General features: G+C 40.8%; 2 protein-coding genes across 2 annotated transcripts; both read right to left on the bottom strand.

The window, feature by feature from the left end:
- Positions 1-6,065: 6,065 nt before the first annotated feature.
- On the bottom strand, positions 6,066-35,348 carry LOC110210510 (cocaine esterase-like). Its single transcript, XM_078149130.1, has 13 exons — positions 35,279-35,348; positions 30,038-30,213; positions 29,548-29,603; positions 28,580-28,733; positions 25,696-25,829; positions 20,935-21,088; positions 19,505-19,609; positions 18,524-18,622; positions 14,626-14,741; positions 13,529-13,647; positions 9,505-9,627; positions 7,132-7,210; positions 6,066-6,249 (listed from the first exon to the last, which is right to left on the bottom strand). Exons 1-13 carry the CDS (start codon positions 35,346-35,348, stop codon positions 6,066-6,068), a joined length of 1,569 nt encoding a protein of 522 aa, XP_078005256.1.
- Positions 35,349-53,604: 18,256 nt separating this feature from the next.
- On the bottom strand, positions 53,605-68,024 carry LOC110210444 (pyrethroid hydrolase Ces2a-like). Its single transcript, XM_020989422.2, has 8 exons — positions 67,926-68,024; positions 66,947-67,045; positions 63,042-63,182; positions 60,737-60,811; positions 59,419-59,566; positions 57,915-58,037; positions 55,540-55,618; positions 53,605-54,643 (listed from the first exon to the last, which is right to left on the bottom strand). Exons 1-8 carry the CDS (start codon positions 67,986-67,988, stop codon positions 54,460-54,462), a joined length of 912 nt encoding a protein of 303 aa, XP_020845081.2. The 5' UTR covers positions 67,989-68,024; the 3' UTR covers positions 53,605-54,459.
- Positions 68,025-72,089: the final 4,065 nt, after the last annotated feature.

Genomic DNA, 72,089 nt, shown 5'->3' on the forward strand with positions numbered 1-72,089 from the left:
TATGATAGACCTCTGGAGAAAACTGAATGGGGATAGAAAGGAATATACTTTTTTCTCAGCAGTACATGGCACATACACAAAAATTGATGACCATGTACTAGGGCATAAAATCTCACATCCAATGCAGAAAGGCAGAAATATTAAATGCATCCTTTTCAGATCATGATGCAATAAAAATTATATGTAATAAAGGGCCATGGAAAGATAGACTAAAAAATAATTGGAAACTAAATAATCTAATCCTAAAAAATGATTGGGTCAAACAACAAATCATAGAAACAATCAATAATTTCATTCAAGAGAATGACAATAATGAGACAACATACCAAAACCTATGGGATGCAGTGAAAGCAGTTCTTAGGGGAAGTTTTATATCTCTAAATGCTTACATAAATAAAATAGAAAAAGAGGAGATTAATGAATTGGGCATACAACTAAAAAAACTAAGAAAAAGAACAAATTAAAAATCCTCAACTAAACACCAAATTAGAAATATTGAAAACCAAAGGAAAAATTAAAAAATTGAAATTAAGAAAACTATTGAACTAATAAATAAAACTAAGAGCTGGTTTTATGAAAAAATAAAATAGATAAGCCTTTGGTTAATTTAATTAAAAAAAAAGAAGAAAACCAAATTACTAATATCAAGAACGAAAAGGGGGAAGCTACCACCAAGGAAGAGGAAATTAAAACAATAATTAGGAATTATTTTGCCCAACTATATGCCAACAAATTTGACAATCTTAGTGAAATGGATACATATTTACAAAAATATAAATTGCCCAGATTAACCGAAGAGGAAGTAAAATACTTAAATAACCCCATCTCAGAAAAAGAAATTGAACAAGCCATTGATGAACTCCCTAGGAAAAAATCTCCAGGGCCAGATGGATTTACATGCAATTCTATCAAACATTTAAAGAACAATTAATTCCAATACTATATAGACTATTTGGGAAAATAGGTGAAGAAGGAGTCTTACCAAATTCTTTTTATGATACAAATATGGTGTTGATACCTAAACCAGGAAGAGTCAAAATAGAGAAAGAAAATTATAGACCAATTTCTCTAATGAATATAGATGCAAAAATTTTAAACAAAATACTAGCAAGTAGATTGCAGCAACTTATCACAAGAATAATACACTATGACCAGGTAGGATTTATACCAGGAATGCAGGGTTGGTTCAATATTAGGAAAACTATCAGCATCATTGAGCATATCAACACAAAACCAACAGAAACCACATGATCATCTCAATAGATGCAGAAAAAGCTTTTGATAAAATACAACACCCATTCCTATTAAAAACACTAGAAAGCATAGGTATAAATGGAGTCTTCCTTAAAATAATAAATAGCATTATCTAAAACCTTCAGCAAGCATTATATGTAATGGGGACAGGCTAGAAGCATTTCCAATAAGATCGGGGTGAAACAAGGATGTCCATTATCACCACTGTTATTCAATATTGTACTGGAAACCTTAGCTTTAGCAATAAGAGAAGAAAAAGAAATTGAAGGCATTAGAATAGGCAAAGAAGAAACAAAGCTATCACTCTTTGCAGATGACATGATGATATACTTAGAGAATCCTAGAGAATCAAGTAAAAAACTACTTGAAATAATAAACAACTTTAGCAAAGTTGCAGGCTATAAAATAAACCCACATCATCAGCATTTCTATATATTACCAACAAAGCCCAACAGCAAGAGATAGAAAGAGAAGTTCCATTTAAACTCACTGTAGACATTATAAAATATTTAGGAGTCTACCTCCAAACAAACCCAGGAACTCTATGAACACAATTACAAAACACTTTTCACACAAATAAAATCAGATCTAAATAATTGGAAAAACATCAGTTGCTCATGGGTAGGCCAGCTAATATAATAAAAATGACAATCCTACCTAAGCTAATTTACTTATTCAGTGCCATACCAATCAAACTACCAAAAAATTATTTTATAGAGTTAGAAAAATAATAACAAGATTCATTTGGAAAAACAAAAGGTCCAGAATATCAAAGGAACTAATGAAAAGAAATGCAGGGGAAGGTGGCCTAGCAATTCCAGATCTTAAATTGTATTATAAAGCAGCAATCATCAAAACTGCTTGGTACTGGCTAAGAAATAGGGAGGTGGATCAGTGGAATAGGTTAAATATGCAAGACACAGTAGTCAATGACTATAGTAATCTATTATTTGATAAACCCAAAGACCCCAGCTTCTGGGATAAGAACCCACTCTTTGAAAAAAACTGCTGGGAAAACTGGAAAAGAGTATGGCAGAAACTAGGCATAGACCCAAATCTCACACCATATACCAAAATAAAGTCAAAATGGGTTCATGACTTAGATATAAAGGCTGATACCATAAGTAAACTGGGAGAACAAGGAATAGTTTACCTATCAGATCTATGGAGAACAGAAGAATTCATGACCAAACAGGAGATAGAGAACATTATGAAAAAAATGGATAATTTTAATCACATTAAATTGAAAAGTTTTTGCACAAACAAAGCCAATGCAACTAAGATTAGAAGGAAGGTAGAAAATTGGGAAAGAATTTTTACAACCAGTCTCTCTGATAAAGGCCTCATTTCTAAAATATATAGAGAATTAAGACAAATTTATAAGAACACAAGCCATTCCCCAATTGATAAATGGTCAAAGGATATGAACAGACAGTTCTCAGATGAAGAAATTAAAGCCATCTATAGTTATATGAAAAAATGCTCTAAATCTTATTGATTAGAGAAATGCAAATCAAAACAACTCTGAGGTACCACATCACACCTATCAGATTGGCCAACATGACAAAACAGGAAAATGATAAATGTTGGAGAAGATGTGGGAAAATTGGAACACTAATACATTGTTGGTGGAGTTGTGAAATGATCCAACCATTTTGGAGAACAATTTGGAACTATGCCCAAAGGGCTACAAAAATGTGCATACCCTTTGATCCAGCAATAGCACTTCTAGGGCTATATCCCAAAGAGATCAAACAAAAGGGAAAAGGACCCACATCTACAAAAATATGCATAGCAGCTCTTTTTGTGGTGGCAGAGAATTGGAAATTGAGAGGATGCCCATCAATTGGGGAATGGCTAAGCGAGTTGTGGTATATGAATGTAATGGAATACTATTGTGCTATAAGAAATGATGAACAGGCTGACTTCAGAAAAACCTGGAAAGACTATATGGTCTGATGCTGAGTGAAGTGAGCAGAACCAAGAGTACTTTGTACACAATAACAGCCATGTTATGCAATGACTAATTGTTAAACTGAACCCTTCTCAGCATTACAAGGATCTAAGACATCTCCAGAGGTCGGGATGGAAAATGCTGTCCACATCCAAAGAAAGAACTATGGAAGTTGAATCGCTATCACTTTTTTTACTTCTGTTGAGTTTTGTTTCATCTTTCTGATGGTTCCTCCTATTGGTTTTAATTTTTACTTACAACTTCACTAATGTGAAAATATGTTTAATAGGATGTAAATGTAAAGCCTATATCAGATTGTGCGCATCTTGGAGGGTGGTGGGGAGGAAGGGGGAGAAAAAATTTAAACTCAAAAGCATATGGAAGTGATTGATGATAAATCAAAATAAATTAATAAAATTGAAAAAAATTTAAAAATGACTGAAGGCCTTGGAGTCTAAAGAGTTGAAATGAAGCCCCTGTACCTCTTTTTAGCTGTGTGACTTAGGGTGAAGCAAACATTCTGGGGCCTTGGATCCTTTTTGATACAATGAGTGGGTTGGAGCAGATTTTTATTATGATTTTTATTTTTTTTTTAGCAATTGAGTTAAATGTCTTGCCCAGGGCCACAGAGTAAGTGTTTGAGGCTGGATTTGAACTCAGGCCCTCCTCACTGCAGGGCCAGTGCTTATCCGCTGTGCCACCTAGCTGCCCCTCAATCAGATGTTCTTTAAGCTCTTGTAGAGCTTGGATACTCCCTGATGCTCACAATAATGCTGGGAAGTCAGTTATGTAATTTTAATTATTCCCACTGAGTTCATAAGGAAAAAGGCATTCCAACAGGCAAAGAGAATTTTCTGATACCATATATCTGGCGGACAAGTGAAGTATTTCCTAAGGGCACTCAAACACTGGGGATGCAAAAAGAGGTAAATAAACTGTCCTCATGGGGCAGCTAGGTAGCTCAGTGGATAGAGCACTGGCCCTGGATTCAGAAGGACCTGAGTTCAAATACGGCTTCAGACACATAACACTTACTAGCTTTGTGACTTTGGGCAAGTCACTTAACCCCCCACTGCCAGACAAAAAAAACCTGTCCTCATGTAGCTCATAATCTAATGAAGGTAGACAAGCTTTGAACAGGCAAACTGGGGATGATCAACAGTGAGAAGGCACCAGCTTTAAGGGGCACTTAGCAAAAGATCCTTGTAAAAGGTGAGATTTTAGCTGAGCCTTGAAGGAAGCCAAGAGGGGCAGATGAGGAGGGAGAGCGTTCCAGGCATGGGGGCAGCCAGAGAGAGTGCTCAGAGCCCAGACATCGAGTGTCTTCATCCAGGAACACCAAGAAGTCCAGTGTCACCAGATCAGAGAGTACATGTGAGAGAGTAAAGTGCAAAGAAAAAAGGTGGGGAGGTTCCAAATTCTGAAGGTTGTAAAAGCCAAAGAATTCAACATTTGATACTAGAAGTAAAGTGAAACACTAGAGTTTAGCACATAAGGGGTGACATCATCAGATGCTGGATGACATCATCAGATTTGAGTGGAGGGTGGGCTGGACTGGGAAGAAAAACTGAAGCAAAGGAAAGTAGACAGCGGGATATTTGGAAGTCCAAATGTGAGGTGACCTGGCCACCTAGCTTCCATTACATTCCTTATCACCTTTATCCTGTCTTAATTGTCTGAACCCTATAACTGAGTTAGTGACAAAAATGTTTTGACAATTCAATATTGGATTTTTCTAAAGGGAGAGAATGTTTTGGTACCATATATCCCTGTATCTCAGGGAAGTGCTAGAGCCAACTTCTACCAGAGCTGGTTGTTAAATTTTCAGCATGAGCATTTCTACCTCAGAATTGGCATCCCCTGCAAATTGGTGTTTGGGTCATTGTTTTCTTGATTTCTAAACTTAAGAAAGTGATGGAGATAATGTGAATAATATATGTTGAAAGTATATCTTGTGGGGTTTTTCAGAGAGCTGGTTGTTAAATGTTGACCAGCAGACCCATGCCAGTATCCTGTTAGTAAAGGAACTGTTATTGTGAAATATCTTGTTAGCATAACTACTCAGAGTAGAGAAAGGATTTCATTTCATTTTGAAATTTTATTTTGAATAAAAGGAATCATGTAGAAAAGCTACATTGAATTTCGGTTCACAGATACTAGCTGTCTCTGTGCTGCTCCTTTGCCAGTAAAGAATCACTTGACTTGCAGGATTATCTTGAAGTTTTGTTTACAAGACCCTCAATGTACTGAATTATCTCCTCAGAGAAGTGTTATCTGGAAAATGCTAGCTAATTGATGAAGCAGGACAGAGGCATCCAATATTTTCCCCAGTCCCTGGAAGCAGCTCAGTGTACTGATTTGGAGTCAGAAAACTTGGTTGGTTAGTGTCTGCATCACCTTGGACAAGTCCTTTCCCTTCTCTGGGCCTTGGTGTTCCTTCTTGTTCAATGATTTCTAATAACCCTTCCAGCTCTAAATCAATCATTTGATCAATCATCACATATTAATTCTTTCTCTACCAAATGGCCTAAAGGTACATTGACAGAAAATGAAACCACCTCCACTATAATTCTGTGAAATGAACTAGGGATTTTTTCCTCTAGAGACAGGGTGGAGTGGCTGCTCTCATCAGATTCTCATTGTCTCAGACTTGGAAGGTCCATTCGAAATGAGATGGCATTTGTAAAATTATTTCCTTAGCACAGTGGCTGGAACATAGTAATCATTATATTAATTTTTTCCTTCTGAATATCATTTAAATTCTTATCCCAATGTAGATGATACCAAGGAACTGCTCAAAAGAAGTGATTGGGTGTCATTGGACTGCAACAATTGCAAAAACGGTTGTGCTTAGAGATCACAGCTCCATCTGAGCCTTTTCTGACTGTGATACCTTCATCTTCTCAGGCACAGTCTTGGTCCAGAACTCCCACTTATTCTTCCTCAGGCTCTTTCCCAAAGACAGCTGCAAATTCAGCTCCAGGTACTCTTCCTCCTGGTCATAGACTGGCCAGTGAAAAAGGTCTGCACCATTTGGGTCCCTGGGAGGAAAAACCAAATATTGAGAACTGAAAGGGGCCATTCCATTGGCAAGTGTAGCAAGCCACCATCAGCTCAGCCTGGGAACCAATGGAAGGGGCCCGAAGGTTGGGGTCAGCTGACAGTGGTGGCACCCATAGAGAGCTTGTTCACCCATCCTAAAGCAGTTTGGTCTTTACCTTTCCTGTTTCTAATGCATCTGAGGTAGAAAGTCCAAAGAGTGAAAGGACTCATGTGGGAAATAAGTAACAAAGTCAAGATTTGAACTCATATCATTGGACTCCATTTCACTGGGGTAGCTAGGTAGTGCAGTGGATAAACCTGTACCTGGAGTCAGGAGGGCCTCAGATACTTACTAGCTATGTGACCCTGGGGAAATCATTTAACCCTGTTTGCCCCTGTTTCCTCATCTGTAGAATGAGCTGGAGAAGGAAATGGCAAACCACTGCAGTATCTCTGCCAAGAAAACTCCAGTTGGGGTCACAAATAATCAAAGACCATATCACTGGACTCCACATCCAAAGCTCTTGCCACGGCCACCTGTTCTACTGTTTTCCAAGAGGGAAGAGAAGTCACTGACACTTAAGGTTGATGGTGTGGGCCAAGAGAGTTCCTGATCTTTCTTGTTTTCCTTTCAAGATGCCCATGTGGAGGATGAATCTGCCAGAGCAATTCCTCCCCAACCCCAGCCATGAACTTGAGAAGGGCTAAACTTGTTCATCACACCATGCCTCATTCAACCCATAGGTTGAATGAACTATTTATTTTTCCCTAAACAAATTTCAATCAGAGAAATTCTGTGGAAGTGGGAAACATTTAGGTTTCTAGGAACAGGCAGTACCCCACAGGGAAACTGTAGGGAAAGCAAGGGGCAGCTTTCTCACCCGTGACGGGCAAAGTTTGCCCAGTATGTCATTATCCTGTGGCTCAGGAGTTTTTCCTCTTCTGTTGCCTCGCCTAAATCTAGGAACAGAAAAAGAAGCGTCTTGGTTAAGGTGAAAATGCAGACCCAAAGGCCTCCTTTCCTCCAGTCCCCAGCCCCAAATACCCAGTCAGTTCTTGTCTGGCCGCTGAACTTGTCTTCCATCTATACCTTCCCTCATATCACTCCCCTGCAAGAGGGCCTCCCAAGGCTTTTGTTGGCCTGCTTTATCTAACTCCATAACAGAGTCTCTTCCCAAAAGACAAAGTGATGCAGCTGGTCCAGATATCAGAAAGACTCTACTTCTAATGCAGCCTTAGACACTGACTAGATGAGTGACCTTGGACAAGTCACTTAACCACTGTCTGACTTTTGGTTTCTTTGAAAAATGGGGACACTAATAGCACCTGTGGCCCTGGGTTGTTTGGGAGGGTAAAAAAAAAAAGTGGGATAATATTTACAGCATGCTTTACAAAACTTGTAAAACTGTTACATATATGCTAGCTCTTATTTTTATATTTATATTATTTATATTTATTATATACTTATAACATATGTTATAATAATAAAGTATATTACATTATAATTTTACAATTGCATGTTTTGTTATATGTAATTATAATAATGTGTGATTGTTATAAATGTTATTTATGTTAATAATTATCATTATGCTAAGCCATAACAGCATAGAACAAGCTCTTGTAGTTGGAAAGACTTTGCATGTGGCCCCTGCACCAGACAATGCCTGCTATTCCAGACCCCTGCCTGGGGCAGTGCAGAGAGGCTCAGCAGAGGTAGCTGGCCCATAAGGTAGTGAATTCATTGGCCATGGCAAGTCATGAAACAGATAAAGGTATAAACTGGCCTTCCAGTTATGCCAGGACAGGAGTAGAGAGGTGAAAATAGGGAGAGAAGACTCCAAAAAAGACAGATTTGGGACCATCTACAACCATTAACTTCAAAGATTGTTAAATGTGAAACTTTTGTCCAACAATCAACAAACGGATGCACTGGTAGAGAAAGTGAATGAAGAATAGCTGGAGAAAAGGGAGGGAGAGAAGGAGGAAGGAAGGAAGGAAGGAAGGAAGGAAGGAAGGAAGGAAGGAAGGAAGGAAGGAAGGAAGGAAGGAAGGAAGGAGGGGAGAGATGGAACAAAGGAGCAAAAAATGGGAGTAAGGGAAGAGGGAAGAGGTCTAGCACATTGGGCAGGTGCAATGTGGACAATTTATGGAAGCACCAGGAAAAGAATCACATAGAATCAGATAGTATAACAGTTAGGTTCTACATTAGAAGAGAGGGTGAGGGTGTTAGTGAGGTCACTATTCCATTGAGGTAGGGAAACAGAGATGAAAATGTGTTTTTTTGTGTTCATGCCTCATCTTCTCTTCTGGGTAGCAAACTCTCAAAGTCGGAGACTGTGTCTTATTTATTTTGTGTCTTCCCCAGAGATAAACAGAAGCTCTGCATGCTGGACGCACTTAATCATGTAAACTGAATTGAACAGAATAGCTGATTCAAAATCCTGATTCAGTTCACTTGAACAAGCAGACTGAGTTAGAGGACTTGCAAGACTGATACCTTAATCTCCGATCACTCAGTGAACCAGGTAACTATTAATTGCCTTCTCTATCCCTGGCACTGTGCCAAGGGTTGGAGATACAACAGCAAAGAGTAAAAAATAGAAACAAAAACTCTTCCTAGGCAGCTGAGCTGCTCTTCAGTGCCTCCTAAGGGAACCTGGATTTGGGCTTAGACCTGCTAACTCTGTGGTATTGATAAGTCTGTTCCTCTCTTTGAACTTCAGTTTTCTGTTCTGAAAAACAGACACAATCCCTCACTTCCCCACACCCTGACCCTCACAGGGTATTTGGGAAGATCAAAAGCAGTTAGATGACAGGTGGACTGAGTGCAGAAAATGGAACCGAGAATCCATGAGTTCAGATCCTGACTCAGACCCTTAACTAGCTCTGTGACTCTTGGCTAGCCAAGAGTCACCTTTCTTAGCCTCCGTTTCCTCATCTATAAAATGGAGATAGCATCAGCACCTACTTCACAGGACTGTTTTGAGGCTATGAAATGAGAATGGTATATACAAAGCTCTTTGTAAGCCTTCAAGCAGTATATAAATGCTAGCTACCTATTGTTATTATCATTATTAAATCAGCCAATATATGGGAAGGTCCTTTGGGGAAAGGTAAGGCATTATTACATGTTTTGATGTCAGAGAGATTAAGTAAGATGATGGAGAAGGCAGCCCAGAGTTCCAGGGATTCTGCTCCTTCTGCCCCCCACCCTGGCTTACAACTTCCCTCTCCTTCACCTCTCCACCACTTACAAGGCACTCCAAAGACAAAAGGCACATCATCACCATGGTCTGCTTTCACAAAATCTGGCTTGATTCCATTAACCCAACTTGGTCGATGCTGAAATTCATAAGAGTAGACTGGAGAGCTGTGACCTAGGCAAACATAAGAAATGCCCATGGTAAGTGATATATTGAACACAGGGCAGGGCCACATACCAGGGGCCTCTGGCCTGGTTCCCTCCTTTGGGAAGGAGCTGGGGCGATGGTAAGTGGCCAATTAACAGGCAAGCCTCTAGAGGGCAGCCCCTTAACAAATCCTGTCCAGGAGTGATGCTGTGAGGCAGGACAAGGGCTGGTGTCTGGAGTAACAGGACCTGTGTTGGAAATCCGGCCCTGTTATTGATTGACTATGAGATCTTGGGCAAATCCCTGTGCTCCTCTGAGCCTGATTTTTCAAAGATAAGGTAGAGATAAGAATCCCTGGACTGTCTGCCCAAGAGGGAAGGAGAGGGGAAGAAAATAAGCATTTGTTGTTCAGTTGTTCGTCAGTTGTATTCGACTCTGCATGATCTCGTTTGGGGTTTACTTGGAAAAGATACTGGAGCACTTTACCATTTCCTTCTCTAGTTTATTTTACAGATGAAGAAGCTGAGGCAAAGAGGGAGAAGTGACTTATACAAGGTCACACAACTAGTTAGTGCTTGAGGCCATTTTTGGAGTTGGGAAGAGGGGTCTTCCTGACTCCAGGCCCAGAACTCCATCCACTGTGCCACCTAGCTGTCCTATGAATATGCATTTACAGAGAACTCATTTTATGCCAGACACTGTGCTAAGTGCTTTGCAAATATTTTCTCATTGTAGCCTCAGAACAACTCTGAGGTGCTATTATCATTTCCATTGAGGAAACTGAGGCAAACAAAGGTTATATGACTTGCTCAGGATAAAACAGGTATAAGGTGTCTGTGGCTAGATTTGAACTCAGGTTTTCCTGATACCAGGTCCATGCTATACCAACTGGGATGAGGTTGTTGTGAGGATCCAGGGATAATGGATGTAAAGTGATTTATAACAATAAAACATTCCAGCAGCAGTTCTTGAATTAACATTTTGCGGTTGAGCATTTTGATAACATAATGATAGGATTAGGTTGGATCTAATTGGTTTCCTATGGTATGTATTTTATTTTATACATTTAAAAACATTACTCTGGAAGGAATTTTTAACTTTCCCTGGAGTTCAAAGGGGTCCACAGTGCATACCCACAAAAAGTTAATAACATCTGCTTACAGAAACGTAGGTTATTATCATTTATTATTATTTGTAGACAATGGTCACAGAATCCCCCCCCAAAAAAAAAACCTGATGGGGAAGGTAGGGGTATGAGGGAAGCAGGAAGGTGAATGAGGGGGAAACTCCTTCTGCATGAGTGGGTGGGTAATATAGAAACATTGCTCCGGAGAGTAGACATTTTTACACTGGTTCTGAGAAGGGTCAATGCCATACTCCCTGTATTGATATCTGGCTGCTTTGAGGGAAGGAATAACAAAGATGAAATCTCCCACTATTTCCTGGAATTGAGCTCGACATTGTCCCGGGTCCTCAGTGTCTCTTAAATATTCTTCCATCACCAATGGCACAAGTTCAGAAGGTATACACTGTAGAAGACCCAGGAGAAGGGAGAGTAACAGAAAAATGGACATACCTGGCAGTGGATTGTTTGGGGATGTTTGTTGGTGGGTTATAGGGAATAAGTAAGTGAGGTAGATGATGCAGTGGATAAAGAGCTGGCCCTAGAGTCAGGAGGACTTGTGTTCAAATATAACCTCTGACATGTATTAGCTATGTGACCCTGGACAACTTAATGAATCTTGTTTGCTGCAGTTTCCTCATCTGCAAAATGACCTGGAGAAGGAAATGGCAAACTGCTCCAGTATCTTTGCAAGAAAATACCCCAAAAGGTCACGAAGAGTCAGACATGACTCATCAACTAAACAACCACAAGGAATAAGCCCACACAAGCTTGCCTGTTATTCATGGGTCCTGGACCTCATTAGATCTTTTTACAATCTCCCCACCAGGGCCTGCCTTTTTAGGGTTAAATTCCTCAAGAAGATACTAGACAACTACTTGTTGGGCATAGTGAAGAGAGGATGTCAGCCTCAATGAAAGGATAGAAAGAGCTGGTGTCTCCAAGTTCCTTCCCCCTCTGTGACTATGAAAGAAGAAAGTCAGAAGGTGGAAGCACCTTCGTTGGCTCTCTCCCGGACTGTTTCAATGGCCTCCTGGTTGGTCCCTGTGCCTCAGACCTCTCCCCACTCCAATCTATCCTCCACTCCTCTTCCAAAGTGATTATATAAGCACAGATCTGAGCAATTTATTCCCTTCTCCAACTAAATAAATTCTAGTGAATGTCCATTACCTCTAAGATTAAATATAAACTCTTCTGTTGGGTATTTAGAGCTTTTAGCAACCTGGCCCCATCCAGTATTATTATATATGATTATGCTCCTCACACTCTGCAGAACAGGTATGTCAACCTTCTGGTTCCACCTCTCACAACCACACCTTTGCATTGGAGAGACTCAGCTCACATAGTAAATTTTATAGAGCACCTTTCTCGGTTCCTCCCTCCTCCAGCTGTTATTCCCTTACCCCTCCCCACGATTTGCTCTCTGTATCTTTTCCAACTATCTCTGTACGTACAGGTTATCTCCCTCATGGAAGGTAAGTTCCATGAGGACAGGGACTATTTCACTTTTTCCATATGCTTAGCCCAGTGCCTGCTACATAGCAGGTGCTTAAAAAAAAAGTTTGATTAACTGGTATCTCACCAAAGCTGAAGTTTGCAATGCTAAGTGGACACTTTCTTTATCCATGTTTTCCTGAAATCCAGGAATTGCATGTGCCTGTGTAGAGAAAAATGGTGAACTGTGAATGGTCCTTAGAACTTTTCGAAATTTATGCATTTTTTAAAGAAATCTAATCCAAGGAATCATTTTACCCTTTAAGGAGGAATTAGTGCCATAGATTTGGTTAGGAATTACTGAATGTGCCCAATACCACTGAACAATTCTTAAGAGTTTTTGCAAAATGGTGGGTAATGCCAAGTATATAATCAATAGTGGTCATGGTTTCTATATAATGTCCAGTGGCCTTAGACAATAATCGATGCTTACTTTAATACATGATGCTGGAAATGATGCAGATAAATTTTATTTTTCTGATTTGTGTAAATAGACCAACTTTACATGCATATGCTTAAGGAGGCAGTTGACAAATGGTTGTTAATACCATGTCACATTTAAAATTAACATTGAGTCAATGACCTTTAGATGTGATGACCTGAAGTCCATAGGAAAGAGACCTGGTCTCCCAGTAGGAGGCCCAGGTTCTAGTCCCAGCTGTGTGACTGGGGTTAAATCAAGTCCTTTCTGGGAGATTCAGTTCTCTACTTTACAAAATGAGGATAAACATCCTGATGGTCTCTACCAGCAGGTAGGGATATATACAGCATGTATATGAAAAGAAGTTTTTTGTAAACTATAAAGTGCTGTGTTAATGTCAGCTGGTATTATTAAGTGTTCATTTAAACTAAAGAGACTTGAGGCAGCCCGATGACACGGCAGATGGAGTACAAGACCTGGAGTCAAGGGGAATGAGTTAAAATCTGGCCTCAGACGCTTACTTGCTGTGTGACTTTGGGCAAGTCACTTAACTCTGCCACCAAAAATTTAACAATTTTAGAAATGAAAAAACTAAAACAAAAGAAAGAGACTTGTAGAATATATTTTAGCCAAAAAGACATTGACCTTTCTTGGGCTTCTCTTCCTATATTCTAAAGAGATTTGCACATGAAATGAGTTATTCATTGAGAAAATAACCAAAGGAAGAAAAACTTGGAATTCTTCCCGGGAAGTCTGTTCGGGGTAACTTTTCTCATTTCAGAAAATGCAAATTTACAGAAGAGATAAAGTGAAGAAGGCCAGCTAACATATTAGATCATTGAGTCAGGATCCAAAAAAAAGGATTTGACAGGCTAGAATGTTGGACCGACCACATCCATTGCGATCAAATTTAATGGGGACAAAGTTTTGCAATCTCAAGATGAAGGGGGCACGGTTAGGTGGCAATTTATTTGAAAAAGATCTAGGGACTTTGGTGAACCACAAGCCCCTGAGGAGTTAACAGTAATATGGCAACCTAAAAAGGAACATGATGTTGAGCTCTGTTCAGAGAGACACAGCTTCCAAGAATAAGGAGGTGAGAGTGCCTTTGTGCTCTGCCCCTGTGGAGGCTACAGATATCTCTTCCACATCGCAACTTTCCTCATTGTGGTTTCAATATATTACAGGAAGGAGTAAGCAATTAAATGGGAATTTGGGGGAGTTTTGCTAAAGCCACAGATGACAGGCAAAGGCCAGTAGGTGACACAGAAATTGTTTAGTAACTCAGAAATGCAGAAAACATATGTATGGTATTGTATGATATCAACACATGTTATCCTTTAGTACCATAATAATTCAGTCTTTTGTGGTAAGAAGGGTAGGGAGTCAAAAATGTTATACAAATTTTCCAGATACTGTGGCACTGCACTTCAATCCCCCTGATGTGGAAGGGATAACTGTACATCTGGAATCTTTGGTTCAGTTCTGGGCATCACATATGAGACAGAAAACAGAGAAGCTTAGGAGGGGGTCATAGTCTTGCCATATAGGGATGGGTTGAAGGAACGTGATTTGCTGGTCAAAGAAAAAACTTGGGGCAGGGCTGACTTGACAGTTAACTTTAACTGTCTGGTGGATGGTCACCTGGAAGAAGCATTTAATTGGTGTCATTTGCCCTAAAGGCAGAGCTGAGAACAACAGGTAGAAGTGTAAAAAGAAGTAAATTTCCACTTCCTGTCATGATGCCCTGTCCAACTGTGAGAGCTGCCTTGGGAGCCAGGAGGTCTTCCCTCTTTGCAGGTCTTCAAGAAGAGCTGGATGGCCATTCATCCAGCAAGTTATAGAAGGGATTCTCCTTCAACTCTGGCTTAGACTCCATGGCCACCAAGCTCCTGACCTACTCAGAAGGTCTGTGATTCTTTAGAGAAGCATAAACTGTGGAGATCAGAAAGAAGCTGGCACTAAATAGAACATACTAGAATCTTACCTGTGGAAGACCCCAAGAATGGAAGGGATGTGGTGGAACTCTCCTGCAGCCAGCATCTCTTCAGGATGTTTGGGGAAGAATTTCCCATCAACTACACTAGGGATTACGTCCAAATGCTGAAGAAAGAAGAAGAATAAAAAAAATGAAGAAAAGAAAAGGCAAGTCTATCTCCATAATCTCCCTTACATGTATCACTTTCTCTTCATTCTCGATGTTACCATCCTATTTTAGATACTTTTTACCATTTACCTGAACTGTTTTGGGTTTTGGTGGGGTTTTTTTTGGAGGCAATGAAGGTTAAGTGGTTTGCCCAAGGCAGACAACTAGTTATTGTCTGAGCCCAGATTTGAACTCAGACTGTCCTGACTTCAGGGCCAGTGTACTACCTAGCAGTCCTCACTTATTTGGACTCTTGTAACAGTCTCCAAACTTCCTCCCTGCCTCCACCTCTAATTTATAACACAGGCACAGACACAGACACAGACACACACACACACACACACACACACACACACACACTTCGTCAACTCAGATATGCTCATGATAATCCACTGAATTCAAAGAAAAAAAAGTCCCATGACTCCCCATTACCCAAAGAAAACATTTAACACTTCAAAACTCTCTTCTACCCTTCCAGCCTTATCTCATGCTATTCGAACTCCAGCCTGTGCCAATTATCATGTTTCACCAACAATGGATTCCCAGCTCTCCACTGAAAGTCAGACAACTTTTCCTACCTTTCTGCCTTGGCTCACTTCATTCCTTATGGCTAGAATGATCCCACTGCTTCCTGCTGAAATTCTTCACTTTCTTCAAGGGCCAATTTGACTGCCTCATCTTCCACAAAGCCTACTCTGATATGGCAGCCAAAAGAACTCTTTCCTTCCTCAGAGTTCCCATTATATGTTCTTGTGACTCCCTCTGTGAACTTAGGGTCTGTTACTTGTCTATGGCACAAAACCTTCTCCCCTAAGAAGGGGAGTTCTACCATGGATTCATCCCTTATCCAAATTTTGTGTCCCCCCAGATCAGACACAGAAGCTGCTCCAGAAATGCTTCTGGAATGAATGGCAGGAGTGCACTGTCCTCATACTCAGTAGATCTGGATTCTAGTCCTGGTTGAGCCACTAACACACTGTGTAACTTTAGGAAAATGACATCTCTCTGGTTTCATTATCCTCTCTTACAAAATGAGTGCATTGGACCAAGTTATTCTCAAGATCTCTTCCCATAAAGCTTCCTAATAGGGAGCATTGAAATTGGGCTTTAACAAATAGGGAAGAATTCAACAGACAAAGGAGGGCTAGGAGAGGCATCATGGGAGGGAGGAAGGAATGCTGGATTGAAAATTGGGAGACACCTGGGCTTGAATCCCAGTTCTAATGTTTACTGACTGTGTAATGGCAGAGAAGTGGATAAGTCACTGCCTCTAGGCTCCATGCAGGTTTCTTGTAGTTGTTCAGTTGTGGCCAACTCTTTATGACACTGAGGACCATAGCACACCAATACAATCCATGGGCTTTTCTTGGAAAAGATACTGGAGTGATTTGCCATTTCCTTGATCAGTAGAGTAAGGCCAACAGAGGTTAAGTGACTTCCCTAAGGTCATGCAGCTAGTAGTCTTCCTGACTCCACGCCTAGTTCTCTATTCATTCAGAAGTTTACCCAACTGTCAAACAGGAATACTGATTGTTGCACTTCCTACCTTATGGATTGTTATGAGAAGGGCATTTATAAACCTTGATGGTAATAAGAAAGGAAGACTTTACAGACATGCGACACCCCTGAACAAAGGCATGCAGGTAAGAGAGTATAGGGAGCATTTAGAAGACTGAGGACAGATGACTTTGGCTGGAGCATAGAGTACATGCAGGGAGGTAATATAAGATAAGTCAGGAAGGTCATGGAGGCACCAAGCCATTCAGTATCTGAATATCAGGCTTGGGTTTGACTGAAAGTCAGGAATCCTTTCTTCTTCCATCTCCTTGGCATCTGCTGTGGCCAGAATGAAACTCGACCTCCCAGGTGCTTTGGCAAAGGATATTCCTAGGACTGAAGATTTAGAGCTGGGAGATGCTTTAGAAGACCATCTGGTCCAACCCTCTCATTTTCCGGGTAAGGAAACCGTCATCAAATCAGGTACAAAAATATGATAGTTTTCAGACTGAAGGAAGAAGAGCCAATATGGCTTATGGACAGAGTAATTAGAGGTAGGGGGAGCTAGATGGCACAGCGGACCAAACACCAGCCTGGAGTCAGAAAGACTCATCTTCCTCAGTTCAAATCTGGCCTCAGACACTTATTAGCTGTGTGAACCTGGACAAGTCATTTACCCCTGTTTTCTTCAGTTCCTTAATGATCTGGAGAAGGAAAAGACAAAGCACTCCAGTATCTTTGCCAAAAAAAAAACACACCAAAAAACAAATGGGGTTACCAAGAGTCAGACTCAACTAAAAAATGACTGAACAATTAGATGCAATTAGATCTGCTACTGATATTTAATCTGGCTCTAACACTTACTGCTAAGTGAGTTCTTTCAGGAAGCAATGTGATGCAATGAATAAAGATCTTGGTTCTAAAGATATGGGGTCACATAACTGTCTTAATATTTGTGAGCTGTGTGACATTGGGCAAAGTCACTTAACCCCTCTCAGGGACTCAGTTTCCTCCTTTTTAAATATCCAGTCAATACATCAATTCACACACTGTCCCAGGCTCTGGGGATACAAATACAAGAGCAAATGGCTCCCTGACGTCTTGCTGCTTCCGTTTAATGACTCTAATTCCCAGGTTCAAAACTGGGGGAATGACATCATAGTTATACTACCAATGGCACAAGGTTGTCGCAAAATTATTGAAATGAGATAATATATATATAATATGTATTTTTATGAAAGGAATATTTCAATGAGAGCTATCAATCCCAGGGGATAGAGAGAGTCTTCCCACAACTATGATACTTTCTTCCAAAGATCCATAAGGTATTAGATGTGAAAGGTGACGAAGAACAGAATACTGGAGGGAGAAGGGTCCTCCACCACCACCACCACCACCAACATCATCAGCATCATCACATCATTTCTTTAGTGCTTACTAAGTGCCAAGCACTGTGCTAATAAGCACTTTATAATTATTATCAGCTCATCTTCACAAGAACCCTGGGAGGTAGGTGTGATTCTTATGCCCATTTTATGAATAAAGAAACCGAGGTAAACAGGTTAAATGATAGCTGCTGTCTGAGGCTAGAGTTGAAAGCAGGTCCATTTTCCCAGAACTCGAAACACTGCACCCACCAAGCTGCATCCTCTGTATCTTCACTTGTAGAATATTAGAACATGGAATGTTACACCCTGGAAAAAAAATCATGTTAAGTAGACTAGCAGGAATGGAAGGAAATTTGGAACAAATATTGTTGGAACCCAGAATGTTAGAATCAGATCAGAATGGATCCTTCCAGCTTTAAAGGTACAATTCTGTAAAGAGAGAATGCTTGAGTGGGAAGGGTTGTGAGACTAGAGAATGAAAAAGCTCAGAACGTTAGAACCTGAAATGCTTAGAGCACAGAATGTTGGAAGGATTCTTAGGACACAGCAACTCTAGTGTAGAAGGGGTGGAATCTTAGTACATGGAAAAAGTTAAGAGCATAGAATGTTGAAGGTAGATGAGATCCTAATAAGCAAAATGTCAGAGCTAGAAAGGACCTTCAGACCAAGAATATTGGAGATGAAAATATCCTTGAAGATCATCTAGTTAGTAGGGGGAAGCTGAGGTTAAGAGAGTGACATTCCCAAGATCTTCACCCTAATTCCACCCAATCAAGGTTGGGTGTCCAGCCCTCCCCTGAGTGATCTTGGCAGCTTGTCTTGGCACTGGAACCTTTGTTTTTCAGCTTACATACCTCAGCAATGGCCAGGATCTCTTCTTCAGATTTGCTCCTAAGGCACTGAACCATGGAGGCAGAACTGCGTCTATTACAAGCAGATAGATTGGCAATGGCCTGCAAAAAGGCACCCGCAAGGAGATAATATTCTCATCGTGGAACACCTGGCATGTATCACAGGAAAGGAGTCTTTTCATACTCATTGGTAAGCTAGCAAAGAATCATTTCAATAGGTGATGATGCAGTAATGGTGAAAAGGAGACTAAGGTGGAATCTGTCTGACCCCCAAAGGGGGTGAGTCCCCCAATCACAAGCCTTCTCTATACAGGGCTCAGTGCCCACTAGTGGGGATAGGGATGGGCAGGGGCAGGTTACAAAGACACAGTCCCTGCTTCCAAAGAGTTTACCATTTCCTCAGGGAGAAAGGATCTAAATATCCATAACAGACTCACAATTGGGTCTCGTATGTTGAAAGTGCCCTGAAAGTGGCTAAGCGACTTAAATTCTGGTCCCAGCTCAGACACCAACTCATGGTGTGACTTTGCATGATTTACTACAGAGAACTAGACAAGTACTAAAGAGGTAGAAGGGACCTTCTAGATCATTCCATCTTGAAGAACTTTTCCTCCTCCTCAGGGGATGTCAGAAGATAAAATTTGGAGCTAGAAGGGATGTTACAAGCCATCTAATTGAATTGACTTTTACAGAGAAAGAAACTGAGGCCTCAAGAAGGAAATGCCTTATCTAAAATCATAGGTACAGCCAGGAACTGAATCCTCCCTCTCTGTGCCTCAGTTTCTTCCTGTGTAAAATGAGGGGGTTGGACTAGATGGTCTCTACGGTAACTTTCAAGTTGAACATTCAGTGGCATTCCAGTGTACCTTCTTATAGCCCAGGAAAGCCAGAAGGCCAATGGGGCACTGGGCCATGGGGTTGGGAGGCCAATAAGCCTAAGGAAGTATACCAGGGATTGCAAAAACAAAAGAACAAGGAACTTACATTTGTAACCATTTCTGAGTTGGAACAAACCAAGGTAGGGGCAAAGGCCACACCGCTCTCCATGATTGCTCTGTGGAATAAGCCTTTGGACATGGGGGATAGAACCTGGGAGAACAAAGCACAGCAAAGAGGAGGAGGAAGCATTCATGGGGAGGCCCAGACACTCCTGACTTAGCAGAGATGGAGGAGACTGGGAGTCTGAAGGCCAGGATTGTTATTTGCCCTGCCACACCCCTAAGGTACCCATATCGGACAGTCCCAAACAGTGGCCTCTCTATGGAACCCTGGCTTTTGAATCTTTGGGCACAGCCCAAAGAGAGTTAGACAGAAAAGAGGGCTAAGTATCTTTGGCCATGGTCTAGTACTCTCTGGGTGGTTCAGTAATAGGGTATAAGATGCCTGTGCTCTGTAACCTAGCAACTCTGTTCCTATGCCCTGCCTCCATATAAGGTCTCATTCTTCATTGATTATTGTTTGTTTATTGATTATGAGAAAGGCCAAGATTGTTGTTAGGATCAAATGACATCAAATCCAACAGTTTTTCCCACTGTATCATGGGAATTTACCACGTTCCAATCAGCCATTTTTTTTTTAGCATAATCCTTCCACTAAAGCCTTCCTCCCATGCTTGTTTACAGCATGAATAGTATGTCAGTGATATGCAATCACCTGGGGGAGGGCTACCAAGCCAGATGTTCTTTGCCTCTAAGCCTCCTGATGGATTTTATGTCTGTCCCATGAGGGCCAGCCATGCTAAGCTCTCAGAGGCTCATCAGCAAAGAATGGAGAGAGCAGATCTGCAGCCACAGATGGTCACAAAGGCCACCAGGGGAAGTGCAGAGAGGTGCTGAGCAGTGTTGGGAACAGGTGAACCGAAATGGCAAAATTGTGAATATATTGGGCCTTGAATCATTTCATCATTACCCTGTGTATTTCTTTTGCTCTTACTTGAAGTTGTCAGTAAGCCTTTAAAAAGAGACAACTCATCTTTAAAATAAGTGGAAGAAAGGCCTAGATAATTAGTTGGGACTGGGGTAGCAGAGTATAGTAGGGACTCCAAATGAAATGCAAGGGCAGGTGCCAGCCTTAGAGAAAAAAATCATCAGCCACAGTGGTTCTGAGCAGGGTCAGGATAAGAGAAGAGGAAGAAAAACACAGGTACATCCAGGGCTGGGGAACCTGCAGCCTTGAGGCAACATGTGGCCCTCTAGGCCCTCAAGTGCAGTCCTATGACTGAAGCCAAACTTCACAGAACAAATCCCCTTAATAAAACAATTAGCTTTGTGAAGTTTGAGCTTAGTCCAAGGGCCACACTTGAGAGACTAGAAGGGCATATATGGCCTGGAGGCTGCAGGTTCCCCACCCCTGGAGACCTTGGGTTTGCCTACAAGAGGCCCCCTTTGGGCTGGAGTCATGTCTTCACCATTTACCTGTGAGGAAACACTCGTCCCCCCAGCTGACTCGCCAAAAATGGTGACAAGGATGGGATCTCCTCCAAAGTGGGCAATGTTCTTCTGGACCCATCTCAGGGCAGCAACCTGATCCAGGTAACCCCAGTTGCCAGGTGCATGCTCATCCCCAGTGCTGAAATCCAGACATTAGACAAAGTTGGAGACTTCTGAAGAAGAGCACCAAGTTCACAGAATTTTGACATTTAAAGACTATTTCCTCCAGGTGGATGACTAGCTGGATAGACTGCTGGACCTAGGCCTGGCAAGACTAGCCTTCATCTACTAGCTGGGTGACCATGGGCTAGTCACACAGACCTCTGCCTCAGTTACTCCTCTTTAAAATGAGGAAGACAATGGCATTTACTTCTCAGAGTTGTTGCAAGGATCAAATGAGACACTATTTATAAAGCATTTTGTAAACCTTAAAGGACCATACAAATGCAACTTGTTGCTGTTCTGATTTTACAGACGTAAATTGGTGACAGAAATCTTGATTTCCCCCACCAGAAGGATTACCAGTGCATACCTCTTTCCATGGGTCACTGTGCCTTCTAGTCGGAGCCTCTACCATGCTGCTTCTTCCTTCCCTTCCAGCTGACTCCCAAATCTCTTCCACCTCCTCACCAGCCACCTTGCCCCCACTCTCCCTTCCCTCCTCCTTTTTTAGCCCTCTTTTCTATTTTTTCTTCCCCTATTAAGTCAAGAAACATTTACTGAGCACCCACTATGTGCCAGGCACTATACCAAGCTCTGGGCATGCAGAGAAAAGTAAACAGAGTCCCTGCCATCAAGGAGTTTGCAGTTTAATGGGAGAGACAGTATGCAAACAGCTGTGCCCAAAGACGACCTATACAGGAGAGGTTGAGAATGATCCCAGAGGGAAGGCCCTGGCAGTAAGGGAGACAGGGAGAGGCTTCTTGCAGAAGGTGGGACTAGCACCAAGTCATGAAGGAAGCCAAAGGAAAAGGAGAGAAAATGAACCGATTCTATGGAATATCTTATTCAAGGATGAGGAAGGAGGTAGAGAATGTGAGAGTATCAGAAAACTAGAGAGGTGGGGGGAGGCCAGGCTCCTCTCTGTGAACTCTGCTATCCAGCAACATCACTATCCTTGTTGTCCTCACACACAACTCTCTGCCTCCCAAGTCTGACTTTCCCTGGCTATCCCCATGACTGGAATTCCTTGAAAGAATCTGAGACAGCTGTAATCCCACCTTCTTCAACAGATCTAGCCTTTCCTCCCCGCCCCCAACACATCCCTCACTGCTAGGGCCTTCCAGAGTGAGGACTCCAATTTGAGACTTTATAGAAAATTGGACTGGGGGAAGCTAGGAAAAGCAAAAGCTTTATTACCACGTGGTGAACCAAGCAGGCAAAAATGAAAGCAACACACACACACACACACAGAGGCAATCACAAGCACACACACACACACTTTATATGACAACCTGCATGGACAAACCGAGATTCATGGCACTCACATGCAGGGGAATCATACGGTGGCAAGATCTTGGTGGGACTACACACTCAGAGTGGGCTTTTAGAAGGTCAGTCTTATCCCTTAAAGGGAAGTTTGGTTGGAACAATCAGCACAACATGTGAGAGAGGGCATTCCTCATCAGACCCTGATGTGGTGGGGAAGTTGCCTAGGATTCCTTATTGATTCCTGACTCAGGGACTCCAAGAGTGAGTGCCAGCACACAGACATGCAGTCTGCTGCAAATCCATTCAGGAGCTGAAGTTACTTACAGGATAAGAATAAATCAGGGCTTTTGAAAATACTGGTTGTCTGCCATTGCTTAAATGTATTATGGCCCTTAGGACCACTTACCCTGTGAGTCCATGTTGGAGTCCTGTCACTTATAACAACAACATGACAATGTATTTCAAAAATCACAATTGTCACACCTTCCATCTGAGATTGGTTCTCCTTTTCATTGTATATATTTTGTGTCTATATGTGGTTATTTATATGTTGTCTCCCATTAGAACTGAACTCCCTGAGGGTAAGAATTGACTTTCTTTTGTATCCCAAGCACTTAGCACAGTAACTGGCATATAACAAGGGCTTAAGTAATGCTTGTTAACTGACTGGTTAATTGAATAAGGGGCTGATGGTCTGAACTGTGATGTAGGAAGATCACTGACAGCTGAGTGGAAGATGAACCGGTGTAGAGAGAGAAGAGGCAAGGAGGCCAAGCAAGGAGGCATTATTAGTCCAAGTGTAAGGTGGTAAGAGCTTGCACAAGAGGGGTGGTAAAGTGAGAGGAGAGAAGTGAGTGTATATGAGATATGTAACAAGGGCAGAAACAATAAGACCCGGCAATAGATTGGATATATTGGAAAAGTAAGTCAGTAGTGGACAATGACACCTAGATCACAAGCCTGGGTAACTGGAGGATGATGGTGGCTTTAACAAATAATAGGGAAGTTATGAAGAGAGCAGGGCTTGGTGGGAAAGAGAAAGAGTTCAGTTTTGGGGATGATGTTTATAAAATATGTAGGATATACATTTTCAGGTAGTTGGAGATGGGATGCTGTAGGTCTGATCCTGAGATTGGAAGCCAGACTGGAGAGAGTGAAGATATGTCTAGCCATAAAAGGGAGGAGATATATGGGATGACAGCTAGTGGGGATGGATGGATGGATGGATGGATGGATGGATGGATGGATGGATGGATGGATGGATGGATGGATGGATGGATGGAACCAGTAAGGTTTTCTAATAACACAGGTGAGACATGTTCAATTTTATAGGTAGTACAGAAGCAGCTGGGAGGTGGTGTGGAAGGGGGGACAGAGAGAGAGAGAGAGAGAGAGAGAGAGAGAGAGAGAGAGAGAGAGAGAGAGAGAGATATTAAAAATAGTGAAACTGAGAATGATACAAAGGGTAATCTTCTGGAAAATACTTGATGGTATGGGATCATTTGTGTGTGTAGAAAGCTTAGCCTTAGTGAAGAAAAGGTCCACTTCCTCATGTAAGACAAGAGGTAAAGGAGGAGATAGTGACAGAAAGCATCTGATCAATATGAGATAAGGAGGAGAAGGAAATATGAGGTAGCTCAGTGGATGGCCTCATTTTTTTTTTTTTCAGCAAAACAGAAAGCAAGGTTCTGAGTTGAGTTGGTGAGGAGAGGAAGAACCATGAGAAGTTTGAGGACGGATGCAAAGGTTTAGAAAAGCTACTCTGTTGATTGAGAAAGTGAATTCTTTACAGAGGTGCAGAAAGATTGCCTTGCCATAGTGAGGACACAGTTAAGATTATGTATGATTAAACAGTATGGACACATGCGACATGATTTCATGTTTTTCTCTATCTTCATTCAGCAGTATGCAAAAAGAGCAAAAGGAGTGGGTGATGGGAGAAAACAAAGGCTGAGGTTTGGCAGGGAAAGATTTCTCATAAGATAACAGGTCAACGTAGAAATGAAGTGGTTCACTAAAGGGTTAAGGTAGGGAAGGGAAGAGAGTATAACAAGGCAGGGGTGATGGCCTGGGAAAGAACTGAGGGTGGGGGGATTGAAGGTCAAGGATGAGGATGAAGAACAAGGTTAGGGTGTACCAGGCAGAGAATCTAGTGGAATGACAAGAGATTATAATTAGATGGAGAAATTTCAGAGTTAATGAACATAGAAGTGGAACAGTCATGAGTCAAAGCAAAGTCAAGAGTGATATCATCTCTGTATCTAGCTGAGGTGGGTTGGGGGAGTAGGTTATGAGAAATGAATACACTGAGGACCTGAAGAGTTAGCATGTTAAAGGGCACATCAAGATGAATGTTGAATTCCCTCAGTATGAAGGTGAGAATTGGGAAAGAGAGAAAGACTGGAAACAAGGCAATAAACTCCTTGAGAAAGGAAGGAGAGTGTTCCAAAGGATCTGATAAATAACAGCTACTAGACTCTTGACTGGTTGATGAATAAGGGTTGAATGAGCATCAAAGGAGGAGAAGTTGCTGAATGATGATGGTAGAGGGAGAGTCTGGAAGTGGGAGTGGGAAACAAGGAGTATTTTGGCTTTCTTGTGATGGAGGTATGAGTAAAAATGCAAATAGTGGTAGAAATGATCACCAGGACAGCTGTGTCCTCAGAAAAAAAAAAGTCAGGTTTTGGTGAGTACAAGTAGGTAGAAGGGGTAAGAAAAAAAGTGTTAAAGATGAAAACAGGTTTGTTACTTAATGGAGCAGAAATTCCAGAGAGCACAGTGAAAAGCGGAGATAGCTTTAGAGTACGATACTACAGAAAATTAGTACTTGTAAAGTTAATGTAATCATGAGATTTATTACTATATGCAGTACAGCAAGCTGAGGTTGATTATGACAGTAGGACCATCTTGTTTTCTTGTTTGGTAAACCTAATGGTAAAGTACCTGCTGCTTGATAAAGGGTTTCTCTTCCTAATGATCTGTCTGCTAGTCTGTTTATCCGTCAGTCTATCTATCTATCTATCTATCTATCTATCTATCTATCTATCTATCTATCTATCTATCATCTGAGGCCAAGGAAGAAGTGAATTTATTGGTCATAAGAAGCAGGGCCATAATTTGAAATTGGGTCCTCCGGAAACAAATCTAGTGTTTTTTCTATTTTACCATGAGTACCTTGTAGGGAAGGCAAGGGAAAGCAAGAGATATGAAGTCTAGTCAGTAATTCATGTTTATCATCATTCAACCATTCAGACACCTGGGAATTCATCAAGGAAAAAATTCTTGTGCTCACATATCAGTGAGCTCATATCTCACCTGAAGAAGCCAAGGATCCCCACCCTGTACTGGATGGTGACCACTACCACATTCTGGGTGGCAGATAATATCGAACCATCATATAGGAAAGCAGCACCACCAGTGAGAGCACCACCATGGATCCACACCATCACCTGCAGGAATCAGACATGGCTTTCTTTACAGGAACAAATCCCACCAAGCATGGCTCTGTTGCTCATTTGCTCAACAGGAGAATACTATATCCTTTTATCTTGTGACCAATGTTTAAGTAGCTCTATATGTGAGTGAATTTACTTATCAAGATACTGTATATCAGGAGTTGACAGGATGCATCTGAACTACTCTCAGATAAGAGTCCACTTGACTTGACTCAGAGGCAGTTCAGATCCTCCTTGGAATTTTCCTGGCAGAATCTTCTTAAGATTATCTTGCTGCCAAAGATTGACATGGAGCAAAACAATGTCTTCTAAAGGATCCTTGTTCCCTTGAAACAGGGAAAGGAGGCAGTACTCCCTTCTGAGGGACACAGACCCAACCAGATAATAGAGAATACACTGTGGGAAATAAGCTCTCAGTGTCACATCATCTTGTGAGTGTTTCAACTGTGGCCCAGAGAACCTTTCTATGTAACAGTAGCTGCTCTCTCAAAGCCAAGAGAAGCTGCTAGAATAGATTACCAGCATTAGGCTATGCTTTGGATTAGCTATTTTTTTAAATTGATTTATGGAATAAAACAAGTATTTCTATAATATAGTATAATTTAAAAAGATGATTGCACAGGAAAATGCATATCCACTATGTACAATTTGCTATTCCTTTTAAATATACAACCAAGTTATAAAAGTAATTTTTTTCTTTTTTTCTTTTTGGTTCTTATATGTTACTCACTTCATAAGAAGTTTCCACTGATTAAAGTCCATTTTTAAAAGACTTTAACCCATCTCCTGCTCATAAGCCTGTGTTTAATCGTTCCCATTATGTTTGCATTGTGGAGATGGGATAGGTTAGGGAGGGATGTCATTTCAATCTTATGTCACTGACACCAAACAGGATACCCCAATTAGAACATAGGAGACCAAAATAACTTTCAGCCAAGGCTAAGCTGTAGAAAACCAGAACAAGTAAGAGTTAAAAATTAAGTTGTCTCCTTAAAAGCATAATGATGCTATTGTTGAGTCTGTCCAATTCTTTGTGATGCTGTAAGGGGGTTTCTTGGCAAAGATACTGGAGTGGTTTGCCATTTCTTCCTTGAGTAGATTAAGGCAAACAGAGGCTGACAGAGCTGGTGAATGGCTGAGGGCAGATGTGAACTCAGCTCTTCCTAACTCCAGGCCTATTGTTCTATTCACTGAAACAACTAGGTCAATGGATACAGCAAAATTCTAAGTGTTAAATGCTGGGCAAGAAAGAGATCTTATAATTTCTATATCTAAAACTACAAGAGAAGGCCTAATGTTACTGTTCAGATAACACCATTGTGTTTCGAATGTATAGTTCCTTTAGTCAATGGATTAGGATGCTGCATGCCTAGAAGGTGCAAAGAAATGAAGGGGATTTAATTCACTTGGGAAGAGTTTTTTTCCTTCTATGGAATGAAGGAAATGATTGGTTGGAATTCTGTGGGGGACATGCTTGGGCATCAGAAAGTAGACAATTGCAGCTATATGAGGAAATGAAATGGACCAAATCCTGGACACTGAGAAAGCCAGAGCATGCACTGGCAATGGAGAGGGCACCTTTTGCTGTGAATAACTGAGTACGTGGAGAGAGCAGGGAGACCATCACAGAAGTGGACTTGCCTTGGAGCTCCTTCCCTTTGGTGATCATCGAGGTGTATATGACTGTGTACCTGGGAATTCTGTGTCAGCCAAGATCATTGGATCTTAGGTTGTAGAGCTGAAAAGGATTTTAGAGATTGCCTATTGCAACACCTCCATTTGACAGATGAGGAAAATGAGGCCCAGAGAAGTTAAGTGACTGGCAGAAAGTCATAAAGCTAGTAAGTGGCAGAGCTGGGCTTTCTTCTCAGAAATTCCCACTCTAAATGCTATATTCTCTTCACTACACTCTGGTTTATTGTTACTACACCCATCTCCCCCCCAACCTCTATTCAAAACATAAACCCATAGGGTACTAACAATGAAGGAGACTATAAGATCAGACTCTTTCCAGTATACTTGATCTGAACCCAGGCCTGCTGAGCTTTGCCTGAGCAAGCTCAGTTTCTCTTATACAAAAGTCCTCTGCTCCGAGTGACCAGGCGGCCTGACACCTACCCCAGCTCACTCCTTCCTTCCAAGTGCTCCTGTGTCTCTGGAAGCAATGGAAATTCATTTCTTTGTTTCCCTTTGCAGGGCCAGCATGGGTGGCATGTCCTCCAGTCTTAGACTCCTCCAAGCCCTAGAGTATTCCAAACTCCAAACTCCTTTCATGAAAATAACTCTGATAATCCTATATTTAGGAACTAGCTCCGGCTTTGAGGCATATTCATTCATTCATTCAATACATTTACTGAGCATCTACTCTGTGCAAGGCTCTGGGATAGGTATTTTGAATGAGACCAGGTCCCTGCTCTCAAAGTACTGATAGTCAACTAGAAGGAAAGGATAGGATATAGATCCAAAAACCATAATACAGACTGCTGCCTTGAATGTATATGGAATCAGATTTCAGCCTCATAGGAGGAGACATTTGCTAACAATGTGAGTTGTTGCCCAAGAGTAGAGCTGATTGCCTTGAGTGGTAGTGAGTTCCCTGACCAGGACAACTTCAGGGAAGGCTAGATGACTTGGCAGAGATGTTTGGAGAAGATGATTGTTCCCATGCTGGCGGGACAAGGTGACCTCCAAGGTCACACACAGTTCTCATGCCTTAGGATTCTCATCCCTTGCAGTAGACTTACAGAGATCTGGCTTACTGGCAATCTGGCCCACTCCTTTGTATGGTCAGGAACATAGATATTGAGGTACAAACAGTCTTCAGAGCTGGCAGGAATAGGGATATTTACTTTCATGTCATCTGCCATTTTTTCTAGGGGACTGATATGCTGCAAACACCTGAAAAATGTAAGAGAGTAATAATCTGAATAGAATCACATGTGGATAACAATAATATTAATAACAACAATAATAATAATAATAATAATAATAATGATAACTGAGTGCTCTGAGGTTTGCAAAGCACTTTACAAACACGATGTCTTTTGACCCGCACAATAGCCTTGAGACGTAGGTGCTATTATTATCTCTATTTTACAAATGAGGAAACTGAGGCAGGCAGAGGTGCAGTGACTTGCCAACATTTCACAACTTCTTATATAGCCTTTTTTCATGTTCGTTGCTTATTGAAATGTTAAGGTTTGTTGGAAATCGCTAAGTTGGAAACAAAGTATTTTTTAAATTAAAAAAAACCCACCGACCTGGAAACAGATATTACCAACAGTCAAATAAGCTGAACACATCACAGTGTATGAATGCCTTGGAATGTGATTGCATTGTAACAGAGGATGAATGGGAGGAATTCAAAAATCCTTCTGCAGATCGATGAAAGTTGAGCTAGACCAAGACAGACCATCACTAGAGGCATTTTATCAAGTGTGTCATTGCTGGCCAAGGTATCAGGTGGATTTTCTTTGTTACAGAGGAGCATTAGTTTGGAGGGGTAGGAGGGAGGCTGAGGTAGGGAATGGACAATAAGTGTGTTCTCCAAAGCAAAAGGCATCAAATTGCTTAAAAAACAAAATGAGAGGTCAAATTTGATGACCACTAGCATTCTGAACCTGTCAGTCTGTGAGTTCTGGCTTTGTTATTTTCTAGCTTTGTGTTCTTGGGTGAATCACTTAATCTCTGTTGTTGTTCAATTGTGTCTGACCTGTCATAACCCATATGAGGTTTCTTGGCAGGGATACTAGAACAGTTTGCCAGTTCCTGAGGGCAAACAGGGTGAAATGACTGTCCTAGGGTCACACAGTTAGTAAGCGTCTGAGGCTAGATTTGGAGTCAGGTCTTTCTGACTGCAGGCCCGGTATTCTATCCTTTCAGACACCTAGCTACCTCTAATACGTTAGCCTTTGTTTTCCCATCTGTAGCAATATGTCTACTAACTACCTCAGAGTATTTTTCTGAAGTCTGTTATTCCCTAAAGTCCAAATAAACATGGACTTTTATCATTAAGCAATTATCTGAGGCCTCACAGCCCAGGGAACATTCATACCTAGAACAAATACTTAATTAATGTCTCCTGTTTGCAGAGCACAGAGAGATAAAATGTGGGTAAGACATGATGGCTTCCTGTGCTCATATGGCAAGAAAAGGAGAGAGGAAGGTGCTTCCACAGATGGATGAGTAGTCGCATTTCTCACGTTGCTCCAGGAATCTGGTGGTTGTGGAGGAGAAAACCTCAGAGCCCCCACAGGGGGTTCGGCAAAGGGGATTCCCAGGAAAGCATTGACAACTTTGTCAATCTCCTTGACACTGATTTGAGTGCCTTGGATCTGTCCAGGCTCAGTGGTCCTGATGAGGTCATCTGCATGATGCCCTGTGAAGAAAAGGGAGAGAAATCCTCAGGGACAGAGGCTGAAATGATGTCCAAATGCCCTCTCTACATCTCCCATCATGACTATTCTTTTTTCATGAGATGGGAATGCAAGCTTCCTCCTATTTCTGCCATGATTCTTTTCATTTCCTTGAAAGATCTCTAACAACGGGAAATTTACTCCAGAGAAGCGCCATTTGCACTTTGAGACAGCTCTGCCACTGACTCAGAAGCTGTCCAGCATTAGGAACCTGAGTCTCAAGATCAAAGCCACTTCTCCTCAATAATCCCATACCCAGCCTAGCTTAGGAAATCACAGAGATAAAAATCAGTGCCATGTAGTTTACTAGCATAATTCAAATGAACAAAGATTTAAGGAGCACCTACTACGGGCAAATGCCCTCAGTTCTGAATTGAGGCTAAAATGGCAGAAATTTCCATTCTCCTAGAGAGCCAATGACCTGTGCCCCAATAACTAGGAATACAAGGGAGAGGTATAAAGGAGAGTTCCTGGCAAAAAGCTAGGAAAAGATATGCAGAGGGTCAGGAAAAGCTCTGCTGCAAGTGGCAGTGCCCAAGCTGGGTCTTCAATGAAGAGTCTTCAACAGAACTAGACTAGGGGAAGTGCTTTCTGGGCATGGGAAAGACAATAGACAAAGAAGGGAGACAGGAAACTGCAGGGGATGAAAGGCAGATGAAAAGTAGTTACATTGGGGTACAGTATGAGCCAGAAAGACTCATGTTCCTGAGTTCCAATCCAACCTCAGATATTTACCTGGGCAAGTCATTTTACCTATTTGCCATAAGTTTCCTCAATTGTAAAATGAGCTGGAGAAGGAAATGGCAAACCAATTCTAGTACATTTGCCAAGAAAACCCTAAATGGGGTCACCAAGAGTGGGATATAATTGAAAAAGAACTGAACAACAATACAACAAATGTGAATAGAGTAGTAGGCGTGAAGGCTGGATGCACAGAGTACTGTATTTGGGCTCAGAGAATAGGGGTTCAATTGTAGCTCTACCTTTTACTGCCCATGTGAACGTGTTACAATTTCCTTCCCTTCCATAAGACTGTTTCTCCTCTTTGATGAAATGGGAAAAGGGCATTGAATTCAATGGTCCTTAAGATTTCTCCCAGCTCTCCACCCTAGAGTCCAAGAGCTAGAGACTGATGAAGTGTCAGGGCACATGGCTACTCTCTGCCTAGGTCAGAAGGACAAAGGTCAGGTGTGCCTCTGAACGATTAGCTCCCCCTTTATCAAAGGAGATCAAAGTATAGCCCTATATAAAAGCCTGGGATTGATTTTAACATACATCAGCTGAGCTTCAGTTTCTCCTCTGTAATCATAGTGGTTTGGGAGGATGAAAGTAAAGAAAGAACCCAAAGCCTCCCCCTTCTGGGATAAGAACTCACTGTGTGACAAAAACTTCCAGGAAAACTGGAAAACACTATGACAGAAATTAGTCATAGACCAACATCTCATACCATATACCAAGATAAAGTCAAAATGGACATGTGATTTAGACAGAAAGGGTGATACGATAAGCAAATTAGGATAGCAAGGAATAGTTTACTTGTCAGATCTATGGAGAAGGCAACTCTTGGTTGAGTTGTGAACTTATCCAACCATTTTGGAGAACCATTCATGACTGTGCCCACAGGGCTGTAAAATTGTGCATACACAATCCAGCAATACCACTTCTAAGTCTGTATCCCAAAGAGATCATAAAAGGGGGAAATTACCTACATGTGCAAAAATAGTTATAGCAGCTGGGTTTGTGGTGGCAAAGAATTAGAAAGTGAGGTAAGGCCTGTTAATTGGGTAATGACTGAACAAGTTGCAGCAAACGAATGTAATGGAATACCATTGTGCTATAAGAAATAATGTGCAGGCAGATTTCTGAAAAACTTGGAAAGATTGATATGAACTAATGCTGAGCAAAGTGAGCAGAACCCAGAGAACACTGTACGCAGCAATAGCAACAATATACAATCATCTCCCAAGAATGACTCAGCTCTTCTCAGCAATACAATGATCTAAGACAATTCCAAAAGATTCATGACGGAAAATGCTATCGATGTTCAGAGAAAGAACTATGGAGTCTGAATACAGATCAAAGCATACTATTTTCATTTGGGGGGGGGTTGGGCAGTTTTTCACTGTTCTTCTGTTTCTTCTTTCACAACATTGCTAATGTGGAAATATATTTACATTATTGCAAATGTAAAACCTGTATCAGATTGCTTGCCATCTCGGAGAGGGAAGATGGGAGGAGGGGGAGGAGAAAAAATTTGAAACTCAAAATCTTGTAAAAAATGAATATTGATTGAGCAGAGATAGAGGCTGTGGCCCCCTGGCCTGTTCCTCCTGAGTCTGCATTCCCCTCCAGATCCACTGCTACTGGCTCCCAGAATTCCAAACCAGACTGGCACATCCTGGAACTTTCCACAGTGCCTGGAGCTTCCTTGCCCAGGTACATCCAACCACCACTGCAAACTCCTCAATTCGGAAGCCCTTCTATAATTCTGGTCCCATCTCCCACTGCCAGAAAATAAAACTTCAATGAAATGAATGACTGTTAAACATTCATGATGAAAAGGCCAGAGCTGCAAAGAAACTTTGAAGTGCAAACAAAGGAGTCAAGAAAAATCATAAAAAGGAGGCTTTGCAATGTTCCAGAGCTTGATGAAACCAGCATGATGTCATCCACAAACAGGACCAACTAGAGGCCGTCACTATCCAAAAGGAATCTTTCTTTAGCCCAGACTGAGCTGATCTCCTCCATCCCAATGGTGAACAACTTTGGTTTTCCAAAATATTTCTTACTATCCTCATTTATTTCCAACTTTGCATTGAAGTCACTAAGTGCCAAAGTCAATGATAATATAATTTGAAGCATTATACCAAGATCTTCATAGAATTTCTCTACACACTTATCCTCTCAAACCAATGTTGGTGCTTAGCACACAATTATCTTCATGGTCATCTTTTTACAAAAACTTATTACAAGAAAAATCAATCAACAAGGATTTATTAAGCACCTACTATGTGCCAGGAAAGCACTGAAGATACTAGTACTAAGAATGAAACAATCTTTGTTTGCAACAAACACACATTTTAATGGATTGCAAAGGTCCCATGAAATGAGGTCCCTTGTGGCCTTTAGGCATACAATAAGAACAACTCTACTGCATATTTTATGTGCCTCTCCAAGAAGAACCTGTAAGCCATTCTTGGCTTTCTGATTCCATTTATAGTAAGAATTTCAAGATTGATACAATTCCATTGCTCCCATGGTAGGTCCATTCATTTGTCACTGGTCAAGGATCTCATATTTAGATTGTTAAAATTTATAAATGTAGGGGGAGAAAATCTCTGAAGCAAGTTTCTCTTATTTCCAAGATCCATAGGAAATTAAATCACATTATTTTCTAAGTACCATTCTACAATAGATAAATGGCCAAAGGATATGAACAGAAACCTTTCAAAGGGAAAAAGCCAAGTTATCAAAAATCATATAAAAAATGTTTACAACACTAATTCTTAAAGAAATGCAAATTAAAGCAAATTTGAGTTTCCACTGTATGCCTATTATTGAACTGGCAAAAGAAGAAAAGGACAAATGCTAGAGGGTCTATAAAAAAAATATGCATACTAGTGCATGGTTAGTAGAGCTGTGATTTGGTCCAGGCTTTCTAGGAAGTATTTGGAACTGTGCCCAGAAAATTACCAAACTGTGCATACCCTATGAGCTAGCAATATAACCACTAGATCTATTCCCCAAAGAGATTAAAGAGAGAGGAAAAGGACATATAGGCACAAAAATATTTACAGCAACTCCTCATGGTAGCCAGAAATTGGAAACCCAAGAACTGTCTTCTTTCTGGGTAATGGCTAAAGAAATTGTGATATATGAACGTAACAGAATATTACTGTGCCAATTAGAAATAATGAAATGGACAATTTCAGTAGAAACCAGGAAAGCCTTTATGAATGAGTGCAGAGCTAAGTGGGCAGAACCAAAACAATTTATGCAATGGCAACAACATTCTAAGGAAAAACAATTTGGAAAGACTTTAGAAGTCTTATCTAAGTAATTCTGATGAAACATGAATCCAAAAGAATTAATACAAAATATTCCACTTATCTCTTGAAAGAGAGGTGATGAAGTTAACAGGCAGAAAAAGACCTACATTTTCAGACACAGTTAATGTAAGAATTTGTTTTTTTTCAGACTTGATAGATAAGTATTAAAATATATGTATTGTTTTGTTTTGTGCTTAATTTGCTTAATGGAGCAGTAGTAGTAAGAGGGGCATATTAATGAAAAGATATTTGTTACCAGAATGATTTTTAAAATATTTAATAATGTTTATAGATTTTCTAAAAATATGTTACTGTACTAATATATCATGTGCATCATAAAATATACACAAAATAGAAGTTCTAAAAGAATGAGATAAAGTAAATAATATTTTTTAAAAATTTGCATTTTACATAACAAAAATAGAAAAAGCATTTTTGCTCTCATTGTTAATGCCAGTAGTAGTAAATATATTTTTGCGAGGAAAAAATATGAATGTTGAAAACTATCTTTACATGTAATTGGATAACATAAGATCATATTCACCAAAAAAAAAAAAGAAAAAAGAAATAGAAAATAAAGAAACAAGCTGTGCCACATTTTCTCATGCAAAAGCAGAGCGTTTGTTTCCAGTCTGAAAAAAGATCCCCCCCTAAGTCTCACCCTTACCTACCTCCTTGAAAATCACTCAGCTTTCCCTCTCTCCCTACTCCACCAGCAGCTGATAGAAGAGTTTTTATAAGTAACACTTGGATAGTACATCAATTTCTTAGCTGCAAACTGAGTTTGGCCTCCTGAAATCAAACTAACAATAATCCTTCACCCCCGCTCCCAGACCACCCACCCAACCAGTCAGTGAAGGCAAACAAGAGAAAAAAACAATGCACAAGTCCTATATCTCCCATGAGAAAATTGAAGTACTCCTCAAATATCCTGCAGTAATCAGCCCTTACTCTGGGTCAGCCTGGCACAGCTGCTCACCTGGGGCTTGAATCAGGACTCCCAGGATGCCCAAAATCAGGACCTTGGGCAGCAGGGAAGTCTTCCGCATCTTTCCCTCTGCACAGTCTTCTGGTGATGCCTAATCAGACGCCTGGCCTGGCCTTTAATACAAAATAGAACTGGATCAAATGGCACTTCAGGGAAATTGTGGCTAAGTGTTACTTAAAGGACTTTCTCCTCAGACATTGTCTCAGGCATATTTGAGAAAAAATTAGATTGAGTGTATAAAGGAAAAAGAAGACATCTGAAAATATATCTATGTAACAGGGATATGCTGGTAAATGTGTAATAACAACGTCTCTGGAAAACAAAAGAAACAAACAAATATGTCCATGACATGCTCTTAATTTAATCTCTATTAGTAACATTTTTCCAACACTTAAGTCTGGACAATCAACAGAACGATAAATCAAACCCTGAATTGTAGAATTTTCTGATTTCAGAGGGGCAAATATGACAATGGGTTCACAAGAGCCAGTTTGAGCTGCCCCCACCACTTCACCTGAAGTGTCAAGTCTCAAAATTTGAATCACACAACCTACCCACTCTCCCTCCCAATTTCTGGAGACTTCTATGACCTTTCATCTTTTGAAGCTCTTCAGTTCCTTGGTTTTTCTTCCAGATCCCATTTGGGGTCTCATCAGCAAAGATACTGGAGTGGTTTGGTATTTCTTTCTCCAGCTCATGTTGCAAATGAGGAAACAGGATTAAGTGACATGCCCAAGGTCCCACAGCTAGGAAGTATTTCAGGCAGGATTTGAACACACTGTGCTAAGCTCTAGTAACACAAATACCATCATAAAGGCAACCCAAGAACAGTGAGAGCTTGCATTCTGATGGAGAGAAACAACAGATAAAAGATGAGGGGTGGAGGAGGAGAAAGGTACCATTAAGAAAGTACTGGGAGACTAAGGAATGTGGTATGGAGAGGAATGAAGACATGGTTGGCTAGGGCCTGCTCCTTTAGATGGTGGTTTGAAAGGCTCCCATAAGGCAGAAGGCATCACCTCACCTGGCTGCCCATTCTATGTTGAACAATTCTAATCCTTAGCACATCTTTCCTGGCATCAAGCCTAATTTTGCCCCTTTGTAACTTTCCCCCAATCTTGCTGGTCCTGCCCTTGGGAAGCCAAACAGGTCAAGGCTAATTCCTCCTCATTATGATCTTGCAAGTGTTAAGACAAAGAGTGATTCTACCCTCATCAAAACCATGAGATCCAAATTTTTAATGGGTGTGAGGCAAGATCTCCATGGTGATCATTCTGTACTAGCCCCTACATGACCACTTCTCAGGGATGTTGTAGAGGATGGTTATTGTCCAGGTAGAAATGGGTCTAGGTGGCTTCTCAGGTGTCTTTTGATTGTGAGACTCTGTGGTTTGGCCAGTCTCCAGCCACTCTCACACTGAGGACTTGGAGCTGCCCATGAAGCCCTAATTAAACAGAGAACATCACTCCAAGAACCTTCCCCTGGGAAGTGGGAATTTGTTTCAATGGCTGTTAGGGGCTGCATGCAATTAAATGTACCCAGTCATAGACAATTACCTTGAAGGTAAAATGTGGTGAGAACTACAAGCAGATAGAAAGGGGAAAGGAAGAGGCCCTCCTAGCCTCAGTTTCCCCATCTGTAAAATCAAGGGTTTGGAAAGAAAGAAACAACAATTTTTTAAGCATCTACTATGTGGCAGGCACTGAGTTAGCACTTTATGCATGTCTCATTTTATCCTCAGAACAACCCTGGGAATTACATACATTGTTATCACCCCTATTTTACAGTTGAGGAAAATGCCCAGCTTCACACACCTAGTTAGGCATCTGAGACCAGATTGGAATTGAGGTCTTCCTGAATCCCAACCCATGGCTACCACTATTGCACCATCTTGCTGCCTGTAGGTAGCTGTGGAAAAGAGTCACAGCTGTACATAGAAGGCAACAGAAAGTCAGAAAGAAGCACTGGGACTATATTTGGCTCATGGAATGGTTAGAGACTTGTCTGGGTGTTGTAAAGACTGGAGTATAGTCTGAACGCTAGCAAATGGGAGTCAGAGTGACTGACTTGGTGAGTGCAGAACAGTTATGTGATGTGGACCAGCTTACTCTCTCCCCATACCAGCTTGAAACTCTGTCACCTTAGAAAGGCCTAAAACCTAGATTGGCCAATCAGGAGAAAGACATTTGTTGGCCCACTCTGACCTTAACCTTCCATAATGCTTTGCATGCTGACATAACAGACATGCTTTGCTCTGCTCTCTGAGTGAACCCAAGTTCTCCTGCTGGATTTTGCTTATTGGTAATATTCTTCTACCAATGACATGGCCCACCGGACATTTCTTTATCTTTTTATGGCCCTACCATGTTAGAGGCACTATCTTGAAACTCCTTCTTTATGATACCCTATGTTTACTGTTGGTAGAAAACTAGAAATCCTGAGGCCACAGTATTTGTTTTATGAAACTATAATTTTGGCTAATGAAGGACACAGGCATCCTGAACCAGGAAATAAGGGAGGGTTGAGTAGAATGACTCTGAAGATATAAAATCCCCTTTTTCTATCCTTCCTTGAGTTGATTTTCATAATGAACTTCCATGCATATCTCTATATGCATGATTCGCCAGCTTGCAGAGAAATAAATGTGCACATGCAGCTTAATTTTGTTTGTCTTTCCTAGAACGAATTCTGTAAAGGTTGACACTTGACAGTGAGAAGACAGCCAGTTCCATGTTAGAGAATTTAGTAAATGTAAAAGAAAGAATAGGAGTAACTGAAGGAGTGTGGAAAGAATGACTAGTTGGATTCTATAGTAAGGAAAGAGCTGAAATTAACTCAGCGTTCAGCTTGACATAGAAAGCCGTCCACAACCTGGCTCCCACACATTATGTTCTAGATCTGCCTGTCTGCTTGCTGTCTCTGGCATGATATTTCATTTCCTGTCTCTTCAGATAGTTCCACATGTCTGGAACACACTCAATCCTTGTCCCTTCCTGGAAGAGTCAGGGAGTATATAAAGGTAATTCTTGACAGGGATGGGTTAGAGTAAAGGGCCTCAGAGGACCCCTCCAACTCTGAGATTCTATGATTCTTTTAGTGCTCACCTTCCCTCAGACCAAGGGGTAGAGCTTTGATGAGGCTTCCAGTAAACAAACACTATGGCTCCCAAAGCTTTCCTGAGGGCTGTTAACTCCCCCAAAATAGCAATTTTTACCTTGTTCCAGGGATTTTTGTTCCCAATTGGCATAATCCTTAGAATCTTCCCTGAGTTAATCAGCATCTATTGTAGGTCAAAGGATTATCACAGAATTGCAGAATTTTTGTTGTGGAAATTGGATCTTTTAACCAAAGTCACAATTCTACAAGACATACATATTCACTTATTTATTACAGGAGAAAGGCTCATGCCTATTGGAACTCCATATACAAAGGAGCCTAACCCATAGACGATGCCTTCGATATTTATGGGGTACAGGAAAAATGAGAGGTCACATGGGAGGACTACAGGGCAATCCCTTCCCAAATGAAAGTGACATGGGAGGAGGAATGGAGCAGCAGAAGAGGGGGAATGAGAGGAAGCAAGAGGACTTGGAACATCAGACCATGGAGGGAGGATGTTCTGCTCATCTGAAAGGGTCTCAGCTACACAGACTTTATCACTTTGGGCAGACTGGCAAGAGCCAGAAAGCTTGATAGAGTTGTTATGAAAGATAAGTGTTATGTTGTATTAGGGGAGCTTCATCTCTGGAGAACAGGTTACCTCCAGAACACAAGTTCAGGGGGCCTCTCCACAGATCTCAGAGACCATCTAATCCAACCCATATTCTGAAGAAATCCTTCCTGTAACAAGATCATATAGGATTGATCATATCCACTTGTGGGTCATCCCTTAAACTGTTACTTGACTCATTACCTTCTTCATTCTCATTACTTGATTTCTCTAATAATCCAAAGCTATGCCCAGCTGTTTCCTTATTAATTATTAGATTAGAACATTTCTCTTTAGTTAATCAAGCTTTAAGATAGTTCTGGAAATGCTAGCAATAGCATTAATATAGGAGGAAGAAAATCAGAGAGATAGGCTAAGAAGAGAGACAATTATTCTGATTTGTTAATGACATAGTAGGTTACTTAGAAAATCCAAGGGAATCAGCAAAGAAAGTAATACCTCAAGAAAAATAGTTGCAGACTACAAAATAAACCCACAATAACAAATTGCTTTTTTTTTTTAAAGGCAATTGTAGTTAAGTGACTTGCCCAGGGTCACACAGCTAGTATGTGTCAAATGCCTGGTCTTAGGCCGGATTTGAACTCAGGTCGTCCTGACTTCAGGGCCAGTGCTCTATCTACTGTGCCACCTTGCTGCCCCGACAAATTGCTTTTCTATATAATACAGTAAAATCCTAAAGGCAATAATAAAAAGATTGATTCAAAATAGTTGAAAAATGCATAGAGCAACATCCCACACCATATACCAACATTAAGTCAAAACGGGTAAGTAATTTAGACACAGTGTGATACCACAAGCAAATTAGGAGAGCAAGGAATAGTTTAGCTGTCAGATCTATAGAGAAGGCAAGAATTCTGACAAAACAGTAGATAGAGAAGATTATAAAATATAAAATGGATCATTTGGATTACTTTAAATTAGAAAGGTTTTTTTTTACCCACAAAACTAACATACCCAAGATTAGAAGGAAAGCAGATAGATAGGAAACCATTTTTATAGCAAGTGTTTCTGATAAAGCCCTCATGTCTCAAATACACATAGACCCGAGTCAAATTTATCAGAATACAAGTCATTCCCAACTGATAAATGGTCAAAGGGTAGGAACAGGCAGTTTCTAGATGAAGAAATTAAAGCTATCTATAGTCATATAAAAATATTCTAAATCACTACTGATTAGACAAATGCAAATGAAAACAATTCTGGGGTACCCCCTCACACCTATCAGATTGGCTAATATGACAGAAAGGGAAAATAGGAAAAATTGGAGGAGATGTGGGGAAATTGGGACCGTAATGCACTCTTCATGGAGTTGTGAACTTATCTAACTGTTTTGGAGAACCGTTCAGAACTATGCCCAAAGGGCTATAAAAATGTACATACCTTGTGATCTACCAATACCACCTCTAGGTCTGTATCCCAAAGAGATCATAAAAAGGAGAAATAACCCAGATGTGCAAAAACATTTATAGCAGCTCTTATTGTGGTAGCAAAGAATTTGAAAGTGAGGTAATGCCCGTCAACTGTGTAATGACTGAGCAAGTTGTAGAATATGAACATAATGGAATACCATTGTGCTATAAGAAGTAATGAGCAGGCAGATTTCAGAAAAGCATGAAATTATTTATCAAAAAAAAGAAAGATAGAGAAAATAAAGAAATAAGCTTTGCCACATTTTCTCATGCAAATGCAGAGCTACTATTTCCAGTCTGAAAAAATATCCTCCACCAATCCTCACTCTTATCAACCTCCTTGAAAGTGACTCAGCTTTCCCTCTCTCCCCACCCCACCAGCAGCTGATAGAAGAATTTTTGTACATAACACATGGACAGGCCATCAATTTCTTAGCAGCAAACTGAGTTTGGCCTCCTGAAATCAAACTAGCAATAATCCTTCTCCCCCAGCCCATGATCATTTGGATTACATTAAATTAAAAAGGTTTTTTACCACAAAACTAACATATCCAAGATTTGAAGGAAAGCAGATAGATAGGAAACCATTTTTATAGCAAGTGTTTCTGATAAAGCCCTCATGTCTCAAATACACATAGACCCGAGTCAAATTTATCAGAATACAAGTCATTCCCAACTGATAAATGGTCAAAGGGTAGGAACAGGCACTGAGGGCAACTAGAGAAAAAAACAATGTATAAGTCCCATATCTCCAATGGAAAAATCAAAGTGCTGCTTAAAGGACTTTCTCCTGAGACGCTGTCTTATGCATACTTGAAAAAAAAATTACATTGAATCTATAAAGGCAAAAGAAGACAGATCTGAAAATCTGTTCATCCAACCTGGATATGCTGGTAAATGTGTGATAACAACCTCTCTGAAAAACAATAACAAGCAAACAAATGTATCCATGACATACACTTAATTTAATATCTATAAGTAACGTTGTTACCAACTCTTAAGTCTGGACAATTAACAGAAAGATAAATCAAGCCTGAAATTGTAGAATTTTCAGATTCCAGGCACCATCTTATCCAGTCCATATTGGAAAGAAATCCCTCCTGTATCAAGATCATACAGTATTGACCATACCCACTTGTTGGTCATCCCTTAGCCTGTTACTTGACCCATTACTTTCTTCATTCTCGTTACTTGATTTCTCTAATACGCCAAAGCTAGGTCAAGCTATTTCCTTACTAATTATTAAATTAGAACTTTTCTCTTTAGTCAATTAAGCTTTAAGATAATTCTGGAAATGGGAGCAATAGCAGTACTATAGGAGGAAGAAAGTCTCCAAGAAGAGAGACAATTATTCCTATTTGTTAATAACATAGTAGTTTACTTAGAAAATCTAAGGGAATCAGCAAAGAAAGTAATATCTCCAAAAAAGTTGCAGGCAACAAAATAAAACCACAAAAGCAAATTGCACTTTTACATAATATAGCAAAATTCCAAAGGCAGTAATGAGAAGATCCATTCAAAATAACTGAAAAAAATGCATAAAATAATTTATACAAGAAGTCATCATAGTAATGGAAATCCTCTAAGAAATCAGTATAAAATGTATGAAATTCCTGGGGACTAACCTCTCAAAGCACTGAAAAGAGTTGTATAAATTGAATTACAAAGACTTCCTTCAAGAAATAAAAAGCAACATAAATAGCTGGAAGAATATTCCATGTTGGTGACTAGGCTGTGCCAATATAATAAAAATGACAATGATACCAAAATTAATTTGCACTTTTAACACTATACCAAACAAATTAACAAGGGATACTTTACAGTACTTGACAAAATAATAGCAAAGTCCATTTGGAAAAACAAAGATTTAGAATGTAAGGGAAATATTGAAAAGAAGTAGGAATGAAGAGAAAATAGCATATACAAATCTCAGAATATATTATAAAACAGCAGTCACCAAAACCATCAGGTATTGGTAAAGAATAGAGAGATAGTTCAATGGAACAGGCTAGACAAGAGGGATTCAGAAACAAAGAACTCAATAACAAAGTGTTTGATGAAGTAGAAAGCTTTAGTTGCTTATGGAAAATTACTTATTTGATAAATACTACTTAGAAAACTGGAAAGCGGGGTGACAGAAATTATGCTTAGCCAACATCACCTTATACAATATTGCACAACAAATTCAAAATGGATGAGTGTCTTGAATATTAAAAATCATGCCTTAAAAAGTTAGGAGGAATAGGTCGTCTGCCCTTCGTGGCTATGAGTAAAGGATGAGTTAATTAAAAAAGGTAAAATAGCTAATTCTGATTACATGAATTGAAAAGGTTTTGTGTGAACAAGATAGCTGTGGTAATAAACGGCTTTACAAATAGCTTCTGCAATAGAAATGAATGTATTATGAAAGAAAAAACACGGGGATGACTGTCTCCCACTGCCTGCATTTTAAGACACTGAACTGCTGTGGGTCAATGCATGGGAGAGGGTCTCATGCCCCTTCTCACCTAGAACAGCGGCTCTCATTTCCGTGTTCTGTCTAGGCAGAATATGGGAGACAGGTATGATTTTGTAAGTTTAGAAGGTCAGAAGAGTCAGCCATCAGAAGTCCTGGATCTGGAGTCCATATCAGCAGATTTGCCAGCAGATTTGAGGAGCAATCAGTTTGACTCAGCTCAGCAGTGCCCTACAGCAAAGGAGAGGTGAGCACAAGCAGCTCTGCTGAATTTGGAAGTGAACTTGGTGGCAAGAACATTGTAGCATCTGCCTTAAGTTCAACTGATTCTCATGGACCAACATGGTGGAAAGGAGAGTCCCATTGGTAGGTTTGTACTTCTCAGAAAACATTACTTTGTAAAAGATGATTAATGTTAATTGGTTAAGATGATACTGGGGAGATAATCTTTGGTATCAATAATAATGAGGAGATATTAACCAGAACTCCTCTAGTGATATTGGAGAAAACACAGTAGAACAGGAATTGGAGTCAATAGCCTTAGGAAAATCACCCACAATCCCTTGTACATATCCTGTAGAGCTCCAAGGGGGAGACTTGTCTGAAACCCAATGGAAAACATACTTCCCAGTGTGACTTTAGATAAGGACGCCCTCCCAACCTACTTCCAACCATCCCACCCCCACCTCCTCTCTCTCCAAGCTTCATGGGACACCTAAGTGAAAGAATGGTCCAAATCACTAATAAAGAGAGAAATGCAAACTGAAACAACCCTGAGGTTTCACTTCACAACCAGAAAACTGATGGAGATGACAAAACATGGGAATAGTCAACAATGAAGTAATTGGGTAAAGACAGACACAATACATTGTTGAGGGAGCTGTGAATTAGGCAACAATTCTGGGAAATGAATTGGAATGAAGAGTAATATTAGCTAATAATAGCTAGAATTTGTTTTATGACTTCAGGTTTACAGAATGCTTTAAAAATATCTCATTTTATCTTCACAAGAATCCTGGCAAGTAAATACTTGCCAGTAACCTCTAAGACTCGCCCAGCCCGACTTTTCTTTCTCCATTTTCCCTCACCACTCTGTCCTGCACCACACCAGCTGCTGACAGTTGGCACCTGAACAGGGACTACCTGAGCCCTGGACAGGGATCACTTTTACCCCAGTGAGATAGAAGAGGTTGAACGTGACACAGCAGCGCTGTGCAGAACATAAAAACTTTTTTCTTTGATCTGAGGGGAAGAGATTCATCCTTCTTTCCTCTTTCTCTTCCTCTGTTCTGCATTCCAGCCCCATCCAAGTTGGGCGCCACAACCTCGCCAAAGCTGAATGTGAAAGAGAAATAGAAAAAATTTTCCAAATTCTTTAAAAGTTCACAAATCTTTTCCTCTCAAACCCTCTGTTCACACCGTTCATGCAAACAGATTATGCTTTTCTTTTTTACCAATACTTGTACCTCTTATGGACTTTGATTAAAGTCTCCTTAAAATTGCACATATCTTATTTCTTTCTAATTCTGACCTGACACTTCTAGGATCCTTCTCAACTTGTCTTTTACCAATCATATAACCTAAACAATAAAATATTTTTCTCTCTTTCTCTCCCTCCTGTGAGGCAGCTGGTATTAGGGAGGGAGAAGGGGAGAAAGAAAGCTGCATTCCAGAGTCCAGCTACAGCCCTTGGAATGCTATTCTTGCTACCTGGTTACAAAGGGTATCAGATTATATGTGGACACTCACTCATACCACACAGACAAACACAGAAACAGATACCCAGTAGTGACAGGGTGAATTTAAAAGCTTAGAGAGATTTGTTAGAAATTCCTTGCACAAATCAAACAATTTTTTTTTCTTTTCATGGTTCTCCAGATGTTATGGAGACCAGGCAAAATTTTCCTTAAGGTCTTGAAGAATGAGCTTCCTCTAGGGAGAACACACTTTACCCAGATGAGAGGAAAGAAAACTTGAAGGTATTGCTCTCAATCTTTAAATTAAGTCTGATCCATTTTAAAGGAGAGCAGAAAAATCCCCGAATAAACCTAGTGTCATGTTTCTTTCAACACAAATGAAATTCCTTTACCCTCTATATCATTTGTTGTAGTAGAGCTCGGATCCTTCCTTCCTTCCTTCCTTCCTTCCTTTCTTCCTTCCTTCCTTCCTTCCTTCCTTCCTTCCTTCTTCCTCCTTTCTCTTTCTTTCTCTCTTCCTTCCTTCCTTCTTTGCTTCCTTCCTTCTTTTTTTTTTTCTCTCTCATCCTTCCTTTTCTTCCTTTCTTGTGATAGCTTCCTGTTTCTTTCTTTCTTTCTTTCTCCCTTACTTCATCTTTCTCTCTTCCTTTTTCTTCTTTATGCCTTCAGTCCTCTCATTTTTTCTTATTACTTCTCTTCCTTTCTCTCTCTTTTCTTCCTCCCTTTCTTTTCATCTCTTTCTCTCTTTCTTGCTTTATTCCTCTCTCTTTTCTTCTCATTTCCGCTTCTTTGTTTCTTCTTTCCTTTTTCCCTCCTTCCTTCTCTCTTCTTTCTTTCTCATTATATTCTCAGCTCCCAGCTCAATGCCATACATTCAGTGGATTGTTTAATAAATATTTGTTGCAGTGAATTGAATTGAATTGCAATGGAGCAAATGTCAGCACATTTCTTCCTAACTGGGATTTGAGGACTTGGTGTAGAGTAGCTAAAGAATAGGAAGGCTACTGCCCTAAAGCCTTGAATTCCATTCTATAGGTGCTCAAAACTAGGGAAAAGAGGGTGGCCAAAATGATCCAGTCCCATCAAAAAGTATGTATTATAGCGAGCTCTGTGTTATTGTATTTATTCTCTTCATATACTTACATAGATACTTATTAATTTCTCCATGAGGACATAAACTCCTGGAACATTGGGGTTGTTTCATTCTTTGTATTTGTATCCTAGCTCCTGGCACAGTATCTAGCACATAGTAGGTGCTTAATAAATGTTTGTTGGTTGCTCAGTATCTTAACACTGCCACCCCTTCCTCTCCTTTTCTTCTCTTCCCTTCCTTTTCTCTTTCCTCTCCTTCTGTCCACATAGGGTGTAATATGCAAGTTTCTGCCAAAAGGAATATAAATTTTGATTGATGGAACCACAAAATATATATATCTTGGGGTTTACAGGCTAGATTTCTTTTCTAAGGACCAGGCATTAAATCCAAAACACTCTGGCTGTCTTTGATTCACCATCAATAAGTCCCAGCCAAAGTTGCAGCTGGGCATTGCTTGGATTCTGGTGGCTCAGAGTGAATGTCAAAAACAACTGTTAAAAAAAATTTAAAAAAAAGCAACTCTTTCAGTTTGGGCCAGAAACCCTGAGGGTCTTCCTCTTCCAGATTGATTTTTTTGACTAGGTAAAAGAAGCCAATCTTTAGCTCATTTCCTACCTAGTCTTAATCACTAAATGGGCTTTGCCTCAGTCAAACTGAGACCTCAGCTTAAAAAGGCCAAGGTCTCCATTGCATCCAGGGCCATCTCCAGTCCTCCAGATCTATATCTTGCCACTGGACCCAGATGGCTCTGGAGGAGAGAGTCAGACTGTTGAATTTGCACAGCCCTCCCTCACTTAAATCCAATTCACTTGCAAGTCATAGCATCATCTTTCTGATGTCATGGTTCTCTTTGAGAATGAAGGGCTAAAAACAACAGAACAGGATTCTTGTTTGGGTACAGGTTGGACCAATGGTCTCTGTGGTCATTTCCAATTCTGCACTTCTATGATCCTGACTGTCTTCACCCAACAAAGAGTAGGAGCTGCCAACATAAGTTGTTAAGCAAACAAATGACATGGCTCTCAGAAACTCCCCTAGGTTGTTGGCTTTCCATTGACATCATGCCAAGAATTGTTCCCAGAGTAGTGGGAGCCTGTTTCAATAACGGTTCCAGAAGCTGGAAGTGGATGCCCCTAAATTAATCCACTCAACCTACTTCATCCAAGTTGAAATGAAGCTAGAACTACACGTGGTTGGAAAGAGAAAAGGGAACCTTCCAAGAGACTTCAAGTTCTATGGTAGGATGGATGAATAGAGCACTGGACTTGGAATCAGGTATCCTGACTCAGACACTTCGTTGGTCAGTCATTATCCTTTGTTCTCCAAGAGAACCAAAATGACATTACTATGTTAGAGTCAAGGTTCAGGGTATCTGTCTGTGGCTGAGCAGACCAATATGACCTCAGAAGGCTCCATTACAGGTCAGACATGAATAGTCCATATGTACATTTGGAGTGAAATTTGTGTATTTCACATTTCTTTCGAGATATTGCAATTCTGTTTCACTCATAGAACACAGGGTCTTCTTTGATGGGGGCACACCATGCTTGGCAGTCCTTTGCCAGTTTATTTCATGTTGTGCAATCAATTCCAGAGTCCTTCAGAGAGAGACCTTGAGAATGTCTTTGTACCACTTTTTCTGACTTTCATGTGAGCACCTGCCTTGCAAGTGTCCTCTGTAAAATAGTCTATTAGGCAAACGTATATTTGGCATTTGAACAGTGTAGCTAGCTAGCTGTATGACCCTAAGCATGTCACTTAACCTCTGTCTACCTCAGTTTCTTCATTTCCAAAATGGGTATCATAATAGCACCACCCTCCCAGGGTTAGCTGATCAATGAGCTGATAGATGTAATGCACATGATTTAGTAGTTGACACACAGTAGGAACTATATAAATATTAGCTATTATCATTATTAATTATAGCTAATAAACATGCATCCAAACAGGATACAAAACACAGAACCTTCTTCACAGATAAACATTGCTACTCTTTCCTTTTTCCCAGAAAATTACAAGAGTCTTGTAATGATGCTGCTGCTTAAGTCTGAAGAGAGTGAAGCTTGATTCAGGTGACATATTCAAGAGTGAAGGACTTAGAGCCTAAAGACCTGAGATGGAGCCCCTGCACAACCTCTTCTTAGCCGTGTGACTTGGGATGAAGCACATGTTCTAGGCCCTTGAGTACTTCATGATACAATGAGTGGGTCGGAACAGACATTTATTTTATTATTATTATTATATTATTATTATTATTATTATTATTATTATTAGCAATTGAGTAAAGTGACTTGCCCATAGTGACAGAGTTAGTGAGTGTTCGTGGCAGAATTTGAACTCAGGCCCTCCTGACTCCAGGGCTGGTGCCTATGCACTGTGCCACCTAGCTGCGTCTGGATCTGAAGCCCAAAAAGCCTTCTTAGAAGAGGTCAGGAAGTATTTTAAAAGTCAAATGAGAGAGATAGAAGAGTCCTTAAAATATACAATTGGCCGATTGGAAAAAAGTACACTGAAGAAAACAAGCCCCTAATAAGCACAATTGGCCAACTGGAAAAAAAGTACACCAAAGAAAACAAATCCTTAAAAATATAATTGGCCGATTGGAGAATGAAGTACAAAAACTAACAGAAGAAAACAATCTGTTAAAAACTAGAATTGGACAAATGGAAACTATTGACTCTATGAGACAGCAAGAATCAGTCAAACAGAAAAAAAAATGAAAAAATAGATGAAAACATAAAATACCTCATGGATAAAACAACTGACCTGGAAAATCGATCCAGGAGAGACAATTTAAAAATTATTGGCCTACCTGAAAATCATGATGAAAAAAATAAAAGCACCTGGTCAGTGTCTTTCAGGAAATCATAATAGAAAACTACCCTGAAGTCATAGAACCAGAATGCAAAATAACCATAGAAAGAATCCACTGCTCGCTGCCTGAAAGAGAGACCAAATTGAAAACACCAAGAAATATAATAGCCAAGTTCTGAAATTACAAGATGGAAGAGAAAATACTGCAAGAAGCCAGAAACAAACAATTTAAATCTCATGGAACTACGGTCAGGATTACACAGGACCTTGTAGCTTCTCCTTTAAAAGACCACAGAGTGTGGAACATGATATTCCGTAAAGCAAAGGAGCTTGGATTGCAGCCAAGGATTGACTACCCAGCAAAAATGAGTGTGATATTTCAGAGGAGATGGATATTCAATGAAACAGGGGACTTCCAAACCTTCCTAATAAAAAGATCAGAGCTCAACAAAAAATTTGATCTTCAAGTACAAGATTCAAGAAAGACATAAAAAGGTAAATGGGACAGAAAGACACAATATGTTGTTAATAAGAGCAGACTGTTTACATCCCTTACAAGGGAAGATGACACTTGCAACTCTTGAGAACTGCATTGTTATTACACCATGTTGAAGGAGTATACATAAATAGGGTGGATATTAGTTGACTTTGATGTAATATTTTTTAAAAAATCTAATCAAGTGGGTTAAATGGATCCAAGTAATAGATTAATCTGATCTAAGAAAATGTACTGAGAAAGGAGGAGGCAGACAAGGGTAAATTACATTGCAGGAAAAGACACAAAATCCTATTACAGCAGAGGGAAAGAAGGGAGGGGGATGAGCACTGTTTGAACTTCACTCTCAACAGATTTGGCTCAAGAAGGGATTACCATAATCAGTTAGGTGTAGAAATCTAGCTTGCCCTATAAGCAGTAGGAGGGAAAAGGGGAAAGAAAAGGGAGGGGAGATAGATGGGAGGGAAGAAGCAGTAAGAGTAAAGGGGAAGAAAAGGGAAAGGGCTAATAGAAGGGAGGAGGGATCGGAGGAGGTAGTGGTCAAAAGCAAAACACTAGTGAGGGGGAAAAAGAGAAAGGAAAGCATAAACAGAGGAAAAAAAGGATGGAGAAAAAGACACAGATAGTAATCATAACTGAATATGAACGGGATGAACTCTCCCATAAAACAGAAGTGGATAGCAGAATGGATTAAAAACCGTAATCCTACAATATGTTGTTTACAGGAAACACATTTGAAAAAGAGTGACACGTACAGGGTATAGGTAAAAGGCTAGAGTAGAATATATTATGCTTCAGCTGAAGTAAAAAAAAGCTGGAGTAGCAATCCCGATCTAAGACAAAGTAAAAGCAAAAATAGATCTTATCAAAAGAGATAAGAAAGGAAACTACATCCTGCTAAAAGACACCATAGACAATGAAGTAATATCATTACTAAACATATATGCACCAAATGGTATAGCATCCACATTGCTAAAGGAGAAATTCAGGGAGTTACAGGAAGAAACAGACAGCAAAACTATACTAGTGGGGGACCTGAACCTCCCCCTCTCAGAACTAGATAAATCTAACCACAAAACAAACAAGAAAGAAGTTAAGGAGGTGAATAGAACATTAGAAAAGTTAGGAATGATAGACCTCTAGAGAAAAATGAATGGGAATAGAAAGGAATGTACTATTTTCTCAGCAGTACATGGCACATACACAAAAATTGCCCTTGCACTAGGGCATAAAAATCTCACAATCCAATGCAGAAAGGCAGAAATATTGAATGCATCCTTTTCAGATCATGATGCAATAAAAATTATATGTAATAAAGAACCATGGAATGATAGACTAAAACATAATTTGAAACTAAATAATCCAATCCAAGAAAATGATTGGATCAAACAACAAATCATAGAAACAATCATAATTTCATTCAAGAGAATGACAATAATGAGACAACATACCAAAACTTATGGGATGCAGTGAAAGCAGTTCTTAGGGGAAGTTTTATATCTCTAAATGCTTACATAAATAAAATAGAAAAAGAGGAGTTAATGAATTGGGCATACAACTAAAAAAACTAGAAAAAGAACAACTTAAAAATCCTCAACTAAACACTAAATTAGAAATATTGAAAACCAAAGGAAAAATTAAGAAAATTGAAATTAAAAAAACTATTGAACTAATAAATAAAACTAAGAGCTGGTTTTATGAAAAAACCAATAAAATAGATAAGCCTTTGGTTAATTTAATTAAAAAAAAGAAAGAAGAAAACCAAATTACTAGTATCAAGAATGAAAAGGGTGAAGCTACCACCAAGGAAGAGGAAATTAAAACAATAATTAGGAATTATTTTGCCCTACTATATGCCAACAAATTTGACAATCTTAGTGAAATGGATGCATATATATAAAAATATAAATTGCCCAGATTAACAGAAGAGGAAGTAAAATACTTAAATAACCACATCTCAGAAAAAGAAATTGAACAAGCCATTGATGAACTCCCTAGGAAAAAATCTCCAGAGCCAGATGTATTTACATGTGAATTCTATCAAACATTTAAAAAACAATTAATTCCAATACTACATAGACTATTTGGGAAAATAGGTGAAGGAGTCTTACCAAATTCTCTTTATGATACAAATATGGTGCTGATACCTAAACCAGGAAGAGTCAAAACAGAGAAAGAAAATTATAGAGCAATTTCTTTAATGAATATAGCTGCAAAAATTTTGAACAAAATGTTAGCAAACAGATTACAGCAACTTATTACAAAATAATACACTATGACCAGGTAGGATTTATACCAGGAATGCAGGGTTGGTTCAACAGCAGGAAAACTATCAACATCATTGAGCATATCAACACCAAAACCAACAGAAACCACATGATTATCTCAATAGATGCAGAAAAAGCTTTTAACAAAATACAACACCCATTCCCATTAAAAACACTAGAAAGTATAGGTATAAATGGAGTCTTCCTTAAAAAAGTAAGCATCTATCTAAAATTTTCAGCAAGCATTATATGTAATGGAGACAAGCTAGAAGCATTTACAGTAAGATATGGGGTGAAACAAGGATGTCCATTATCACCACTGTTATTCAATATTGTCCTGGAAACGTCAGCTTTAGCAATAAGAAAAGAAAAAGAAATTAAAGGTATTAGAATAAGCCTTTTGATGGAAAATGCTATCCACATTAAAGAAAGAACTGTGGAAGTTGAATTGCTATTTTTTTTTCTCTTCTGTTGAGTTTTGTTTCCACTTTCTGATGGTTCCACCTATTGGTTTTAATTTTACTTACAAGATCACTAATGTGAAAGTATGTTTAATAGGAATGTAAATGTATAGCCTATATCAGATTGTGAGCCACTTTGGGGAGGGTGGTAGGGAGGAAGAGGGAGAAAAATTTCAAACTCAAAAGAATATGAAAGTGATTGTTGATAAATCAAAAAAATTAATAGGATAAAAAAAATACAAAAAAAGATTGAAGGACTTGGAGCCTAAGGACCTGAGATGGAGCCCTGCACAACCTCTTCTTAGCTGTGTCACTTGGGTGAATCACATGTTCTGGGCCCTTGAGTCCTTTGTGATACAATGAGTGGGTTGGAGCAGACATTTATTATGATTTTTTTTTTTAGCAACTGAATTAAATGTCTTGCCCAGGGTCACAGAGCTAATAAGTGTTTGAGGCTGGATTTGAACTCAAGCCCTCCTGACTCCAGGTCCAGTGCCTATCCACTGCACCACCTAGCTGCCCCTGGATTAGATATTCTTTAAGCCCTTGTCCAGCTTCGATGCTTTCTGGTGCTCACAATAATACTCGAGGTCAGTTATGTAATTTTAATTATTCCCACTGAGTTCATAGGGAAAAGGTTATTCCAACAGGCAAAGAGAATTTTCTGACACCATATATCTGGTGGACAACTGAAGTATTTCCAAATGGCACTCAAACACTGGGGATGCAAAGAGAGGTTAAAAAAAAATGTCCTCATGGGGCAGCTAGGTGGTGCAGTGGATAGAGCACTGGCCTTGGATTCAGAATAACCTGAGTTCAAATCCGGTCTCAGACATATAGCACTTACTAGCTGTGTGACCCTGGGCAAGTCACTTAACCCCCATTGCCCAACCAAAAAAAAAAACCTGTCCTCATGTATCTCACAATCTAATGAAGGGAGACAAGCTGCAAACATCTAAGGATAAACAACATATATACAAGGCAAATAGGGGATGATCAATAGTGGGAAGGCACCAGCTTTAAGGGGCATTTAGCAAAGGCTCCTTGTAAAAGGTGAGATTTTAGCTGAGCCTTGAAGGAAGCCAAGAGGGGCAGATGAGAACGGAGAGCGTTCCAGGCCTGGGGGCAGCCAGAGATCCAATGTCTTGGTCCAGGAACACCAAGAGGTCCAACGCCACCAGATCAAAGAGTACATGTGAGGAAGCAAAGTGCAAAAAAAAAAAAGGTGGGAAGGTCCAAATTCTGAAGATTTAAAAAACTAAAGGGTTTAATATTTGATACTAGAAGTACAGGGAACCACTAGAGTTTAGCACAAAGGGGTGACATCATCAGATGCTGGATGACCTCATCAGATTTGAGTGGAGGATGGGCTGCACTGGGAAGAAAAACTGAGGCAAAGGAAAGTAGACAGTGGGCTATTTGGAAGTCCAGATGTGAGGTGACCTGACCACCTGCCTTTCATTGCATTCTGTATCACCTTTATCCTGCCTTAATTGTCTGAATGCTATATCAACTCTGTCTTATTTTCTTAGTGATAAAAATGTTTTGACAATTCCATATTGGATTTTTCTAAATGGAGAGGATGTTTTGGTACCATATAACACTGCATCTCAAGGAAATGCTACAGCCAACTTTTACAAGAGCTGGTTGTTAAATTTTCAGCATGAGCATTTCTACCTCAGAATTGGCATCCCCTGCAAATTGGTGTTTGGGTCATTGTTTTCTTGATTTCTAAACTTAAGAAAGTAATGGAGATACTGTGAATAATATAACTTGAAAGTATATCTTGTGGGGTTTTCAGAGACCTGGTTGTTAAATCTTGACCAGCAGACCATGCCTGTATCCTGTTAGTAAAAGATATTGTTGTCGTGAAATATCTTGTTAGCATAACCACTCAGAGCAGAAGAAAGATTTCAATTCATTTTGCAATTTTATTTTGAATGAAAGTAATCATGTACAACAACTACATTGAATTTGGCTTCACAGATACTAATTGTCTCTGTGCTGCTCCTTTGCCAGTAAAGAATCACTTGACTTGCAGGATTATCTTGAAGTTTTCTTTACAAGACCCTCAATTTACTGCATTATCTCCCCAGAGAAGTGTTATCTGGAAAATGCTAGCTAATTGATGAAGCAGGACAGAGACATCCAATATTTTCCCCAGTCCCTGGAAGCAGCTCAGTGTATTAAGAAAAGCCTTCGATTTGGAGTCAGAGGACCTGACTTAGTGTCCGCATCACCTCAGACAAGCCCTTTCCCTTCTCTGGCCTTGGTGTTCATTCTTGTTCAATGATTTCTAATAACCCTTCCAGCTCTAAATCAATCATTCAATCAATCTTCACGTATTAATTCTTTCTCTACCAAATGGCCTAAAAGTACATTGACAGAAAATGAAACTACCTCCACTATAATTCTATGAAATGAACAAGGGATTTTTTCCTCTAGAGACATGGTGGAGTAGCTGCTCTAATCAGATTCCCATTGTCTCAGTATTGGAAGGTCCCTTTCAAATGAGATGGCATTTGTAAAATTATTTCCTTAGCACACTGGCTGGAACATAGTAATCATTACATTAAAATTTTTTCCTTCTGGATATCATTAAAATTCTTCTCCCAAAGCAACAACAAGTGAGAGTCAAAGTATTTCATTCAAAACTGCAGTATAGTGTAGATGATACCAAGGAACTGCTCAAAAGAAGTGATTGGGTGTAATTGGTCTTCAACAGTTGTAAAAATGATTGTGCTTAGAGATCACAGCGCCATCTGGGCTTTTTCTGACTGTGATTCTTTCATCTTCATAGGCACAGTCTTGGTCCAGAACTCCCACTTATCCTTCCTCAGGCTCTTTCCTACAGACAGCTGCAAATTCAGCTCCAGGTACTCTTCCTTCTCATCATAGACTGGCCAGTGAAAAAGGTCTGCACCATTTGGATCCCTGGGAGGAAAAACCAAACATTTAGAACAGAAAAGGGACAACCCATTGGCAAGTGTAGCAAGCCACTATCAGCTCAGCCTGGGAGCCAATGGAAGGTTGGGGTCAGCTGACAGTCGTGGTACCCATAGAGAGCTTGTTCATACATCCCAAAAGCAGTTTGGTCTTCACCTTTCCTGTTGGTCCTTTCTAATGCATTTGAAGTACAAAGTGCAAAGAGTGAAAGGACTTATGTAGCAAATAAGTAACAAAGTCAGAATTTGAACTCATATCATTGGACTCCATTTCATTGGGGTAGCTAGGTAGTACAGTGGATAAACCTGTACCTGGAGTCAGGAGGACTTGAGTTGAAATCCAGCCTCACTTACTTACTATGCTATGTGACCCTGGGGAAATCATTTAACCCTGTTTGCCTCAGTTTCCTCATCTGTAGAATGAGCTGGAGAAGGAAATGGCAAACCACTGCAATATCTCTGCCAAGAAAACTCCAGTTGGGGTCACAAATAATCAAACACAATATCACTGGACTCCACATCTAAGGCTTTTGCCACTGCCACCTAGCCTAATGTTTTCCAAGGGGGAAGAGAAGTCACTGACACTCAAGGGTGATGGTGTGGGCCAAGAGAGTTCCTTATATTTCTTGTTTTCCTTTCAAGATGCTCATGTGTGGGGTGAATCTGCCAGAGCAATTCCTCCCCAATCCCAGCCATGAACTTGGGGAAGGCTAAACTCGTTCACCACACCTTGCCTCATTCAAGCAATAGGTTGAATGAACTATTTTTTTTCCTGAAGAAATTTCAATCAGAGAAATTCTATGGAAGTGGGAAATGTTTATGTTCCTAGGAATAGGCAGTACGCCTCAGGGAAACGGTAGGGAAACCAAGGGGCAGCTTTCTCACCCGTGACGGGCAAAGTTTGCCCAGTAGCTCATTATCCTGTAGCTCAGGAGCTTTTCCTCTTCTGTTGCGTCACCTACATCTAGAAAAAGAAAAAGAAACATCTGGTTAAGGTCAAAATGCAGACCCAAAGGCCTGCTTTCCTCCAGTCCCCAGGCCCAAATACCCAGTCACTTCTGGTCTGGCTCCTGAACTGATCTTCTATCAATAGTTTCTTTCATGCCACTCCCTTCCCAGAGGGCCTCCCAGGGCTTTTGTTGGCCTGCTTTATCTGACTCCATAACTGAGTCTCTTCCCAAAAGACAAAGTGATGCAGCTGGTCTAGAAATCAGAAGGACTCAACTTCTAATGCAGCCTCAGACACTGACTAGATGAGTGACCTTGGACAAGTCACTTAACCACTGTCTGCCTTTTTTTCTTTGAAAAATGGGGATACTAATAGCACCTGTGGCTCTGGGTTGTTTGGAGGGTAAAAAAAAAAAGTGGGATATATTTAGAATGTTTTAGAAAATACGTAAAAATGTTACATAAATGCTAGCTATTGTTATAATATTGATATTATTATATTGATATTGTTATATACTTATATAATGTTATAATAATAAAGTATATTACATTATAATTTTATAATGATGTTTTATTTTATGTAATTATGATAATGGTTTGATTGATATAAATATTATGTATGTTAATAATTATCATTATACTAAACTACAATAGTATAGGACCAGCTCTGGTAGCTGGAAAGACTTTGCATATGGCCCCTGTCCCAGAGAACACCAGTTGTTCAAGACCACTGCCTGGGGCAGTGCAGACAGGGTCAGCAGTGGTAGTTGACCCCTAAAGTAGTGAATTCATTGGCAATGGAAGTCATGAAACACATGAAGGTATGAACTGGCCTTCCAGTTATGCCAGGACAGGAGTAGAGAGGTGAAAACAGGGAGAGAAGTCTTCCCAAAAGACAGATTTGGGACCATCTACAAACATTAACTCCAAAGATTGTTAAATGCGAGACTTGTCCAACAATCAATAAATGGATGCACTGGTAGAGGAAGTGAATCAAGAATAGCTGAAGAAAAGGGAGGAAGAGAAGAAGGAAGGAGGAAGGAAGGAAGGAAGGAAGGAAGGAAGGAAGGAAGGAAGGAAGGAAGGAAGGAAGGAAAGAAGGAAGGAAGGATGGAGGAGATAGCAGGAGCAAGGGAGCAAAAAATGGGAGGAAGGGAAGAGGGAAGAGGTCCAGCACATTTGGGCAGATGCACTGTGAACAATTTATGGAAGCACAAGGAAAAGAATCGCATAGAATCAGATGGCATAACAGAGTCTACATTACAAGAGATCATGAGGGTATTAGTGAGGTCACTGGTCCATTGACATAGGGAAACACAGATGGAAATGTGTTTTTTTGTGTTCATGCTTCTCTTCTGGGGAGCAAACTCCAAGAAGTCAGAGACTGTGTCTTATTTATTTTGTGTCTGCCCCAGAGATGAACAGAGGGCTCCGCATGCGGGATGTGCTTAATCATGTAAGCTGAATTGAACAGAATAGCTGATTTAACCTCCTGATTCAATTCACTTGAAGAAACAGTCTAAGTTAGGGGACTTGCAAGACTGATACCTTACTCTCCAATCACTCAGTCAACCAGGTAACTGTTAATTGCCTCCTCTATCCCTGTCACTGTGCCAAGGGTTGGAGATACAAATACAAAGAACAAAAGATGAAAACAAAAACTCTTCTTGGCAGCTGGGCTGCTATTCAGTGCCTCCTAAGGGAACCTGGATTTGGGCTCAGACCTGCTAACTCTGTGATATTGATAAGTCTGCTCCTCTCTTTGAACTTCAGTTTTCTCTTCTGAAAAACAAACACAATCCCTCACTTCCCCACACCCCGACCCTCACAGGGTATTTGGGAAGATCAAATAGCAGTTAGATGACAGGTGGACTGAGTGCTGAACATGGCACCAAGAAACCATGAGTTCAGATGCTGACTCAGACCCTTAACTAGCTCTGTGACTCTTGGCTAGCCAAGGGTCACCTTTCTCAGCCTCCGTTTCCTCATCTATAAAATGGAGATAGCATCAGCACCTACTTCACAGGACTGTTTTGAGGCTATGAAATGAGATTGGCACATATACAAAGCTCTTTGTAAGCCTTCAAGCAGTGTAGAAATGCTAGCTACTTTTACCTGTTGTTATTATCATTATTAAATGAGCCAATACATGGGAAGGTGCTTTGGGGTAAGGTAAGGAATTATTATATGTTTTGATGTCAGAGAGATTAAAGTAGATGATGGAGAAGGCAGACCAGAGGCTGCGGGATTCTGCCCCTTCTGCTCCCACCCTGGCCCACAGCTTCCCTCTCCATCCCATCTCCACTACTTACAAGACTCTCCAGAGACAAAAGAGGCCTCATCACCATGGTCTGCTTTCACAAAATCCGGCTTGACTCCGTTAACCCTACTTGGTCTGTGCTGAAATTCGTAAGAGTAGACTGGAGAGCTGGGACCTAGGCAAACATAAGAAATGCCCGTGGTTAGTGACATATTGAACAAAGGGCAGGGCCACATGCCAGGGGCCCCTGGCGTGGTTCCCTCCTTTGGGGGGGCAGGGCGATGGTAACTGGCCATTAACAGACAAGCTCCTTGAGGGCAGCCCCTTAACAAATCCTGTCCAAGAGTGATGCTGTGAGGCAGGAGAAGTGCTGGCATCCAGAGTAACAGGACCTAGGTTGGAATCCTGGCCCTGTTATTGACTGACTACAAGATCTTGGGTGAATCCTTTTGCTTCTCTGAGACTGATTTTTCAAAGTAAGGTAGAGAAAATAATCCCTGGCCTGTCTACCCAAGAGGGAAGGAGAGGGGAAGAAAATAAGCATATGTTATTCAATTGTTTGTCAGTCGTATTCGACTTTGCGTGATCTCATTTGGGGTTTACTTGGAAAAGATACTGGAGTGGTTTGCCATTTCCTTCTCCAGCTCATTTTACAAATGAAGAAACTGAGGCAAAGAGGAAGAAGGACTTATACAAGGTCACAACTAGTAAGTGTTTGAGGCCATTTTTGGAGTTGGGAAGAGGGGTCTTCCTGACTCCAGGCCCAGAACTCCATCCACTGTGCCACCTAGCTGCCCTATGAATTTGCATTTATAAAGCACTTATTTTGTGCCAGACACTGTGCTAAGTGCTTCGCAAATATTATCTCATTGAGCCTCACAACAACCCTGAGTGCTGTTATCATTTCCATTGAAGAAACTGAGGTAAACAAAGGTTAAATGAGTTGCTGGGGATAACACAACTACAAGGTGTCTGAGTCTAGATTTGAACTCAGGTTTTCCTGATTCCAGGTCCATGCTATATCCACTGGGATGAGGTTGTTGTGAAGATCCAGGTGGATAATGGACGTAAAGTATTTATGATAATAAAATATTCTAGCTAAGGTTCTTGAATTATCTTTTTACAGTTCAGCATTTTTATAACATAATGATAGCATTAGGTTCAACCCAATTGGTTTCCTGTGGTACGTATTTTATTTTATACATTTAAAAACATTACTCTGGAATGAATTTTTAACTTTCCCTGGAGTTCAAAGGGGTCCACAGTGCATACTCACAACAAAAGTTAATAAGATCTGCTTATACAAATGTAGGTTATTATCGTTTATTATTATTTGTAGATAATGGTCACAGAAGCCCACCCCCCCCCCCAAATGCCTGATGGGGATATGAGAGAAGAAGGAAGGTGAATGAGGGGTTTATCCAGTCTGGAGGCTATGACAGCAAAGCCAGAAGCAGGAACCTCCTTCTGCATGAGTGAGTGGGTTATATAGAAACATTGCTCTGGAGAGGAGACATTCTTACTCTGATTCTGAAAAAGGTCATTGCCATACTCACTGTCTTGATATTTGGCCAGTTTGAGAGAAGGAATAACGAAGATGAAATCTCCCACTATTTCCTGGAATTGAGCTCGACATTCTCCCGGGTCCTCGGTGTCTCCTAAATACTCTTCCATCACCAATGGCACAAGTTCAGAAGGCATACACTGTAGGAGACCCAGGAGGAGAGAGAGTAACAGAAAAATGAACATATCTGGCAGTGGATTGTTTGGGGCTGTTTGTTGGTGGATTGTAGGGAATAAGTAAGTGAGCTAGGTGGTGCAGTGGATAAAGCCCTAGAGTCAGGAGGACCTGTGTTCAAATATGACCTCTGACATGTATTAGCTATATGACCCTGGATGACTCAATGAATCTTGTTTGCCTCAGTTTCCTCCTCTGTAAAACGACCTGGAGAAGGAAATGTCAAACTACTCCAGTAACTTTTCCAAGAAAATACCCCAAAAAGGTCATGAAGAGTCAGACATGACTCATCAACTAAACAACCACAAGGAATAAGCCCACACAAGCTTGCCTGTTATTCATAGGTCCTGGACCTCATTAGATCTTTTTACAATCTCCCCACCAGGGCCTGCCTTTTAAGGGTTAAATTCCTCAAAAAGATACTAGACAATTACTTGTTGGGCATGGTGTAGAGAGGATGTCAGCATCAAGGAAAGAATAGAAAGAGCTGGTGTCCCCAAAATCCCTTTCCACTCTGTGACTATGAAAGAAGGAAGTCAGAAGGGGGAAGGACATTCGCTGGGTTTCTCCTGAACTATTTCAATGGCCTCCTGATTGGTCCCTGTGCTTCAGATCTCCCCCCACAACAATCTATCCTCCACTCATCTTCCAAAGTGATTATACATGCACAGATCTAAGCAATATACTCCCTCCCTCAACTAAATAAATTCTAGTGAATGTCCATTACCTCTAAGATTAAATATAAACCCTTCTGTTGGGTATCTAGAGCTTTTAGCAACCTGGCCCCATCCAGTATTATTATATATGATTATGCTCCTCACACTCTGCAGAACAGGTATGTCAACCTTCTGGTTCTACCTCTCACCAATGCCTTTGCATTGGTGAGACTCATGTCACGCAGTACCTTCTACAGAACACCTTTCTTGGTTCCTCCCTCCTCCAGCTGCTAGTCCCTTACCCCTCCCCCAAGATTTGTTCTCTGTATGTTTTCCAACTATCCCTGAAGTACAGGTTATCTCCCTCACAGAATGTAAGTTCTACGAGGCCAGGGACCATTTCACTTTTTCCATATGCCTAGTCCAGTGCCTGCTACTTAGTAGGTGCTTGAAAATAAGCTTGATTAACTGGTATCTCACCAAAGCTGGAGTTTGCAATGCTAAGTGGACACTTTCTTTATCCATGTTTTCCTGAAATCCAGGAATGGCATGTTCCTGTGTAGAGAAAAATGGTGCATTGAGAATGGTCCTTAGAACTTTTTGAAATTTATGCACTTTTTTAAAGAATCTAATCCAAGAATCATTTTACCCTTTAAGGAGGAATTAGTGCCATAGATTTGGTTAGGATGTACTGAATAATGGCCAATACCACTGAACAATTCTCAAGATATTTTGCAAAATGACAGCAAAATGGTGGGTAATGCCAAGTATATAATCAATAGTGGTCATAGTTTCTACGTAACAACCAGTGGCCTTAGACGATGATGGATGCTTACTATAATACATGATGTTGGAAATGATGCAGGCAAATTCTATTTTTCTGATTTGTGTAAATAGACCAACTTTACATGCACATGCTTAAGGATGCAGCTGATAAATGGTTGTTAATACCATGTCATATTCAAAATTAATATTGAGCCAGTGGCCTTTAGATGTGATGATCTGAAGTCCATGGGAAAGAGACCTGGTCTCCCATCAGGAGGCCCAGGTTCTAGTCCCAGCTGTGTGACTGGGGTTAAATCAAGTCCTTTCTGGGAGATTCAGTTCTCTACTTTACAAAATGAGGATAAACATCTTAATGGTCCTACCAGCAGGTAGGGATATATCAGCAGGTATATAAAAAAGTTTTTCATAAACTATAAAGTGCTGTGTTAATATCAGCTGGTATTATTAAATGTTCATTTAAAATAAAGAGACTTGAGGCAGCTCGGTGACACCTGAGTCAGGAAGACCTGAGCTCAAATCTGGCCTCAGACGCTTACTTGCTGTGTGACTTAGGGCAAGTCACTTAACTCTGATTGCCACCAAAAATTTTAAAATTTTGGAAATGAAAAAACTAAAACAAAAGAAAGAGACTTGTAGAGTATATTTTAGCCAAAAAGACATTGACCTTTCTTGGGCTTCTGTTCCTATACTTCTAAAGAAATTTGCACATGAAATGAGTTATTCATTGAGAAAATAATCAAAGGTCGAAAAACTTGTGATTCTTCAGGGAAGCCTGTTTAGGCTAACTTTTCTCATTTTAGAAAAGGCCAATTTACAGAAGAGATAAGGTCAAGATGGCCAGCTAACACATTAGATCACAGAATCAGGATCCAAAATAAGGACTTGACAGGCTAGCATGTTGGACCAACCGCACCCAGTGGGGTCAAATTTAATGGGGAGAAAGTTTTCCAGTCTCAAGATGAGGGAGGCATGGTTAGACAGCAATTTCTTTGAAAAGGATCTAGGGATTTTGGTGAACCACAAGCCCATAAGGAAGCAACGGGTTAATAAGGCAACGTAAAATGCACTGTGACTTTGACCAGTGTTAAGAGAAGCACAGCTTCTAAGAATACGGAGGTGAGAGTCCCTTTGTGCTCTGCCCTGTGGAGGCTACAGTTATCTCCTCCACATAGCGACTTTCCTCATCGTGGTTTCAATATATTACAGGTAGGAGTAAGCAATTAAATGGGAATCTGTGGGAGTTTGCTAAAGCCACAGATGACAGGCAAAGACCAGTAGGTGACACAGAAATTGTTTAGTAACTCAGAAATGCAGAAAACATATATATGGTATTGTATAATATCAACACATGTTATCCTTTAGTACCACAATAATTCAGTCTTCTCTGGTAAAAAGGACAGGGAGTCAAAAATATTATATAGATTTTCTAGATAGTGGGGCACTGCACTTCAATCCACCTGATGTGGATGGGATAACTGTACATCTGGAATCTTTGGTTCAGTTCTGGGCATCACATCTGAGGCAGGAAATAGGGAAGCTGAGAAGGGGGTCATGGTCTTGCCATATAGGGACGGGTTAAAGGAACTTGCTTTGCTGGTCAAAGAAAAAACTTGGGGCAGGGCTGACTTGATAGTTGTCTTGAACTATCTGGTGGATGGTCACCTGGAAGAAGCATTTAATTGGTGTCATTTGCCCTAAAAGCAGAGCTGAGAACAACAGGTAGCAGTGTAAAAAGAAGCACATTTCCACTTCCTGTCATGGTGCCCTGTCCAACCGTGAGAGCTGCCTCAGGAGCCAGGAGGTCTTCCCTCCTCAAAGGTCTTTAAGAAGAGCTGGATGGCCATTCGTCCAGGGAGTTATAGAAGAGATTCTCCTTCAACTCTGGCTTAGATTCCATGGACATCAAGCTCCTGACCTAATCAGAAAGTCTATGATTCTGTAGAGAAGCTGTGGAGATCAGAAAGAAGCTGGCACTGAATAGAACATACTAGAATCTTACCTGTGGAAGCAACCAGCCATATTCGTGGTTGTTGACACCGATAATGGAAGGGACGTGGTTGAACTCTCCTGCAGCCAGCATCTCTTCAGGATGTTTGGGGAAGAATTGTCCATCAACTACACTAGGGATTACATCCAAATGCTGAAGAAAGAAGCAGAATAAAAAAAAATGAAGAAAAGGCAAGTCAGTCTCCATAATGTCCCTTACTTGTATCACTTACTCTTCATTCCCAATGTTACCATCCTATTTTAGACACTTTTTACCACTTACCTGAACTGTTTTGGTTTTTTTTTTCTTTTGGAGGCAGTGAGGGTTAAGTGGTTTGCCCAGGGCACAAAACTAGTTAGTGTCTGAGGCCAAATTTAAACTCAGGCCCTCCTGACTGCAGGGCCAGGGCCATTGTACTACCTAGCAGCCCTCACTTATCTGGACTCTTGCAATAGTCTCCAAACTGTCTCCCTATCTCCATCTCTATGACACAGACACAAACACACACACACACACACACACACACACACACACACACACCTTCGTCATCTCAGATATGCCTATTATAATCCACTGAATTTAAAGGGAAAAAAAGTCCCATTACTCCCCATTACCCAAAGAAAACCTCTAAGACTTCAGGCTGGCATTCAGAACCCTCTCTTCTACCTTTCCATCCTTATCTCATACTATTCAGGCTCTAGCCTGTGCCAAGTACAACATGTTTCACCAACAATAGATTCCCAGCTCTCCACTGAAAGTCAATCACTTTTTCCTACCATTCTGCCTTGGCTCAGTTCATTCCTTATGGCTAGAATCAGCCCATTGCTACCTGTCGAAATTCTTCACTTCGTTCAAGAGCCAATGTGACTGCCTCATCTTCCACAAAGCCTTCTCTGATATGGCAGCCAAAAGGACCCTTTCCTTCCTCAGAGTTCCCACTAGATGTTCTTGTGACTGCCTCTGTGGACGTAGGGTCCGTTACCTGTCTATGGCACAAAACCTTCTCCCCTAAGAAGGGGAGTTCTATCATGGATTCATCCCTTATCCAAACTTTGTGTCCCCCCAGGTCAGACACAGAAGCTGCTCCAGAAATGCTTCTGGAATAAATGGCAGGAGTGCACTCTCCTCAAAGTCAGCAGATCTGGATTCTAGTCCTGGTTCAGCCACTAATGCACTCTGTAACTTTAGGCAAATGACATCTCTCTGGTTTCAATTTTTTCTCCTATGAAATGAGTGCATTGGACCAAGTTATTCTCAAGATCTCTTGCCATAAAGCTTCCTGAAAGGGAGCATTGAAATTGGGCTTTAACAAATGGGGAAGAATTGAACAGACAACGGAGGGCTAGGAGAGGCAGCAGTGGGAGGGCGGAAGGAACACTGGATGGAAGATTGGGAGGCAACTGGGCTGGAATGCCACGGGTAATGTTTACTGACTGTGTGATGGTGGAGAAGTGGAGAAGTGGCTGCCTCTAAGCTCTATGCAGGTTTGTTGTTGTTCCGTTATGTCCAAGTCTTTATAACCCTGAGGACCATAGCACACAAATACAATCCATGGGCTTTTCTTGGCAAAGATACTGGAGTGATTGGCCATTTTCTTCTTCAGTAGATTAAGGCAAACAGAGGTTAAGTGACTTGCCTAAGGTCATACAGCTAGTGGTCTCCTTGACTCCAGGCCTAGTTCTCTATTCATTCAGAAGTTTACCCAACTATAAAACAGTAATACTGATTGTTGCACTTCCTACCTCATGGATTGTTATTGAGAAAGTCACTTTATGAACTAGAATGGCAATAAGAAGGGAAGACTTTACAGACACGAGACACACCTGAACAAAGGTACAGAGGTAAGAGAGCATAGGGAACAATAGAAGACAAAGGATAGATGACTTTTGCTGGAGCATAGAGTACATGCAGGGAGGTAATATAAGATAAGGCAGGAAAGCCATGGAGGCACCAAACCATTCAGTATCTGAATACCAGGCTTGGGTTGGACTGAGAGTCAGGAATCCTTTCTTCTCCCATCTCCTTGGCATCTTCTGTGGCTAACATGAAACTGGACCTCCCAGGTGCTTTGGCAAAGGATATTCATAAGACTGTAGATTTAGAGCTGGAAGGTGCTTTAGAAGATCATCTGGTCCAACCCTCTCGTTTTCCAGGTAAGGAAACCATCATCAAATCAGTTTGAAAAACATAATAGTTTTCAGATTGAAGGAAGAAGAGCCAATATGGCTTATGGACAGAGTAATTAGAGGTAGGGGGAGCTAGGTGGCACAGTGGACTGAGCACTGGCCTGGAGTCAGACAGACTCATCTTCCTCAGTTCAAATCTGACCTCAGACACTTATTAGTTGTGTGAGCCTGGACAAGTCTTTCAGCCCTGTTTGCCTCAGGTCCTTAATGAGCTGGAGGAGAAAAAGGCAAAGCATTTCAGCATCTTTGCCAAAAAGAATCTCAAATGAGGTTACCAAGAGTCAGACACAACTAAAAAATGACTTAACAATTAGATGCAATTAGATCTGGTGTTGATATTTAATCTGGCTCTAACACTTACTGCTAAGTGAATTCTTTGAGGAAGCAATGTGATACAATGAAGAAAGATCCTAGTTCTAAATATATGGGGTCACATAGCTGTCTTAATATTTATGAGGTGTGTGATATTTGGCAAAGTCACTTGGCCCCCCTCAGGGACTCAATTTTCTCCTTTTTAAATATCCAGTCAATACATCAATTCACACACTGTCCTTGGCTCTTGGGATACAAATAGAAAAGCAAATGGCTCCCTGACTTCCTGCTGTTTACATTTAATGACTCTAATTGCCAAGTCTGAAATTTGGAAATGGCATCATATTTATACTACCAATGGCAAAAGATTGTTGCAAAATCATTGAAATGAGATACTGTATGTAAAATGTATGTTTATGAAGGGAATATTTAGATGAGAGCTATCAATCCCAGGGCATAGAGAGAGTCTTCCCACCACTATGATTCTTTCTTCCAAAGATCCATAGGGTATTAGATATGAAAGGTGACTGAGAACAGAATACTGGAGGGAGAAGGGGCCACCAATACCGCCACCACCACCACCAACATCATCTGCATCATCAGCATCATCACATCATTTATTTAGTGCATATTATGTGCCAGGCACTGTGCTAATAAGCACTTTATAATTGTTATCAGCTGATCTTCACAAGAACCATGGAAAATAGGTGTGATTCTCATTTCCATTTTATGAATAAAGAAACTGAGACAAACAGGTTAAATGACAGCTAATTTCTGAGGCTAGAGTTGAAAGCAGGTCCATTTTCCCAGCACTCGAAACTGTGCCCACCAAGCTGCATCCTCTGCATCTTAACTTATAGAATGTTACGACTGGGAAAAAAAGTCGTGTAAAGTAGACTAGCAGGAATGGAAGGAAATTTGGAACAAATAATGTTGAAACCCAGAATGTTAGAATCAGATTAGAATGGATCCTTCCAGCTCTAAAGCCATGATTCTATGAACAGAGAATGCTTGAGTTGGAAGGGTTGTGAGACTAGACCATGAAAAAGCTCAGAACCATAGAACCTGAAATGTTTAGAACACAGAATGTTGGAAGGATTCTTAGGACATAGAATGTCTAGTGTAGAAGGGATGGAACCTTAGTACACAAAAAAAGTTAAGAGCACAGAATATTGAAGGCAGAAGAGATCCTAGTAAGCAAAATATCAGAGCTAGAAAGTATCTTCAGATCAAGAATATTGGAGATGGAAATATCCTTGAAGACCATCTAGTTAGTAGGAAGAAGCTGAGGCTAAGAGAGTGACATTCCCAAGATCTTCACCTCAATACCACCCAATCAAGGTTGAGTGTCCAGCTCTCCCCTAAGCTGTTTTGGCAGTTTGCCTTGGCACTGGAACCTTTGTTTCTCAGCTTACATACCTTGGCAATGGCCAGGATCTCTTCTTCAGATTTGCTCCTAAGGCACTGAACCATGGAGGCAGAACTCTGTCTGTCGCAAGCAGACAGATTAGCAATGGCCTGAAAAAGGCACCCATAAAGAGTTAATATTCTCATCAAGAAACACCTGGTGTGTATCACAATAAAGGAATCTTTTCATACTCATCAGTAATCTAGCAAAGGATCATTTCAACAGGTGATGATGCAGTAATGGTGAAAAGGAGACTAAGGTGGAATCGGTCTGACCACCAAAGAGGTTAAGTCCCCCAATCACAAGCCTTCTCTACACGGGGCTCAGTGACCACCAGTGGGGATAGGGATGGTCAGGGGCAGGTTACAAAGACACAGCCCCTGCTTCCAAAGAGTTTACCATTTCCTTAGGGAGAAACGATCTAAATATCAATAAAAGACACATGATTGGGTCTGGAATGTTGAAAGAGCCCTGAAATTGTCTCAGAGACTTAAATTCTGGTCCCAGTTCAGTCACCAACTCATTGTGTGACTTTGCCAGATTCACTACAGACAGCTAGACAACTTCTGAAGAGGTAGAAGGGACCTTCTAGATCATTGCATTTTGGAGGACTTTTCCTCCTCTTCAGGGGATGTCAGAAAATAGAATTTGGACCTAGAAGGGATGTTACAAACCATCTAATTGAATCAACTTTTACAGAGGAAGAAATTCAGCCCTCAAGAAGGAAATGCCTTATCTAAAATCACAAATACAGCCAGGAACTCAATCCTCCCTCTCTGTGCCTCAGTTTCTTCCTCTGTAAAATGAGGGTGTTGGACTAGATGGTCTCCATGGTAACTTTCAGATTGAACATTCAATGGCATTCCAGTGTACCTTCTTATAGCCCAGGAAAGCCAGAAGGCCAATGGGACACTGGGACATGGGGTTGGGAGGCCAATAAGCCTAAGGAAGGATACAGGGATTGCAAAGACCAAAGAACGAGGAACTTACATTTGTAACCGTTTCTGAGCTGCAAGAAAACAAGGTAGGGACGAAGGCCACACCACTCTGCATGATCGCTCTATGGAACAAGCCTTTGGACAGGGGGGACAGAACCTGGGGAAGCAAAGCACAGCAGAGGGGAGGAGGAAGCAGTCATGGGGGGGCCCAGACACTCCTGGCTTAGCAGAGATAGAGGAGACTGGGAGTCTGAAGGCCAGGATTGTTATTTCCCCTGCCACACCCCTAAGGTACCCATATTGGACATTCCCCAACAGTGGCTTCTCTATGGAACCCTGGTCTTTGAGTCCTTTGGCACAGCCAGGTCTTTAAGATAGTTAGACAGAAAAGAGGCTAAGTAGCTTTGGCCATGGCCCAGGACTCTCTGGGTGGTTCAGTAATAGGGTATGATAAGAAGCCAGTGGTCTGTAATCCAGCAATGCTGTTCCTATGCCCTGCGTCCTTATAAGGTCACATTCTTTATTGATTATTGTTTGTTTATTGATTATGAGAAAGCCCAAGATTGTTGTTAGGATCAAATGACATCAAATCCAACAGTTTTTCCCACTCTATCATGGGAATTTGCTACTTTCCCATCAGCTATTTTTTTTAAGCATAATCTTTCCATGAAAGCCTTCCTCCCATGCTTTATTGCAGCCTGAATAGTATGTCAGTGACATACAATCACCTGGGGTAGGACTACCAAGCCAGAAGATCTTTGCCTCTAAGCCTCCTGATGGATTTTATGTCTGTCCCATGAGGGCCAGCCACGCTAAGCTCTCAGAGGCTCATCAGCAAAGAATGGAGAGAGCAGATCTGCAGCCATAGATGGTCACAAAGGCCACCAGGGAGAGTGCAGAGAGGTGCTGAGCAGCGTTGGGAACAGGTGAACCGAAATGGCAAACTTGTGACTATACTGGGCATTGAATCATTTCTTCGTTACCCTGTGTATTTCTTTTGCTCTTACTTGAAATTGTCAGTAAGCCTTTAAAAAGAAACAACTCATCTTCTTTAAAATAAGAGGAAGAAGGGCCTAGATGATTAGTTGGGACTAGGGCAGGGGAGTATGGTGGGGACTCGAAATGAAAAGCAAGGGAAGGTGCCAGCCTTAGAGAAAGAAGTCATCAGCCACAGTGGTTCTGAGCAGGGTCAGGATAAGAGAAGAGGAAGAAAAACACAGGTACATCCAGGGCTGTGGAACCTGTGGCCTTGAGGCAACATGTGGCCCTCTAGGCCCTCAAGTGCAGTCCTATGACTGAAGCCAAACTTCACAGAACAAATCCCCTTAATAAAATGATTAGCTCTGTGAAGTTTGAGCTCAGTCCAAGGGCTACACTTGAGAATCTAGAAGTCACATGTGACCTTGAGGCTGCAGGTTCCCCACCCCTGGAGACCTTGGGTTTGCCTACAAGAGGCCCCCTTTGGGCTGGGGTCATTTCTTTACCACTTACCTGTGAGGAAACACTTGTGCTCCCAGCTGACCCACCAAAGATGGTCACAAGGCCAGGATCTCCTCCAAAGTGGGCAATGTTCTTTTGGACCCATTTCAGGGCAGCCACCTGATCCAGGTAACCCCAGTTGCCAGGTGCATGCTCATCCCCAGTGCTGAAAGGCACACATTAGACAAGGTTGGAGACTTCTGAAGAAGGGCACCAAGTTCACAGGATTATGAGAATGAGAGACCACTTCCTCCAGCTGGATGATAAGCTGGATAGACTGCTGGACCTAGACCTGGCAAGACCAGTATTCATTTACTAGCTGGTTGACCGTGGGCTAGTCACATAGACCTCTGACTCAGTTACCTCATCAGTAAAATGGGGATAATAATGGCATGTGTCTCTCAGAGTTGTTGAAGGATAAAATGAGACTATTAATAAAGGACTCTGTAAACTTTAAAGGACTATACAAATGCTAGTTGTTGCTGTTCTGATTTTACACATGTAAATTGCTGAGACAGATCTTGAATTCCCCTATTCAAAGGACTCCTAGTGCATGCTTCTTTCCATGACTCACTGTGCCTTCTAGGGGGAGCCTCCACTATGCTGCTTCCTTCCCTTCCAGCTTACTCCCTGATCTCTTCCACCTCCCCAATACCTGTCTTGCCCCCACTCTCCCTTCCCTCCTCCTTTTTAAGCTCTCTTTTCTATTTTGTCTTCCCCTATTAAGTCAAGAAGCATTTACTGAGCACCCACTATGTGCCAGGCACTATACCAAGCTCTGGGTATACAGAGAAAAGTAAATATAGTCCCTGCCCTCAAGGAGTTTGCAGTTTAATGGGAAAGACAGCATGCAAACAGCTGTGCCCAAAGAAGATCTATACAGGAGAAGTTGAGAATGATCCCAGAGGGAAGGCTCTGGCAGTAAGGGAGATAGGGAGAGGCTTCTTGCAGAAGGTGGGATTAGCACCAACTCCTGAAGGAAGCCAAAGGAAAAGGAGAGAAAATGAACTGATTCTATGGGGTATCTTATTCAAGGATGAGGAAGGAGGTAGAGAATGTGCGAGTATGAGAAAACTAGAGAGGTGAGAGGAGGCCAGGCTCCTCTCTGTGAACTCTGCCATCTAGCAACATCACTATCCTTGTTGTCCTTGCACACAACTCTGTACCTCCCAAGTCTGACTTTCCCTGCCTATCCCCATGACTGGAATTCTTTGAAGGAATCTGAGACAGTTCTAATCCCACCTTCTTTAACAGATCTAGCCTTTCCTCCTCACCCTCCCCCAACACATCCCTCATTACTGGGGCCTTCCAGAGCAAGGACCCTAGTTTGAGACTTTATAGAAATTGGTCCTGGGGAAGCTAGGAGAAACATGAGCTTTATTACCATGTGGTGAACCAAGCAGGCAAAAATGAAAGCAACGCACGCACACGCACACACACATACAGACAGATACTCACAAGTGCACACACACACATCATATGAGAACCTGCATTGACAGATAGAGATTCAGGGCACTACTATGCAGGAGAATTGTACAGGGGCAAGACTGGTGAGAGTGAAGAGATGTCTAGGCATAAAAGGGAGGAGATGTATGGGGTGATAGCTAGTGGGGATGGATGGATGTATGGATGGATAGATGGAAACAGTAAGATTTTTAGATAACACAGGTGAGACATGGTCAGGTTTATAGGTAGTGCAGAAGTAGCTGGGAGGAGGTGTGGAAGGGGGAAAGGAGGGAGAAAGAGACAGAGAGAGAGAGAGATTAAAAAACAGTGAAAGTGAGAATGATACAAACAGCAATCTTCTGGAAAATACTGGATGGAATTGAATCATTTATGTGTGTAGAAAGCTTTGCCTTAGTGAATAAAAAGTCTACTTCCTCATGTAAGACAAGAGGTAAAGGATGAGATAGGAACACGAAGCATTTGATCAATATGAGATAAAGAGGAGGAAATATGATGGAGTTCAGTGGATGGCCTAATTTTTTTTCCAGCAAAATAGAAAGCAAGGTTGTGTGTTGAGATGGTAAGGAGAGGAGGAGCCATGAGAAGTTTCAGGAGGGATGCAAAGGTTTAGAAAAGCCACACTGGTGAGTGAGAAAGTGAATTGAGTACACAGGTGCAGAAAGATTGCCTTGTCACAGTGAGGACACAGTTAAGATTATGTACTATTAACCTATATGGACACAGGCACCATGGCTTCATGTTTTTCTCTATCTTCATTCAGCAATATGCAAAGAAGAGCAAAAGAAGTGGGTGATGGGAGAAAACAAAAGCTGAGGTTTGGTAGGGAAAGATTTGTCATAAGATAACAGGTCAGTGCAGAAATGAAGTGGTTCACTAAAGGGTTAAGATGGGGAAGGGAAGAGAGTATAACAAGACAGGGGTGATGGCCTGGGAAAGAACTGAAGGTGGGAGGATTGAAGGTCAAGGATGAGGATGAAGAACAAGGTTAGGGTGTACCAGGCAGAGAATCTAGTGGAGTGACAAGACATTATAATTAGATGGAGAAATTTCAGAGTTAATGAACATAGAAGTGGAACAATCATGAGTCAGAGTAAAATCAAGGGTGGTACCATCTCTGTATCTAGCTGAGGTGGGGTGGAGGAGTAGGTTATGAGATATGAATACACAGAGGAACTGGGGAGTTAGAATGTTGAAGGGAATATCAAGATGAATGTTGAAGTTCTTCAGTATGAAAGTGGAAGTTGGCAAAAAAAGAAAGACTGGAAATAAG

This window comes from Phascolarctos cinereus, unplaced genomic scaffold (assembly GCF_003287225.1).
Source record: "Phascolarctos cinereus isolate Bilbo 61053 unplaced genomic scaffold, phaCin_HiC Scaffold_2;HRSCAF=192, whole genome shotgun sequence".
Classification (NCBI taxonomy): Eukaryota; Metazoa; Chordata; class Mammalia; order Diprotodontia; family Phascolarctidae; genus Phascolarctos; species Phascolarctos cinereus.

Coding starts and splice junctions, on each gene's coding strand:
- LOC110210510 (XM_078149130.1), bottom strand. CDS start 35,348: ATGCGGAAGACTTCCCTGCTGCCCAAGGTCCTGATTTTGGGCATCCTG. Junction 28,734..29,547: donor CCTCATATGGGTTATGACAG/GTCAGACACAAT, acceptor TACATTTTTCAG/GTGTTTGCAGCATATCAGTC. Junction 13,648..14,625: donor ATTCTTGGGGTCTTCCACAG/GTAAGATTCTAG, acceptor TTAACTCCTCAG/GGGCTTGTGGTTCACCAAAG.
- LOC110210444 (XM_020989422.2), bottom strand. CDS start 67,988: ATGCAGAGTGGTGTGGCCTTCGTCCCTACCTTGTTTTCTTGCAGCTCA. Junction 63,183..66,946: donor AGATCCTGGCCATTGCCAAG/GTATGTAAGCTG, acceptor TTCTTTCTTCAG/CATTTGGATGTAATCCCTAG. Junction 55,619..57,914: donor TTTTGTCTCTGGAGAGTCTT/GTAAGTAGTGGA, acceptor TTCTTTTTCTAG/ATGTAGGTGACGCAACAGAA.